Genomic DNA, 72,089 nt, shown 5'->3' with positions numbered 1-72,089 from the left:
CAAGCAGAAAAGAAGGAGCCATACAGGAATATAAGAAGGAGTGATAAATGAGATATTTATCAAGAGATAAAATGGAAATTCAGGTTAACATAGTGCCACTGAAACTAGAGATGAGAAGGAAGGGGCGATTAATTGTACCTAACTGTAGGGAGTGGTTAAGTAATACGGGATTTTAAAAGAGCTTGTTGTATTTCAAAATCAGGAAAATATTGGTGATTTTCATTTAAATACTTGTAAGGATAAATAAGAAAAAAAATAAAAGAGAGATCAAAAGATGAAGAAAGCAAAAGAAAAAAATGAGGTATGTCTGTGAAAAAGAAAGGAAGTTATAAGACTGAAACCATGTGCAATAACAGTCAAGGGAGTTTTTAGTATAAGAATCATTGTCTCATGGTAGTTTTATGGGAATCCTTGTTCAAAGATCAAAGGCGATTCCATTCTATTTACCATGCTTCCAATCAATTAATAAATATTTCTAAACTAAGGTAGCAAATAAATAATTTAGAACTCATAAAGGGAGACATAAGTGATATAGAATTAATTAAAAGAAAGTTTCCTTTATTTTCCATTTAAGATAATGTTATATAATATCCCAAAGTTGCCCACAATGGTTTCTAGAAAGCTACCAAAACTTTCAAATGCAAGCCCAAATCTTGAGAGAAAACTTCTATTTTAACTCCAAAAGCTTAGCTTTGAATATCAAGAGCGAGGCCTTTAAATAATTATATTCATAAAGTTAATACTGTAAATTAGTGTTTTTTAAAATCAATGTAGTAGGTTACAACTAGATTTTTTAAATGAGGGACAAGAATAGAATAAAACACCAGGGTATGTTATACATAATGATCATTATGTTTCTTGATTTTTTTTACTTTAAGTGTGGTATGTATATGTGTGTGTGTGTGTGTGTGTGTGTACTGAGCCTTAATGTGAAACATATTACTTACTGTGAGCTGTGTCAAATTAATTTGGGAAAACTTTGAAGAAAAGCCTGATTGCCCAGCCTCTCAATAGATAAATGAGCCCCAACTGAGAGAATGCATCAAACAAGAGGTGACCAAAGTCATGAAAGAATTGAAAAAATGGAATAGCGGGAAAGATGCAGCCGTAGGCTAAGCCTGAGATAGACATTTGGGAGAACGGAGAGTATTCCCAGAAAAAGGAGCAGCAGATATAAAGATGAGAAGGTATGTGTCTCAGTTTATTTGAACTACTATAACAAAACATCCTAGATAGAATGGCTTATAAAGAGCAGAAACGTATTGCTTACAGTTCAGAAGGCTGGGAAGTCCAAGAACAAGGCACAGTAAGATTCAATGTCTGGCGAGGGCCTCCTTTCTGCTTCACAGATGACACCCTTTAGCTGGGTCCTCACATGGCAGAGAGGTGAGACAGCTCTCTGGGGTGCATTTTAAAAGAGCACTTATCCCATTTTTGATGGCTCTATCATCATGACCTAAGCATCTTCCAAAGGTCCCACCTCCTAATACCATAACCTCAGGAGTTAGGATTCACATATGAATTTGAGGGAACACAAATATTCAGGCTAGAGCAATGGAAAAATATAATGTATACACAGAAGTTAAAGAATAAGTCCATCTAGTTGGAGCCAAGTTGGACTGAATGATGGAGAACTGAGGTGATCAAATTGCAAGCTCACATAGTAGGTAGGCTTTTTGGTGGTCAATAGGGAATCATGGAATACGTTTGAGCTGGCAAATAATATGAAGATAATAGGGTGGCCTGGAGGGAAAAAAAAGCTGGAGGCAAGAACTTTTAGAAGTCTGGCAAATATCCAGGCCCAAGGAAATAGACAAGATTTGCAGCTGGGACCAAATAACAAATATGATGTGTCCTAGGATGAAAGCCTTCAAAGTTCTTGGAAATGGAAATCATTTCTAAGAATAAAAGTCTCCATCTCTTGGGCATTGCAAATAAATCTACTTATTAGTATTGCTAGAATAATTAGCTAGCTCCATTAATATCATAAATAAATATTTTATGCTTCTCAATGTGCTTTTGTATCCATTAGTCATTTCATTTTCATAATCACCTTAAGAGGAAGCAAGATGATATACTAATATCTCCATTTTAAAGATGAAGAAACTGTAGTCTAGAGGGGTTATCTAGTTTCCCAAGGTCACAAAGTTAATGACAGGATTAAATTCACCAGATCTTCTCACTCTGAGGCCAGGATTCTCCCACTTGACAATAGGTGACACCACTCACGTTGTCATTCTCTAATAATGACCCATCAACTTGTTGACTAAAATTATTCCAAGAATTGAATTGGCTCAATATTTCAGGAAGAAAGCCTATTCAAAAGGTCACTGTGGCTTGGTGTAAGTTTATTTAATAAATATTTTTCTTATTTGGAGGTTTTAAGTATGTGGTCTACTCTTTTTGTATGATTATTTGCTCAAAAAAATTTTTAGTCAGCAACACACCTCATAAAAATTTAATATGTTTCAGAGCTCTTTTTACTGTTTAAAAAAGCACAAATCAGGCATTCTTGCATTTTGAATGTGGCGCCCCTATAATTGGGCCCTCTCTAAGGAAGGCCCTTCCACACTCTGTAGGGGAATTGCTCTTTTAAAATAGAAACAACACTCAAAGAAAGGTTGTCCGAGATGATTCCTCCATTCACACCACAAGTCTCAATACCAACCACTCCGATGTGCCCTGGCTTTCCTGGTCACCTGTATATTTCTTTCTTCAACTTGAAAAGACCTGCTGTCAAGTGTGTCTTTGGCTTTCAGGGCAGTAGAGCAAGATGATGACTCAAGTAGAATGGCCCTGGGTTCGAATCCCAGCTCTGGCTCTCACTAGACACGTAACTGTGAGCGGGTTAACTCATGTCCCTGAGTATCATTTTCTCAGCTCTACCATAAAGTGGTTACATTTCATGTCACAGAGTTATTACCTGGATTTAAGGTAGCAAACTTGCAGCCACTGAACCTGAAGTGGCTTCTCATTGAATATTTATTACCTAAGAGCCAGTGACAAGATTTACCAATAGAACACTCACTAGGTTCATAATGGAGAGTTAGTGCTTTCGCCTCTCAGACTGCTCCTTTATGAGGCCCAAAGATTTATGCACATGGGCTCTGACCTGGTCAGATTCTATAACCAAATGCTTTAAGCAATGAGCAGGTAAAGTTTATTCGAAGTTGGAGAGCAACAATCCTGACTTCTTTATTTCATTCCATCAAAAAATATTTATTGGGAACTTACTGTTGTTCTGGGCATTGAGGATACAAAGATTAAAGAACATGGCAATGTTCTCACTCTCTTGAAGCTTATCTTACATTAGGGAATACAGGCAATAGGTAGGCAAGCCAATAAACAAGACAGAATATCAGATAGTGATCGGTATACTGCAGAACATTAAAATAGGGTGGCGTGATAAAGTATTAGAGTCTACTCTAGATAGGGTGGTCAAAGAAGGTCTTTCTAAGGAAGTGACATTAAATCTGGGAATCAGGTGCTAAGAGGGTTCTGGCCCAGTTAAAAATCAAGGGAAAGAGCAACCCAGGCAGAGGGAACAGCTCATTCAAAGGGCCTAAAATGGAAATCAGCTTGGAGTTCTCATGGACCAGAAAGAGCACCAGTGTGGCTGCATGAAAGTGTAGCTGTAATCTCAGGGAGAGGAGGGGATAATAGAAGATGCATGTAAGGAAGGAAGTAATCAGCTTATGTAGTACCTTGTAGGGCATGGGAAAGAGGTGGGATTTTGTTCTAAGAGGAATTGAGTTATTTATAGGATATTAAACAGAGAAGCACAATGACTTAAGTTTTCTCAATGTTCACTAAGTCTGCATTTTGGAAAGCAAGGACAGTACCAGCACATCTCTTGGAGGGTAGTACAGAGGTCCAAATGGGAGAAAATGGTGATCAGACTATGAAGGTCACAGTGGTAATATAGAGAACTGGATACATTCAGAAATTATTTAGGAAGCTGAGTTGACAAGATCTGGGAGGTAAATGTGATAAAAGAGAAACTAAGGCTAGCCCTAGAATGTGGGTTTGACCAAGTGGTTGAACTATGGTGCTGAAGAGAAAGATAGGGAAGGACTGGATAGAGGAAAGGAGAGAGGAAGAGACTTAAATGTTCTCTGTGGGCTTTATTATAAGACTGAATCTCAGAGAAGTTGGGACTAAATCTATATATTCAGGATCGGTCCTCTTTGTATCCCCAGGACAGAGCCTAGTGCAACACATGGCCCAGGTATTTCAGTAAGTGCATTCATGTGATGGAGAAAAAAAAGAGCATTACTTGAAACTGAGTCTGTTGCTTTATCCACAAGCCTTTTAATTTCTTGGAACTTCAATTTCTTCTCTTATAAAATTGGAACAGGAAGACTTACCTTGCCTAGTCCATGGAATGCTGTATGAAAATTAGATAAGTATGTAAGCATTATGAAACTATAAGCCACTTAGCAAACACAGTTTTGTGAAAGGGATTATTATGATTCCATGTTAGAACATCAGCATCACAAGGATAGGGACTCAGTCTACTTTGCTTATTATCTCCAGCATGTAGAATGGAGGTTCTCAATAAATAAGTGTTAAGTGAATGAATTAACGAATTATAGTAGATCCTATGAAACACAAGACTGGAGGTTGTGAGCACCAAAAATCCCCATAACATTATGGTATAATTAGTTTGCTACACATCTGCCTTCTCCAGAGCCCAGGAACCAACTTCATTCATCTCCAAAGTTTCACTATTAAGTCCAACACACAGCAGCTCTGTGAATAACTAATGAATTGAATTCTCTGCCAACTAGACTAAGAGCCACCAGCAGCTAACTAACAAGTACAGTGCCTCAGCAGACAGGTGCATTGGTCAATGCCCTTGGACATCTCCTGCTTCTTGAGATCGGCAGCCTCAAAACAAAAATACCCCATCTCTTAAGTCTGACTTGTTCACGAATATGTATCCAGTGCTTGGGCGTAGTTTGTCCTCAAAAAAAATATTCGGTGGCCGGGTGCAGTGGCTCACGCCTGTATACCCAGCACTTTGGGAGGCCGAGGCTGGATCACCTGAGGTCAGCAGTTTGAGACCAGCCTGACTAACATGGTGAAAACCCATTTCTACTAAAAATACGAATGAATATATATATATATTCGTTGTTGCACAAATTAGCAAATAAATTCATGAGTGCATATTAAAAACACATGGAGAGATTATGAAGCAGGAATTATATATTTTTAAAGATAAATAGTATTCTTTTTGTTCTCCATTTGCTTGGTAAATCTTCCTCCATCCCTTTATTTTGAGCCTATGTATGTCTCTGCGTGTGAGATGAGTCTCCTGAAGACAGCAGACTGATGGGTCTTGACTCTATATCCAGTTTGCCAGTCTGTGTCTTTTAATTGGAGCATTTAGTCCATTTACATTTAAGGTTAAGATTGTTATGTGTGAACTTGATCTTGCCATTATGATATTAACTGGTTATTTTGCTCGTTAGTTGATGCAGTTTCTTCCTAGCCTCGATGGTCTTTACATTTTGGCATGTTTTTGCAATGGCTGGTACCGGTTGTTCCTTTCCATGTTTAGTGCTTCCTTCAGGGTCTCTTGTAAGGCAGGCCTAGTGGTGACAAAATCTCTAAGCATTTGCTTATCTGTAAAGGATTTTATTTCTCCTTCACTTATGAAACTTAGTTTGGCTGGATATGAAATTCTGGGTTTAAAATTCTTTTCTTTAAGAATGTTGAATATTGGCCCCCACTCTCTTCTGGCTTGGAGCGTTTCTGCCGAGAGATCTGCTGTTAGTCTGATGGGCTTCCCTTTGTGGGTAACCCGACCTTTCTCTCTGGCTGCCCTTAAGATTTTTTCCTTCATTTCAACTTTGGTGAATCTGGCAATTATGTGTCTTAGAGTTGCTCTTCTCGAGGAGTATCTTTGTGGCGTTCTCTGTATTTCCTGGATTTGAATGTTGGCCTGCCCTACTAGGTTGGAGAAGTTCTCCTGGATGATATCCTGAAGAGTGTTTTCCAACTTGGTTCCATTTTCCCCCTCACTTTCAGGCACCCCAATCAGACGTAGATTTGGTCTTTTTACATAATCCCATACTTCTTGCAGGCTTTGTTCATTTCTTTTTCTTCTTTTTTCTTTTGGTTTCTCTTCTCGCTTCATTTCATTCATTTGATCCTCAATCGCAGATACTCTTTCTTCCAGTTGATCGAGTCGGTTACTGAAGCTTGTGCATTTGTCACGTATTTCTCGTGTCATGGTTTTCATCTCTTTCATTTCGTTTAGGACCTTCTCTGCATTAATTACTCTAGCCATCAATTCTTCCACTTTTTTTTCAAGATTTTTAGTTTCTTTGCGCTGGGTACGTAATTCCTCCTTCAGCTCTGAGAAATTTGATGGACTGAAGCCTTCTTCTCTCATCTCGTCAAAGTCATTCTCCGTCCAGCTTTGATCCGTTGCTGGCGATGAGCTGCGCTCCTTTGCCGGGGGAGATGCGCTCTTATTTTTTGAATTTCCAGCTTTTCTGCCCTGCTTTTCCCCCATCTTTGTGGTTTTATCTGCCTCTGGTCTTTGATGATGGTGATGTACTGATGGGGTTTTGGTGTAGCTGTCCTTCCTGTTTGATAGTTTTCCTTCTAACAGTCAGGACCCTCAGCTGTAGGTCTGTTGGAGATTGCTTGAGGTCCACTCCAGACCCTGTTTGCCTGGGTATCAGCAGCAGAGGCTGCAGAAGATAGAATATTTCTGAACAGCGAGTGTACCTGTCTGATTCTTTCTTTGGAAGCTTCCTCTCAGGGGTGTACTCCACCCTGTGAGGCGTGGGGTGTCAGACTGCCCCTAGTGGGGGATGTCTCCCAGTTAGGCTACTCAGGGGTCAGGGACCCACTTGAGCAGGGAGTCTGTCCCTTCTCAGATCTCAACCTCCGTGTTGGGAGATCCACTGCTCTCTTCAAAGCTGTCAGACAGAGTCCTTTGCGTCTGCAGAGGTTTCGGCTGCGTTTGTTATTGTTTACTGTGCCCTGTCCCCAGAGGTGGAGTCTACAGAGACAGGCAGGTTTCCTTGAGCTGCTGTGAGCTCCACCCAGTTCGAGCTTCCCAGCAGCTTTGTTTACCTACTTAAGCCTCAGCAATGGCGGGCGCCCCTCCCCCAGCCTCGCTACTGCCTTGCCAGTAGATCACAGACTGCTGTGCTAGCAATGAGGGAGGCTCCGTGGGTGTGGGACCCTCCCGGCCAGGTGTGGGATATGATCTCCTGGTGTGCCTGTTTGCTTAAAGCGCAGTATTGGGGTGGGAGTTACCCGATTTTCCAGGTGTTGTGTGTCTCAGTTCCCCTGGCTAGGAAAAGGGATTCCCTTCCCCCTTGCGCTTCCCAGGTGAGGCAATGCCTCGCCCTGCTTCAGCTCTCGCTGGTCGGGCTGCAGCAGCTGACCAGCACCGATCGTCCGGCACTCCCCAGTGAGATGAACCCAGTACCTCAGTTGAAAATGCAGAAATCACCGGTCTTCTGTGTCGCTCGCGCTGGGAGTTGGAGACTGGAGCTGTTCCTCTTCGGCCATCTTGCTCTGCCCCCTACCGATAAATAGTATTCTTAAGGAAAGATTTTTAAGTTTGAAGTAGGCCACATCTAGCTATGCTGCCCAGATTCTCATGGGAACAGAGGGTCTAAAAATTATCAGCACTTTGAGTGGCATAATGTGTGTGAAAGGGGATTGATATGGTTTTGCTGTGTCTCCAGCCAAATCTCATCTTGAATTGTAGCTCGCATAATTCCCACGTGTTGTGGGAGCGACCTGGTGGGAGATAATTGAATCATGGGTGTGATTTCCCCCATACTGTTCTCATGATAGTGAATAAGTCTCACGAGATCAGATGGTTTTATAAGTGGAAATCCCTTTCACTTGGATCTCATTCTCTCTCTTGTCTGCTGCCATGTAAGATGTGTTTTTTACCTTCTGCCATGATTGTGAGGCCTCCCCAGTCATGTGGAACTGTGAATCCACTAAATCTCTTTTTCTTCATAAATTACTGAGTCTCAGGTATGTCTTTATCAGTAGCATGAGAATACAGGGATGAAAAATGCAAAGCATCAAATACAGGTATAACCTAGAGGCTGACGTCCGGTCATACTCTCTCTCAAGACTATCCCCAGCCCCTCCTAACTTGGCACTTCAGGAATTCACCCTCCAAAACTGAAGTTCTCTAACTCAGCACATAGCATGATGAGGAAATAATGGGCCATGCTTCAGGGCCACAAGATAGTCTACTTGGCTGGAACTCAATGCATTTCTGAACATTTTCTCATCTTAATATGGGGAACTTTTCTCTTATGAGTCATAATAGTACTAAAATTATATTGGAAGATCCCTTACTCCTTAGAAATACATATTGGGATATTTAGGAGTGAAATCTCACAACAACTATACTTCAAAATAATTTAGCAGGGGAAAAATGAACGTAGAAAATTGAGCATTACTGCTAATCTAGATGAGGAAAATATGGGTGCTTATTATGCTATTTCAAGTTTTCCATATGTTTGAAAATTGTCATGCTAAAATTGAAAACAACATAAAAATGGCATACTGATTTGGTAAGATTATTGATAGGATTAAATGAGATACTTATCACACATTCATAGTAGGTGTTCATTAACATTACGTTTAATGTTTTATTTAACATTTATTTTTATTAATTATATATTATTTTATATTAATATTAATGCCACAGCTCATGAGCTTACACATGGGCACACATTCAGCACCTTCTCCTTTCAAAATGTACAGAAACTCTTCCTTTTGGACAACATGATAAATCATGTAACTTAATCCTGTTTCAAAAGATTGTATGTAGATCCCCTTGGGCAGAAGGCCTGATGGCATTGGTGACACTAGTTCATACATGTATTGTATTGTTCATTTCTTTCTGGAAAGATGGATAAGGCAGAGATGACAGTTGTACCTTTGAGGTTAGGCAGATGTGGGTGCACCCCTTAGTTCCACACATATTAATAGCGTGAGCTTCAAAAACATACTGGCTTCATGGAGCATTAGTGTTTTCAGCAACACAACAGGATCATTATGCTATCCAAGGAACCGCCCTGGAGGTTATGTAAGAGCTCATGCACAAATGGGCTAATATGTTCCACACATAGTAGGTGTGAACGATATTAACTGCCTCTCATCCCCTCTTAGAGACCCAAAGGATGAGCAAAGGCCTTTTTGGGGTAGCTTCTTAAAAAGTTTGGCACTGAGTAATCACTGTACCCATCAATCTTTGGTTAGCATCAATCATTTGCGCCTTAATCATTTAAGGAGAAAATCGGAAATGACAAGAAAAGTTTATTGAAACAAGCCACTTTTAGACATGTCCTGGAAGCAAGAGTAATTCTAAAGAAAACCAATATTTAGCATGATGGGTAGGACAAGTCTTGGGGTGCTTATTTTACAGTTAAAGAAACTGAGTCATCAACTGGCCAGAAAGTGGGAAAGTAAGGCCAAACCCTAGGTAGTGGGAGTAGATCCAAGCAGTCTGAGTTTTCCAGACACAGGAAGAACAGGCAGGACAAAAGAAAAGTGGATCTTTTTCTCATTCCTTCAGCGTAGAAGTGGCAAAGCCACAGCAAGGAAAAGCATTCCAACCATGCAGTTGCAAATAGGGGTGATATTGTGAATGCATGGAGCAGCCGATTAATTGGGACAGGAGATCAAGTATCAACAGTCCTTTGAAGATCTGGAGCAGAGCAGTGAGGACCCCTGGGATTTGTGAAGCTCTGAAGCAGGCTGGCAATAAATAAGACCAGGCCTGAGGACTGGAGTTCCCAGAGATGCCCCTTCTCTGAGAGGGACAGTTGATTTTTTATTGCTAGCCTGTGGGGTAGAAGATTCCCATATACAGCCCCAGGAGATGGAGGTGGGGAGAATGTACTTCTGGGAGGCTCAAGTCACATTCCAGGTCTGCTTTCCACAAAGGAAAGATGTTTCTGACAGGTGTGTGTTCCTGCTGCCCCACTGTGTGTGCTGAGCACAGGGAGGCTCCCAGGCACCACAGGTGAGCCTTCTACTAGACTATCAGAAAGAGTCAACAATGAGCCAAAGACATATCCTTAGCTGCAAAACCTGGAGGTGAGTGCAGAGAAGTGAGCACAGAACTTCCAGCCCCCATGTCAGACCCTCAGAGAGGCACCCACACATTTCTTTTTTCACCCATCCTTGCAGCAAATACCCACTGAGCATTACTGCATGACAGACACCAGGCTAGGTGCCGAGGGATTTGAACACTGCAGCTGATCCTCACTCAGTCAGTCGTTCATCCACTCATTCATTCATTCTGCAGGCATTACTGAGCACTGCTCCACACTACTTTCTGAAGTTGCAACAATCAGCAAGACAGATCTTATTCCTGACCTCATGGGTTGACAGTCTAATGACTCTCTGGGGCATTCTGGGGGTCAATGGACCTCAACTTAAAGCCCTTGAACAAGTAGCTTGGCCTCTCACAACCTGTGTTTCTTAACCTATAATTATCCTACCTCTTTACTTATAAAATAGGCATTATCTCACCACAGGGATTCTGTGAGGTTCAGAAATAAAAGATGTGAATGCATGGGAAAAGCCTCAATCCAAGACTCACAGTTGGTGATGACTGTTCTTGGGACATGGGGGAAAGACTTGTAAACTCCCCCTGAGCTATTTACCTACAGACAAAGAAGGCACCAAAAAGCTGTATCAAGTTACATACTCATAAATGCAGGATGGGGAATTTCATAAAGAGACCACTGTGCATGCAGTGACTTATTGAGTGTAGAAGACGGTTGGGGCCCGGCAGAAATAATTTCCAATTACATTTGAACAGCATTAGGGGGTTTACAAAGGCGTTTTTGTAAACTGTAGAGCACCTCAACAAGAGTTGGCCTTGCTCAGGTGTGATTCTGTCGGGGCAGAAGCTGCTTACCTGGTTTGCCCACTCTGGAGGCAACAAAACAACTCCAGTAGCCAGAGAAGATCTTTATACCTGATAGGAGTTGTTAAGAATAAATAAATCCATGGAAAACAGAACTCTATACAGGTCTCTACACATGTGATGTAAAACAATGTCTACACTACAAAAATCCATGAGTTCTTGGGCTTTTTCATGCCACCATGCTGCTACAAACACACACATGCCTATGAGTAATACTCCTTTGCATGTAGTAATTTTCAGCTAGTTGAGATAAGGGAAAAGGAGGTGGGGAGAGGGATGACACAGGGGGGAAATTCACTAAAATCTATCAGGGTTGGGGAAGCAGAAGTCACTTGATAAAGTCTTCTTGGAAGTTGCAACACTTACCCCCGACCACTACAGCAATTTGGGAATCATTGCAGTACAGAGGACCTTTGACGTTAGCCCTGCCTCTCTGATCACAGCTTGATCAGTGCCTGAACCTTTTTGCTGCCCTAATACTACATCAGTCTCAAGTCCTCTCAATGTCCCATCATAATCTGTTTTTAACCCAGTCTGCATAGGAACAGATGTTTGATATAGAAACAGACCCTGCGACTGAAGTGCCTAATTGATGAGAATTCTGTCTCTTTGTCTGAAATTGCTTAGTTTTATTGTGTGTTTGTTTGTTTGGGATTTTTTTAAATGTATTTTTATGGTACTTACTGTTGCTTTCCTAATATAATAGCTGTAGCATAGCTCCTTATAATGACAAAACTCAGAGACACCCACCATCCTCCAGTAGACACTCCACAAAGATGCCTGCTGCAGTTATCAGCAACCTGAGGGTGACGTCTCACTATTCATCCCTGTGGTGCAGCAGCAGGAGGCATAATATGGATTTCCTCATTTTCAGCACCAGCAGAAAATTCCACCCAACTGTATATACATCAACAATTCTGTATTATTTCCAGTATCGAAAAAAGAGAGAGATAAAGACATGTTTGTTCCCTGCCTAAGGCAGGCTGTGACTTTCTTGTTGACCTTTTTCCCACTCATGTGTGGGCCATTTTTAGTCCACTCATGTACCCATCCATAGCTGATACCACAACAGAACCTCAAGAAAACACTATGTGGTGACCAAGAGACATAGAGCCATACCAGTTAAAAAGAAACAAAATTGATCTTATCCTTCCATGTCATCTAGTTCCAAGTGTACTGAGAACCTCTAGTCAATACTTAGCTTCTGTCAGCAAGCCTCCCTGACCCTCGGTGTCTTCATCTTTATATAACCCAGATGCTCACTGTCTCTTCATCCACACATGCTGTTTCTGCTTTGACTTTGGCAACAACTTGATGAAGAAATCAGCTTCTGTGCCAGACTCCACAAGAAATTCAGTAACAGCTGGAAGTTCATGGCTTTGCAAAGAACTTATCCAAAGATTGGTAGAGCCCTGGGAAGGAGGTCAGATCATGCAAACATTCCACTACAGAATCCATACTCTCCAAGGGTTCCTTTAAGGGTTATCTCTCTCAGCTTTTTCCCTCCTCCATACAGCTTCAGTGGACTCTCTCCACACCCAGGCACCTGCCTCCCACAACACCTTCTACCTGGAGAAGATGGTAACCTGTTCCATTTGTCCTCAGAGCATGTCTTCTCCAGCCACCCTTCCCAGGACTTACTTAAATGTTTCTCCGAACAAAGACAGTCCATCCTAGAAGGTGGAGTTGTGGATACAACTCTTTCCTCTACCACAAGAAGAACGGAAAGAGTAATAACATATTCCTCCCCATCCTAGGTTATAACAGAGGACTATGTGAGGGAGGGGGTATAAACAGTTCTTGCACAATGTAAAGTAGTAATCAAATATAAAATATTATGGGCCAGACGCGGTAGCTCACGCCTGTAATCCCAGCACTTTGGGAGGCCGAGGCGGGCGGATCACAAGGTCAGGAGATTGAGACCATCCTGGCTAACACGGTGAAACCCTGTCTCTACAAAAAATACAAAAATTAGCCGGGCGTGTTGGTGGGCGCCTGTAGTCCCAGGTACTCGGAAGGCTGAGGCAGGAGAATGGCGTGAACCCAGGAGGCGGAGCTTGCGGTGAGCCGAGATGGCGCCACTGCACTCCAGCCTGGGCGACAGAGGGAGAATCCGTCTCAAAAATAAATAAATAAATAAATAAATAAATAAATAAATAAATAAATAAAATATTATGATGGTGGTAGTAGCTGTAATGTAATATTAGGAATAGAAGGACCAGTCCACTGTTTTTCACACATTTTTGACCACAATGAACGATAAGAAATCTATTCTGCCACTTGTACATACTATACACAAACATACATGCATGAAACAGTTTTCACAGCTGAAACAGGTTTCACAAAGCAATCCCTACCTTGCTATGTGTAGTTGACTTTAATTTTTTACTCTACTACCTTCTGTTGCATTTCAAATGCTAGTTATGGCCTACAAAATTCATTTCACAACCAGCCAATGAGTCACACACCTTGCTTAGAAGAAACCTGAAGAAGTCCCACTCTCATTCCTTTTTTTTCTGAGACTGAGTCTCACTCTGTTGCCAGGCTGGAGTGCAGTGGCGTGATCTCAGCTCACGGCAACCTCTGCCTCCTGGGTTCAAGCAATTCTCCTGCCTCAGTCTCCCGAGTAGCTGGGACTACAGGCGGCCACCACCACACCCGGGTAATTTTTGTATTTTTTAGCAGAGACGGGGTTTCACCATGTTGGCCAGGCTGGTCTTGAAATCCTGACTTCGTGATCCACCCGCCTTGGCCTCCCAAAGTGCTGGGATTACAGGCGTGAGCCACCGTGCCCAGCCCCTACTCTCATTCTTTAACGATGGAGAAGTTGCAGTTCGTGCATTTTTTAAAAGCAAACATTTACTGACAATCTACTCACAAACACGCTGTGTTGAACTGGGGGAATGAAGAGATAATTGCTGCCCTTGAAGGCATCATAGTCTAGTAAGGGTGAAGAGGCAAAGCTGGATAATAACCTGATCAAGTTTATCCTATACCAGGGAAAGAACTAAAATTAATACTAATACTACCCATCTTTTTAAATTACATGTCTATAGTTTTTAAAAATAGCAAAACTCCTCTTTTAACTGTATTCTTACTATTTTTTTATTTTTAATTAACATATAAAAACTTGGATATATTTATGGTATAAAACTTGATGTTTTGACATATGTATATAATGTGGAATGATTTATCAGTTGAATTAACATCTCCATCACCTCATGTATTGACCAGTTTTTATGATGAAAACATTTAAAATCCACTCTCCTAGCAATTTTCAATTGTATAACACATGATTATTAACTATAGTCACCATGCTGTAAAATAGATCTCCAGTCTAACTGAAACTTCCTACGCTTTGGCCAACATCTCCCCACAGTTGAGGGGAAAAAAAAGAAAAAACCATTTTCATAAATGTTCATGACTTTTGCTCTGTGAATGTAAATCTGCTAGAGGGGGAAGACAAACCTGAGTAGCATAAGACAGAATGCCTGGACTTTAGGAGCCAAAGAATACAAATTCCTAGTTTTTTATAGCATTTTATAGCTTAAAATACTCTTCCATATAACAGTGTTTGTTTTATTTCAGTCTTCACAACAATCCCATTGTATTGCTATTCCCATTTTATGGATAGGAAGCTGAAGCTCAGACAGTGACTCACCCGACGTCACTCAGCCAATGAGTGCAAGAATAATAAATCCTTCATGGATTGTAATGGGAAATAGGAGGCAGCGGAGTTAGGTCCATTTTACAGGAGGCCTGGGTTTCTCTTGATGCAATCGATATAAAATGCTTCAATCCTTCCTAAAAATCAATAAACTTAAAATTATTATAAAGATCACCTCGATGTGTCAATATATCATAAATGGTCCCCATAAACTCTGGTTTATCACCCCTTTCCTGGCACGGATTTCTAGTCTGGGGGTAGATGTCAGGAAGCAGGACTCCAAGACCACTCCCAGCTTCAAGTCTTAAAGTAAGAAACCTACAATGTAAACTAAAAGTTCATTTCTCCCCCGGCCAACCATGGCACTGACTCATATTCTCCACTCCCATAGTGGCTTTCCTTCTCCAAGCTGTTTATTTATTTTCAGGAATTCTCACAAGGCTAATGGCAAAAAAACTGACATTTGTCTAAAAGAGCTCAGACTGAGAAAAAATGCAAAGCCCCTGAAGGGACAGTTGTGTGAACTTGAGAGAGGGGTTTTAAACCCCAGTGGCAAATCAGAGCAAGGGGTCATTGTTAGAATCAGACAGGAGACAAGTTTGACTACAGTTGATCTATGCAAGGCCTAGAATACTTGTAGAAAAAAATGTAAATAAACAGAGAATATATAGTACTTCTATTTGTTGGCCTTACAGAATAATTTTCTTTCTAAATTCCTTTGTCATTAACACACACACCAATACACATATTTACACACAAACAGTACAAATGGAATTTGAAGTGGACTTTATTAAGAATAGTTTATACGTTTATAAAGGCCATCTCAAGTCCAATAACTTGTAAATTGCTTTCTTTGTGGAAGTAGCTGCAATAGTTATTTATAATATTAAATGCAAGATTATAATCGTGTTTTAAATGCCAAATATTTTCAGTACAGGATGGAAAAGAAGACTGAAAAGGCAGGCAAATGTCAAATCAAAAAATGTTTTATGTGGCACATTACGGAAATTATCTTGTAGAAAATAAGCATTCATTGAATAATTGTAAGCAATGCTACTTGCATGACACTACTTGCATTATGAAAGATTACCCTTGCAGCAGAGGGAGGATGTGCTGGAAGAGGGTAAGACTAGGAAAAACTTGGGCATTTGGGCAGATGTTGTAAAATTCCAACAGTAAATGTCAATTGTCCTGAGGAGGTGAGGAGAGAGAAACCTTCATGGGTCTCCTTAATGTCTACAAGTCTTGTAAATGAGGCTTTGATTGCTCTCTATTCCAGACCATCTCTTCAAGGGTTTTTGTATATTGAACAGCATTGGGAGATAATAGATCGTGTCTCCTCCAGAAAAAAGAGGAGGTGTGCTTACAACTGTGGAGGATAGCGGTATTATCTAACTCCTACCCTGCTCTCCAGCAAAGAGTAGGCATGTTTACGACCCATTATAAAAGACTTCGCTTCCCCAAACTCAGGGTGTCTCTCCTGCACTGCACCTCACTGTGTATGCAGGTGTCTTCTGGCTCTCTGTGCATTATCCTGTGGGAATCGGTGCTTGGGAAAATGACACAATAATGCTGACACTGGTGATTGCTTATACTGTGAACAATAAATTGTCCTTTGTCTTTGACTCCTGGGTCTTGAGTCTTCTACCAGCATCCATGAAACTGTGATGGTTTGTCTTGTTCACCTACAATTAGGAGGAAATTTCAGTCCCTTCACAGTCCTTGACACTGGGCTATAATTGCTACAGCCAGGAATGGAGAGAAGGGAATGAACAGGAAAGAAATTTAACTGGGTTTGGACAGTAAATAAAGAAAAATATTAAATTTGAAATAAATGCATTTTTCCTCTTTAATACTTCCCTCCTTCCCAAGGACATGTCTGTGAATCTACTCAATTCTTAGTCTTTTGTATTGCTAAAAGAAGTAGGAATGAGAGAGAAATCTGAGAGGTACATAAGGTTATGGAATTGATTTACATCAGAAAGAGTCCAGAGTAAACCATGAAACAACAAATGAGAAGGGGTAGTAAAAGATCTTGGGTTTGAGGATAGTTGCAAGCTGGGTTTGAAGAGAGGAAGTTTTTCAGGGAAAGGGGAAAAAGGAACTCTTCAGGTATAGGATAGAGGAAGAAAGACATGTAGCTATAGATAAAAATAAAAACAGAGAAAGGCAAAAATGAGAAAAGCAGATTTCAAAGTTCGCTGTGCATTATGCGTGGAATATTTTGGGGGGATTCTTTAGAAGATTCAGTAATAGTTTAAAATGTTTTCATTTTTATTTGTTCTGCTTTTTTTTGTTGTTTGTTTCCAGACTGCTGTTTATTTGTCTATGTTTACAATTAAAGGCTCACCTTGAGACAAGAGCTAACAGGCCAAGATATAAGTGGGTTACAGATGCAAAACTGATGAGACAGTGATTGAGTAGCTGAGCCAAACTTTTTTAAAGGAGGAATCTGTTACAGCACTCAGGTTTCTATCTTAAATATATGATTTTATAGGGTGCCATTTACCACACTAGATTATACAGGTGGAGGAGCAGGTTTGAGGTGAATGTTATAGGGAATGATCTTGAACTTGTTGAGGTGGGCGTGCCTAACGAACATGCAAGTAGAGTAGCCCGAGCTAGAGTCAGTAGCAATGATAAAGCACCTGCAGCAGTGGAATTGGGTGAAAGACTGTTGCCAAGGGTGGATCTCTGGATCATTTAACAGAGACTGAGAAAGGCCAGGGAGGTAGAAGAAAACTGGGAGAAATGGTATCATGAAAGCTAAAAGAAGACTGCATGTCAAGAAAGAGGATCAAACACCGCAGTAGGATCCAGGAAGACAAAGACTGAGATTGTTCCAATACTTGCCAATCAAGATGACAGTGAAGTAATATTTAAACACTCATTCTTATCTAAAAAATAAAAATAGCAATAGGAGATATAAAAGATATTTTTAAAAATTTATTTTAGACTCAAGGTGTACCTCTATGGGTTTGTTATATGGATATATTGCATAATACTGGGGTTGAGGCTGCTATCGAACCTATCACCCAAATAGTGAACATAGTACTCAATAGGTGGTTTTTCAACCCTTGCCTCCTTTTCTCCTCCCCCTCTGTTGGATTCCCCAGTGTCTATTGTTTTCATCTTTATTACCATGTGAACCCATTGTTTAGCTCCCACTTACAAGTGAGAACACACAGTATTTGATCTTCTGTTTCTGCATTAGTTCACTCAGGATAATGGCCTCCAGCTGCACCCATGTTGCTGCAAAGAACACAATTTCATTTTTCTTATGACTGTATACTATTCCAGGGAGTATAGGTACCATGTTTTCTTTATCCAATCCACCATTTTGGGGCACCTAGGTTGAATACATGACTTTGCTATCATGTTGCAATAAATACATGCGTGCAGATGCCTTTCTGATAGAATGGCTTATTTTCCTTTCAGTAGATAACCAGTAATGAGATGCTGGGTCAAATGGTAGTTATACTTTAAGTTCTTTGAAAAATCTCCAAATTATTTTCCACAGGGTTTGAACTAATTTACATTTCCACCAAAAGTGTATAAGCATTCCCTTTTCTCCATATTCTCACCAACATTTATTGTTTTGTGACATTTTAGTGATAGCCATTCTGACTAGTGTGAGATGATATCTCATTATGATCTTAATTTACATTTCTCTCATCATTTGTAATGCTGAGCATTTATTCATATGTTTGTGGGCCACTTGTATGTCTTCTTTTGAGAAGTGTCTATTCATGCCCTTTGCCCATTTTTCAATGGGGCTATTTGTTTTTCTCTTGTTGAGTCGTTTATGTTCCTTATAGATTCTAGATATTAGTTATTTGTTGGATGTGTAGTTTGCAAATAATTTCTCCCATTATGTAGGATGTCTGTTTATTCTCTCAATGGCTTCCTTTGCTGTGGAGAAGCTCTTTCACTTAATTAGGCTCCAACTGTCTTTTTGTTTTTGTTTTTGTTGATTTCATTTTTAAAGTCTTGGTTATAAATTATTTGCATAGCCTGGTGTTCAGAAGAATTATTCCTAAGTTTTCTTTGAGGATTTTTATAGTTTGAGGTCTTACCTTTGAGTCTTTAATCCATTTTGAGTTAATACTTGTGTATTGTGAGAGGCAGTGGTCTAGTTTTTTTCTTCTGCGTATGACTCACTAGTTATTCCAGCACCATTCATTGAATAGTGTCCTTACCTCATTGTTTATTTTTGTCAACTTTGCCAAACATCAGTTGGTTGCAGATGTGTCTTTGTTTCTGGGTTCTCTAACCTATTCCATTGATAAATATATATATATAAAAGCAGTTACTATAGCCTTGAAGTATAGTTTGAAGTTGGGTAATGTGATACCTGTGGCTTTGGGTTTTTTTTGTATTTTTTGTTTTGTTTTGTTTTGTTTGTTTTTGTTTTTGTTTTGCTTAGGATTCCTTTGGCTATTCAGGCTCTTTGGTTTTACATAAATTTTAGAATTACTTTTCTTAATTCTATGAAAAATTACATTGGTAATTGGATAGGAATTGCATTAAAACTCAAGATTGCTCAGTGAAGTCTCAGGATACAAAATCAATGTGCAAAAATCACAAGCATTCCTATACACCAATACAAGATAAACAGAGAGCCAAATCATGAGTGAACTCCCATTCACAATTGCTACAAAGAGAATAAAATACCTAGGAATACAACTTACAAGGGATGTGAAGGGCCTCTTCAAGGAGAACTACAAACCACTGCTCGACGAAATAAGAGAGGACACAGACAAATGGAAAAACATTCCATGCCCATTCATAGGAAGAATCAATATTGTGAAAATGGCCATACTGCCCAAAGTAATTTACAGATTCAATGCTATTCCCATCAAGCTATCATTGATTTTCTTCACAGAATTAGAAAAAACTATTTTAAAGTTCATATGGAACCAAAAAAGAGCCCATTTAGCCAAGACAATTCTAAGCAAAAAGAACAAAGCTGGAGGCATCATGCTACCTGACTTCAAACTATACTACAAGATTACAGTAACCAAAACAGCATGGTACTGGTACTAAAACAGATATATAGGCCAATGGAACAGAACAGAGGCCTCAGAAGTAACGCCACACATCTACAACCATCTGATCTTTGACAAAGCTGACAAAACCAAACAATGGGGAAAGGATTCCCTATTTAATAAATCGTGTTGGGAAAACTGGCTAGTGATATGCAGAAAACTGAAACTGTGTCCCCTCCTTACACCTTATACAAAAATTAACTCAAGATGGAATAAAGATTTAAACATAAGACCTAAAGCCATAAAAACCCTAGAAGAAAGCCTAGGCAATATCATTCAGCAAATAGGCATGGGCAAAGACTTCATGACTCAAACACCAAAAGCAATGGCAACAAAAGCCAAAATTAACAAATTGGATCTAATTACAGTAAAGAACTTCTGCACAGCAAAAGAAGCCATCATGAGAATAAACAGGCAATCTTCAGAATGGGAGAAAATTTTGGTAATCTATCCATCTGACAAAGGATTAATATCCAGAATCTACAAGGAACATAAACAAATTTACAAGAAAAAAGACAAACAACCCCATCAAAAAGTGGGCAAAGGACATGAACAGACACTTCTCAAAAGAAGACATTTATGTGGCCAACAAACATATGAAAAAAAGCTCATCATCACTGGTCATTAGAGAAATGCAAATCAAAACCACAATGAGATACCATCTTATGCCAGTTAGAATAGTGATTGTTAAAGAGTCAGGAAACAACAGATGCTGGAGAGGATGTGGACAAATTAGAATGCTTTTACACCGTTGGTGGGAGTGTAACTTAGTTCAATCATTGTGGAAGGCAGTGTGATGATTCCTGAGGGATCTAGAACCAGAAATACCATTTGACCCAGCAATCCTATTACTGGGTATATACCCAAAGGATTATAAATCATGCTGCTATAAAGACACATGCATACATATGTTTATTGCAGCACTGTTCACAATAGCAAAGACTTGGAACCAACCCGAATGCCCATCAATGATAGACTGGATAAAGAAAATGTGGCACATATAAACCAAGGAATACTACGCAGCCATAAAAAAGAATGAGTTCTTGTCCTCTGTAGGGACATGGATGAAGCTGGAAACCATCATTCTCAGCAAACTAACACAAGAACAGAAAACCAAACACTGCATGTTCTCACTCATAAATGGGAGTTGAGGCCGGGCGCGGTGGCTCAAGCCTGTAATCCCAGCACTTTGGGAGGCCGAGACGGGCGGATCACGAGTTCAGGAGATCAAGACTATCCTGGCTAACACGGTGAAACCCCGTCTCTACTAAAATACAAAAAAAATTAGCTGGGCAAGGTGGCGGGCGCCTGTACTCCCAGCTACTCGGGAGGCTGAGGCAGGAGAATGGCATGAACCCGGGAGGCGGGGCTTGCAGTGAGCTGAGATCCGGCCACTGCACTCCAGCCTGGGCAACAGAGCCAGACTCCGTCTCAAAAAAAAAAAATAAATGGGAGTTGAACAATGAGAATACATGGGCACAGGGCAGAGAACATCACACACTGGGGCCTGTCAGGGGGTGAGAGACTAGGGGAGAGATAGCATTAGGGATACCCAATGTAGATGACAGGTTGATGGGTGCAACAAACCACCATGGCATGTGTATACCAATGTAACAAACCTGCACATTCTGCACATGTATCCCAGAACTTAAAGTATTAAAAAAAGAAAAAAAAAAGAAAAAAAAAAACCTGAAGATTGCTTTGGGTTGTAAAGACATGTTAAAATTATTGATTCTTCTAATACATGATCATGAAATGTATTTCTATTTGTTGGTGTCATCACTGAGTTCTTTCATCAGTATTGTCAACAAAATAGCACACTGAATTCAGCAATACCTCAAAAAGATAATTCATCAAAATCAAGTGGGCTTTATTCCTGGAATGCAAGGATGGTTCAACACATGAAAATCAATAAATGCAATTCACTACATAAACTGAAAACAAAACGAAAACCATATGATTATCTCAATATATGCAGAAAAAGGATTTGATAAAATCTAATGTTCCTTCTTGATAAAAATTCTCACAAACTAGGCATCAAAGGAACATATTTTAACTTAATAAGAGCCATCTATGACAAACCCACAGACAACATTATACTAAATGGGCAGAAGCTAAAAGCATTTTCCCTAAAAACTGGAACAGGAAAAGAATGACCACTCTCACCACTCCCATTCAACATAATATTGGAAGTCCCTGACAGAACAATTAGGCAAGAAAAGGAAATAAAAGGCATCCAAAGAGGAAAAGAGGAATTCAAATTATCTCTGTTCACTGACCATATGATTATACCTAGAAAACACTAACGATTCCTCCAAAAGACTCCTAGATCTGATAAAAGACTTTAGTAAAGTTTCAGAATAAAAAACCAACATACGAAAATTGGAAGAATTTCTATACACCAACAGTGTTCACAATGAGAACCAAATCAAGAACACAATCTCATTTACAGTAGTTACAAAAAAAATACCTAGGAATGCATCTAACCAAGGAGGTGAAAGACTTGAAAAAATAATCATATTTTTAAACAAGGTATGCAACCCTGTAGGCCACATGTGGAAGAGAAGCACCTAGCAATAAGTGGTAAGAGAAATGAGGTCTATAGAGCACTGGGTCAAAAGCCAGCAGGGGCAGTCAAGACTTCATAACTGAGATGGGCAGAGGCCCATGGAGTGTGATGGGATGGAATCCAGCATCAAACTCATGAAACCTGGGGCTGACCAGGAATCTGCCACACATAGAAGATGACTAAGAAAGCTATGTAGCAGATATCAAACTGGTGTCTGGGTCAGCCAGGAGCAGAGGCAGCCCTGAGGCCAGCTAGGTCCACTGTAGATCACCAGTATATTCTCTCCATGCAGTTCTCCCTTCTCCAACGCAAGCATCCATTTGCCTTGGCCTTCCAGAACTCCCAGCTCTGTTATCTCAACTAGGGAAACCACAGACTCTGCTCAGCTCACCCATCCCTTCATCACATCCTGGAAACTCTCTCCAGGGAGTAAGCAGAGAAAATCATAGCTCACCTCACATGCCTCCCTACTCTTAGGGATCACTGCCCTGCATTGCCTAATGTCTAGTATGTGAAAAACATTTTCTTATATTCTCTACAGTTTTCCATTTTCTTATGTGTGAAGGTAAATCTGGTCCCTATTATTCCACCTTGGCCAGAAGCAGAAATTGCTCCTAAATGTAATCTGTCTGTACATGGTTCACTCCCAAATTTATACTTCCAGCCCTTGCCTCTTCCTCACACTCTAGTTATCTATCTGACAGCTTCATTCAGATGCCTAATCATTACCTCAAACATAGAATGCCTAGAAGAGTCTCGTTGATTTACTGCCTGAAGTCTGAACCTGTTTTTCCCCTCCCTTGCCCCAGTTCTCCTCTCCTTAGTCTGTGGCATCCTTGTCTTCTGACTTAGGCAAGGAGTTCATGATCCTTTCCATTCCCTCCACCAAACCCTCCCCACCATACACACATACATACTCACAGTCAAATAATCAACAATGTCTGAACAATGAAATCAATATGTATTTTTATTTCATCACAATACATATTGCATTTGTCCTCTACTTCCTGCTTTCACGCAAGTTCAGACTACCAGCATCTCTCACTTTGAATATCACTGTGGCCTCTCACTGGTCTTCTTTGTTCAACTCATGCCCCTTCCACACTATGTTCTACATAGCTGATGGAATAATATTTTTAAAATATTTATCTAACCATTCTAACCATATCGTTCCTCTGCAAAAGCTTCCTCAACATCTTTTCACTGTGCTTTGAGTAAAATCTGAAGCCCTTGCTGTGGTCTCCAAGGCACTGCATAATCTGGACTTTGTTCCCATCTCCTATCTTTCCCACAGCACACCAAATGCACTGGCCTCTATTCCATTCCTTGAGCATGCAAGGCCACTTCTGCCCTAGGGTCTTTACATGTGCTGTTCCCTCTACCTTAGAATGAGTACTCATTTAAATGCAATTCCCCAGCTGCCTACCTTGCCTCACCCTTGTCCTGACCCTGGGCAGCAAGGATACTGTTGGGGAAATTAGGAAAACAGATCAGATAAGAGGAGACAGTGCCCGAGGTAACAGACAGAAGTAGGCCAGTCTGGAGAAATGGAGAGACCTGGAACTACCAGTGCTCCCTCTGCAGTTCACATTACACCTGCCTCCTCACTCACTCTGCCTACAAGCACCTTAGCCTTTCTTTCTGTCTTTCTTTTTTTTTTCTTTTTTTATTATTATACTTTATGTTCTAGGGTACATGTGCACAACGTGCAGGTTTGTTCATATGTATACATATGCCATGTTGGTGTGCTGCACCCATTAACTCATCATTTACATTAGGTCTATCTCCTAATGCTATCCCTCCCCACTTCCCCCACCCCACAACAGGCCCTGGTGTGTGATGTTCCCCTTCCTGTGTCCAAGTGATCTCATTGTTCAATTCCCACCTATGAGTGAGAACATGCGGTGTTTGATTTTCTGTTCTTGCAATAGTTTGCTGAGAATGATGGTTTCCAGCTTCATCCATGTCCCTACAAAGGACATGAACTCATCCTTTTTTATGGCTGCATGGTATTCCATGGTGTATATGTGCCACATTTTCTTAATCCAGTCTGTCATTGACGGATATTTAGGTTGGTTCCAAGTCTTTGCTATTGTGAATAGTGCTGCAATAAACATCCGTGTGCATGTGTCTTTATAGCAGCATGATTTATAATCCTTTGGTTATATACCCAGTAATGGGACGGCTTAAGTGGATTGTTTATCATTTTTTGTAAGTCTTCAGAGTCAATTATTTTAGTCATTTATTACCTCACTAGTCACAAGTGGCATTTTTCGCTAAAAGGGAGCTCCAAAAACACGTTAGGAAAGGTTTGGGATTCACAGACTCAGAATTCTGGGGCATGATAGCCGAAAAGAAATAGGAAATCATTCATATAGTCTGGAAATTCTTGAATCACAGCCCCGCAAAATGCTTCTGTCTTGGTGCTAGGCAAGGTGTTCCAGTAGGAAATCTAAAAATTCATAAAATCTTCCTAGTCTGTAGGTAGCGTGGTTTGAGTTAGGGGGAATTAAATAAGTATATTAATAATTACTGAATTTAAGTTTTCCTAAAAAGCATTTTTCTACCATATTTAATGTTTGTCTCCTGTCTTTATTTCATTTTAGATAAATGAGACTTAGCAGAATATCATGAACAGTTATTTATCATTTAACACAATAACTCTTGAATTCTGCTAGGAATAATAGGACCTTCAAGAGCTCTGTCTCCAGTGCATGACTGAGAAATAGAGATCTATCCCTCCTTGATTTCCAATATAATAAATTGAGATGCCCAAATTCACCACATAAGTTGACAAATCTGGGACTCCCACTCCAACCAGTACTATTCCTATTACAATCCATCCTTTTCCCAGTTATTGCTTGTCCAAGCAGGTTTGCTTCTCCTATCAGTCAGGATGGCCTCAGTTATGCTGCAGTAACAAACAGCCACAAAATCTCTGAGGTACAAACACATTAATATTTTGCCTTTATGCCCACCTCCAGTGCAGGTAGATATGGGAGGAAATGGAAAGAGGGCTCTGTCATCCTAATCACTCAACGATCTAAGTTGAGGGATGCTTCACCTAGATCCATGCTTGCAAACGTGAAAAGGGAATGTGCAAAATCTGCACTGAATTTTTAAACTTCTGCCCAGAAGGGACACAGGCCACTTCTGTTCAAATTGTATTGGCTAAAGCAAGTCATGGCCATAGCTGATTTCAAAACGGACCAGGAAGTACACATTTACCATGAGGAGAAGCATTTGGTAAACAGCTCTAAAGATTATCACACTTCCCTATACACTCCTTTTTTTTTTTTTTTTTCTTTTATATATATATAGAGTCTTGCACTTGTTGACCAGGCTGGAGTGCAGTGGCATGATCTCAGCTCACTGCACCCTCCACCTCCTGGGTTCAAGCAATTCTTCTGCCTCTGCCTCTGCCTCCCAAGTGGCTCGGATTACAGGTGCTCACCACCACACCTGGCTAATTTTTGTATTTTTAGTAGAGACAAGGTTTCACCATGTTGACCAGGCTGATCTCAAACTCCTGACCTTGTGATCTGCCCGCCTCGGCCTCCCAAAGGGCTGGGATTACAGGCGTGAGCCACTGCACCCGACCCCCTACACACTTTATAAAGGAGGGAGGAGGAAGTAAAACGGAGGAAGAAGAAAAAGAAGGAGGAGTAGAGGGAGGAGAGGGACACAGACAAGGAAGGAGGGCAGCAGCAGAGGAATAAGAAAAAGAAGTAGATGGTGGTGGAAGAAAAAAAGAATGAGAAGAAAAAAAGGAGAAGAAAGAGGAAGAGAATAAGAAAAACAAGAGGAAAAAAGGGAGGAAAGATAAAAACTGATGCGCTAAAGGATTAGAAGGGTTATATTAATATTTTCTTAGTAAAATGTATGATCCTGGATAATTTGCTGAATCTCCCAAAGTCTCAGTTTCCTCACCTGTATAGAACTAATAGTACCTACCACATACAGTTATTGTGGAATTCAATTAAATAGTTTGTGCAAGATGCTTCCCATATTTCCTGGCACAGAGTGCTTAACAAGTATCATTTGTCTCATATATTAAAGTTTTCAAAGCACTTTCAAGTACATCAGCAACTAACCTGTAAATGCAATAACAGGAGATTATTGTTATCCACAGTTCACAGATGTGGATATGGAGGTCAGCAAAATCGAGGTGCCCAAGTTGTTACATGTAGGATGAGGCTGGGGAGGAGCTCAGGGCCCAGGTCTTTGGACTCTAACCCAGCACTCTTGCCTGTATGTTTTTCTCCTCCCTCTCTTTTCAAGGGTCCTATTTTTAAAACTCACTTACGACTGATGAATATTAAGCATATATCAAAATGAATGACTGAAAAATTAAAATGTAAACTTGTGGATTTGACTCGGGCCAGAAGACATAACACCTGTGTTAGCAGAAGTCAGTGGAAAGCCTCCGGACATATTTCAGGAACATTTTTCACACATGTTAACAAAAAACTCACTTGGCTGCACACAGAAGACAGACATGCCCAAGGACTTCAAGGGTCCCCGAGTGAGATCATACCCTCCCAGGAAGGAGGCCCTGGAGACAGGGAATCAGGCTGTTGTGTTTTCCATTCAGGGCTGCATGCATTGTTGCATTTGGTAAATATCAAGCCATCGACTGTGTAAAAGGATGAGCTATGCTGAAAGGCAGCTGGAAACAGATGTGACACGAACACATTTGCCTTTCTGTCTTAGTCTGGGGAGAGACTGATTTCTTAGTTCTGAAAGTGAAAGTAAGTAAGTAAGAGAGAGCTCAGCCAGGCACGGTGGCTCACGCCTGTAATCCCAGCACTTTGGGAGGCCAAGGCGGGTAGATCATCCAAGGTCAAGAGTTCGAGACCAGCCTGGCCAACCCGGAGAAACCTAGTCTCTACTAAAAGTACAAAAATTAGATGGGTGTGATGGCAGGTGCCTGTAATCCCAGCTACTCAGGAGGCTGAGGCAGGAGAATTGCTTGAACCCGGGAGACGGAGGTTGCAGTGAGCTGAGATTGCACCATTGCACTGCAGCCTGGGAGACATAGTGAGACTTTGGCTCAAAAAAAAAAAAAAAGAAAAAACCAGAGAAAGCCCAGACCCTCCAGATAGACAAATGCAAGCTTCCTTGCCACCTCCTACCATTCCCAGCCAACTGCTCAGGGAGAGAAAAGTCTCTAGGCCAGGACTGAGTAAGAGTTGCAGCTCTTACCCTCCAGCCAGGATCTAATGACACAGAGAAAGTAGAGCATGGGTTGGGTATTGTCCCAGCAGCCCGCACATCCTAAGAAGCACATTCTGCCTCCCTTCTGAGACCTCCGGAGCTCTCGAGAAACTCATCTCTGGCGCCACCTCCTCCAGTGTTCCTGCCCCACTGGCTCCCATCATCCTCATTTCCTTTTGCCTCACAGTGACCTCATCATTGATACCTTGGTGGGTCTCTGACTGTTTCATGTGTAATGAAATATGGGAAAATGCATTTCCCTCAATATCAGGAGATCTGGGGAAGGTTAGGCCAGCCAGGTGAGGTTGAGGTTCAAGTGAAGTGAGCTTGAACCTTTTACACTAGAGGAGCCATGTACAATGGGGTGTAGACCTGTCTGGGGTGGGTGATTTAGAAAACATCAGACCTAACGTCGGAAGCCTACAAGGTGGGAAAAGCTGGGTGCTAAAAACCAGAATTCTTATCCTTTACTCTCAAATATTTCTTAAAGTTACTAAACCCACAAAATGTACCCATACGAGTATATATTTTTTAATAAATAAAATGGCAAAGGAGCCAAGGTCTGTTTCCCAACTGGCCCAGATCCAATCCCAGATGGTACCCAGAGTTGCAGGAACAGAAACAGAGGAGGCCATGAGAAAGATGATCAAGAATTTGCAGAAATTTCAAGAAAACGCTCTGGATTCTCACCACCAAAAAGACTGGATGTTCAAACTAAGTCTACCTGAAGTCCCAAGGGACAGCTGAGTTACTTTTGTGTATTTCCATTAATTTAGTTTTCCCATAAGCTTTTTGAGGATAGAAATCAAATCTTGATTAGCACTGAATTACTACCTCCCCAATACCTTTGCACACAGTTGGTGTTTAATGACTACTGATGCATTCAATTGTTTTCAGAAGCCCCTATGCACCCAGCTCACTAAAGTACTGACAATAGACAGGAAGATGAAATAGCCACCAACGCCCTTAATCAGGAGAACAGACAGCTGGGGTTTTCATTGCTGCTCAGTTCTTTGCTAGTTATGCCACCTGGACAAAGTGCTTAGCCTCTCTGAGCCTCAGTTTCCATCAGTAAAATGAGCATTAAAAATCTAATTAAAAGATTGAGTAAAACAATGATGAAATTAAAGAGATGCACAAAGCATAAATGGCTATACAAATAGTTTCTTCATCTTATTATAATATTGCTAACATTTTGAGGGTGCCACTAGGAAAGAAATGAGTTTCAGTGCAAGCCCTTTGCATGTCTGCATGTCTTTGAAACATACTTGCTCGTAACTACCATGCAGACACAGAAAACAAAGGCCTCTAATGCAGGGTTCCCCAACCCCTGGGCTGTGGACCGGTACCGGTCTGTGGCCTGTTAGGAACTGAGCTACACAGCAGGAGGCGAGCAGCAGGTGAGCAAGCATTACTGCATTAGTGCCTGAGCTCCACCTCTCCTCAGATCACAGAAGGCATTAGATTCTCATAGAAGCATGAACCCCACTGTGAACTGTGCATGTGAGGGATCTAGGTTGCATGCTCCTTGTGAGAATCTAACTAATGCCTGATAATTTGAGGTGGAACAGTTTCATCCCAAAACCATCCCCACCTGCACCATCCATGAATAAATCGTCTTCCATGAAACAGGTCCTGGGTGCCAAAAAGGTTGAGGACCACTGCTCTAATGTGTCTTGCAAAAACGTTCTTTGCTCAACATCATCCCATCCTTGCCTCTCTTGCCAGCCCTATCTCTATCTCCATCTCTCTGTGTCTCCAGATCATCTCTGGGTCTGAGCATCTACCCTACTCTCCAGCTCTTCCGTCCTCTGCTCTTGGTTACAGTGTCTCTGTGTCCAAAGCTCTTGCCTTTCTAATCCTGTTGTTGCCAGTCAGCACCTGTCTTGCTGCCTCTTTTGCTTCCATCTTTGCCTCTCTTTCTCCATGGCCTTATAACTCCCTCCTCTGTTCATCTCTGTCTCTCTTATGTTTCTATCCTTTCACTGTCTTTCTTTCTTGCCCTCCCACCCTCAAGCACCACCTCTTTTAGAGCAGAAGTTTTTATTTTTTGTAACATTCAACTTATTTTTTTCTTTCATTGACTTTGCTTTTGGTATTGTATTTAAAAACAAATCACAAACCCAAGGTTATAAAAATTTTCTCCTGTGTTTTCGTTAAAAGTTTCACAGTTTTGCATGTTATGTTCTCATCTATGATCCTTTTTTTTAGCTTTATGGAGGTAGAGTCCATATACCAAAAAAAAAAAAAAAATGCACACGTTTAATGCACACATCTTGATGTGTTACCTCTCTATTTAGTTCTGCCTCTTTCTCTCCTTGTCCCTCTCCTTCCTCTGTTCCTCTCTGTGTCCTTATCTTGTTTCTGGATCATTCCTGCCCATTACTCTGTGTCAGGGCCCACCTCTCTTTCTTTCTTCTTTATTCAGTGGCACCCACAGAGACTGAGCTCTCCTCAGCAGTGTAACTGTTCATGCCAACCTCTCCCTGAATTCCCCACACTCCGTAACCATCCCTCACTAGATCTCTCAGGTCTGTCTAAATCTCTCGTTTTCTTTAGGCAGGAGTGAGGCTTGTGTTCAGACATATAGCAGAGCCCTGGTCAAGACACAGAGGGAAGGCACATTTCAGCCCCCACTCTGCCTGGGGGAAAAGCCCCAAGAGAAAGTCAGTTCAGGATGGGTCCAAAACCAGGCCACCCAGAGGCTCCACAAACTCGTGGATAGCATTTATCTTTCATCAACCTCAAGATATTTTTTCTATATTTTTCTGACACCCCAAATCATATGTGCATACAGTAGAAAATTTAGACAGTATAACAGGCTGGGCATGGTGGCTTATGCCTATAATCCCAGCACTTTGGGAGGCCAAGATAGACAGATCACTTGAGGTGAGGAGTTCGAGACCATTCTGGCCAACATGGTGAAACCCTGTCTCTACCAAAAATACAAAAGTTAGCCTGGCATGGCGGTAGGCACCTGTAGTCCCAACTACTTGGGAGGCTGAGGCAGGAGAATCACTTGAACCCGGGAGGCAGAGGTTGTAGTGAGCTGAGATCACACCATTGCACTCCAGCCTGGGCAACAAGAGCAAAACTATGTCTAAAAAAAAAAGAAAAAGAAAAAGAAAAGTTAGACAGTGTAAGAAACAGTAAAAGCATAGAAAGAAAAGTGACTCATTTTCCCACCACTCAGAGGAGACCACTGCTGTCATTTGCCATTATTTTCCTCAGGCTTTTTCTCATGCGTATTTTTTATCCTTACATAAAACAGATCACAGTAGATACAGAATTATGTAATCTCTTTGTTGTTTTAATATCCTACCATATTTATTTTCTTTTATCCTTGAAAGTTTTTCACAAATATGGTTTTCTTTCCTCATGGGAGGGGAAAAAACGAGAAACTTTCAGTGCTTCCCCATTTCTCACAGGAGAAATCAAAATATTTTATCATGGTTACCATTATAGCACCATCCATTATGATTCCAAAACACCATAGTCTGCACTACAGCCACATGAGGATTTTTCTGTTTCCAAAATGCCTAAGTTCACCTTTCCCAGGGGGTCTTTGCAGAAGCTCTTCTCTCTGTCTAAAATACAAGTGCCTGCATTTCCTCTGGAAATCTTCCCTGATCCCACAAGTTTTGCCTCTCCCACCTTGACATCTGGGAAAGATGCCCCATAATATTGCATGCTTCCCCACTTGGGAAACTTGTCTCTGTTCACTTGATGTTGCTCTCACAAAACCATGAGACCCTGGAAGGGTATCTGTACTAAATGATACCCTTGGTCATTTCCACATGGCTGCTTGGGCTGCTCCACTGATGGAAGATGAATTCCAAAATAAAACATTCCAAAAGCAATCATACCAAGGACATGGCCAGCACTGAGCAGATGCTCAGTTTTAGTTAATTCATATATTAGAAACTTACCCAACCATTCCTTAAAGTTGGACTTGTAGGGGACTTTTGGTTTTTCCAGATGATAAATAACACTATCAAGTGGCTTCTACAAAAATCTTTGTCTATGTTTCCACTCATTTACATAAGCTAAATATTTCCTGATTCTGTAAAATATCATAGTTAATGTATCATCATTATTTAATGTTATAAAACATTCTCTTTGACAACTTAGGATCCCTGCTACAGATCTTTTCCTAAAAGCTCTCTGATGAATTGACGGGAGGTAAGAAACATTAAGTCCGTGGAATCTAAGATTAGAAAGATTTCACTAAATTTAAAACAGTTATAAATCAGAATGCTTGAACTGAGAAAGATTCCACAGATCCTATGCCTCAATATGAGGAAAATGAGCGTTCCTTTTTCTTCACAACCTTGCCACTGTTATTTTTTGCCTTTTTAATAACAGCCATTCTGACTGTTGTGAGACGACATCTCATTGTGGTTTCAATTTGCATTTCCCAGTGATTAGTAATGCTGAAGCATTTTTTCATATGTTTGTTGGCCTCATGTATGTCTTCTTTTGAGAAATGTCTGTTTATGTCCCATGTCTGCTTCTTAATGAGGCTGTTTTTTACTCATTAATTTGTTTGAGTTTCTTATAAATTCTGCATATTAGACCTATGCCAGATACATAGTTTACAAATATTTTCTTCTATTCTCTAAGTTGTTTCTTTACAGTGTTGATAGTTTATTTTGCTGTACAGAAGCTCTTTAGGTCTCACTTGTCAATTTTTGTTTTGTAATTGCTTTGGGAGTCTTTGTCATGAAATATTTGTTAAAGCCTATGTCCAGAATGGCATTTCCTAGTTTTCTAGGGTTTTTAGCTTTAGGTTTTACATTTAAGTAATTAATCTTAATTAATTTTTGTATATGGTGAAAGGAAAGGATCTAGTTTCAGTCTTCTGCATTTAACTAGCCAATTACCCTGGCATCATTTATTGAATAGGGAGTTCTTTCCCCATTGCTTATTATTGTCAACTTTGTCAAAGATCAGTAGCTGAAGGTGTGTGATTTTATTTATGGGTTCTCTAACCTGTTCCACTGGCCTATGTGTCTGTCTTTGTACCATGCTGTTTTGCTTACTGTAGCCTTTTAGTATAGTTTTAAGTTGGGTAATGTGATGCTTTAAGCTTTGTTCTTTTTGGTTAGGATTGCCTTGGCTATTCAGGCTCCTTTTTCATTCCATATGAATTTTTAAATAGTTTTTTTTCTAATTCTGTGAAGGATATCATCGGTAGTTTAAAAGGAATAACACTGAATCTGTAAATTCCTTTGGAAACTATGGCCATTTTAAAAATATTGACTCTTCCTATACATGAGCATGGAATATTTTTTCATTTATTTGTGTCATCTCTGATTCCTTTGAGCAATGTTTTGTAATTCTTATTATGGAGATGTTTCACTTCCCTGGTCAGTTGTATTCCTGGGTATTTTATTCTTTTCGCAGCTATCATAAATGGGATTGCATTCTTGATTTGGCTGTCAACTTGGATATTATTGTTGTATGGAAATGCTACTGATATTTGTACATTGATTTTGTGTTCTGAAACTTTGCTGAAGTTGTGTATCAGATCTAGGAGGCTTTGGGCAGAGACAATGGGATTTTCTAGGTATAGAATCATATCATCTGGGAAGAGAAATAGTTTGACTTTCTCTCTTCCTATTTGGCTGCCTTTTATTTCTTTCTCTTACCTGATTGCTCTGACTAGAACTTCCAGTAGTGTGTTGAATATGAGTAGTGAGAGTTGGCATTCTTGTCTTGTTCTTGTACTCAAGGGGAATGTTTCCATCTTTTGCCCATTCTATATGATGTTGGCTGTAGGTTTTTCATGTATGTTTCTTATTACTTTGAGGTATGTTCCTTCAATGCCTAGTTTGTTGAAGGTTTTTAACATGAAAGGATATTGAATTTTATCAAAAACCTTTTCTGTATATTTTAAGATGATCATATGGTTTTTGGTTTTGGTTCTGTTTATGTGATGAATTATATTTTTTTGATTTGTGTATGTTGAACCAACCTTGCATCCTAGGAATAAAGCCGACTTGAATCATGGTGGATTAGCTTCTTGATGTGCTGCTATATTTGATTTGCTAGTAATTTGTTGAAGTTTTTCATCTACGTTCATTTGGAATATTGGCCTGAGGTTTTCTTTTTTCATTGTGTCTCTGCCAGGTTTTGGTATCAGAATGATGTGACCTCATAAAATGAGTTAGGGAGGACTTTCCTCCTCCTCAACTTTTGGGAATAGTTTCAATAGAAATGGTACCAGCTCTTCCTTATACATGTGGTAGAATTTGGCTGTGAATCTATCTGGTTCAGGAATTTTTCTGGTTGATAAGTTTTTTATTACTGATTCAATTTTTGAACTCATTATTGATCTATTCAATGTTTCAATTTCTTCCTGGTTCAATCTTAGGAGGTTTTATGTTTCCAGGAGTTTAGCCATTTCTTTTAGGTTTTCTAGTTCGTAATAGTCCCTGAGGGGGTTTTGTATTTCTATGGGATCAGTAGTAATGTCTCCCTTGTCATTTCTGATTGTGATTATTTGGATCTTCTCTCTTTTTTACTTTATTAGTCTAGTTAGTGGTCTATCAATTTTATTTATTCCTTCAGAAAACCGATTTTGGGTTTCATTGATCTTTTGCATGCTTTTTTGTTTTTGTTTTTTGAGATGGAGTCTCACTCTGTCTCCCAGCCTGGAGTGCCATGGCACGATCTCAGCTCACTGCAAGCTCCGTCTCCTGGGTTCACACCATTCTCCTGCCTCAGCCTCCTGAGTAGCTGGGACTACAGGTGCCTGCCACCATGCCCGGCTAAGTTTTTGTATTTTTAGTAGAGACAGGGTTTCACCATGTTAGCCAGTATGGTCTCCATCTCCTGACCTCATGATCTGCCCACCTCAGCCTCCCGAAGTGCTGGGATTACAGGTATAAGCCACCACACCAGGCTGATCTTTTGTGTGACTTATCACACCTCAATTTCATTCAATTCAGCTCTGGTTTTGGTTATTTCTTGTCTTCTGCTTGCTTTGGGGTTGTTTTACTCTTGTTTCTCTAATTCCTCTAGATATGATGTTAGATTATTAATTTGAGATCTTGATGTTAATATTTACCACTAGAAACTTTCCTCTTCACACTACTTTAGCTGTGTCCCAGAGATTCTGGCAATGTTTACTTTGTTGTTTTTTTTTTTCATTAGTTTGAAAGAATTTCTAGATTTCTGCCTTAATTTTATTATTTACCTAAAAGTCATTTAGGAACAGATTGTTTAATTTCCATGTAATTGTATAGTTTTGAGAGATCTTCTTAGTATTGAGTTCTATTTTTACTGCACTGTGGTCTGATAATGTGGTTGGTATGAATTTGTTGAGAACTGTTTTATGGCCAAATGTGTGATTCATTTTAGAGTATATGCCATGCATAAATGAGAAGAATGTATTATTTTGTTGTTGTTGTTGGATGGAAAGTTCTATAGATATCTCTTAGGTCCATTTGGTCAAGTGTTGAGCTTAGGTCTAGAATGTCTTTATTAGTTTTCTGCCTCAGTGATCTGTCTAATAATGTCTGTGTGGTGTGGATATCTCCCACTATTATTGTATGGTTATCTAAGTCTCTTCACAGGTCCCGAAAAACTTGTTTTATTAATCTGAGTAATCTGAGTGCTCAAATGTTGGGTGCATATACACTTAGAATAGCTAAGTTTTCTTGTTGAATTGGACCCTTTATCTTTATGTAATGCTATTCATTGTCCTTTTTTTATTACTGTTGGTTTAAAATCTGTTTTGTCTGAAATAAGAATAGCAACTCCTGCTTTTTTCTGTTTTCTGTTTGCTTGATAGATTTTTCTTCATACCTTTATTTTGAGCCTATGAGTGTCATCACCCATGTAAAATGGGTCTCTTGAAGACAGCATGCAGTTAGGTCTTGCTTCTTTATCCAATTTGCCAGTTTTTCTGTCTTTTAAGTGTGGGGGCAGGCAGGGTAGCCAATGTTTGTTAAAGGTTAATATTTACATGTGTGAATTTGATCCTGTCATCATGTTAGCTGGTTGTTACATAGACTTCATTGTGTAGTAGCTTTATAGTGTCAATGGTCTATGTACTTAAGTGTGTTTCTGTTGTGGCTGGCAATAGTCTTTCATTTCCATGTTTAGAACACCCTCAAGGATCTCTTGTAAGAAAGGTCTGGTGGCAATGAATTCCCTTAGTACTTGATTGTCTGTAAAGGATTTTATTTCTCCTTAGCTTCATAAGCTAAGGAGAAAGACACTCAGGTTTCTTATGTAGTGTTCTTGGCTGGATGTGAAACTCTTGGTTAGAGTCTTTTCTTTAAGAATGCTGAATATAGGCCTTTCTAGCAGCCTTCAGTAGTTTTTCTGTTGCATGGACCTTGAAGAATCTGATGACTAAGTGTCTTGGGGATGTCATCTTTTCTAGTACCTTGCAGGGTTTCTCTGAATTTCCTGAATTAGAATGTTGACCTCCCTAGTGAGGTTGGGGAAATTTTTATGAGCAATATCCTCAAATATGTTTTCCAAGTTGCTTGCCCTCTCTCCCTCTCTTTCAGGGACACCAGTGAGTCATAGGTTTGGTCTCTTAATGTAATCTCATATTTCTTTGATGTTTTGTTCATTCTTTTTTTTTTCCTTTTTTTCTGACTGAGTTAATTTGCAGAACTGGTCTTTGAGTTCTGAGATTATTTCTTGAGCTTGGTCTATTCTGCTATTAATTACGGTTAGAGTATGAAATTCTTACAGTGAGTAATTCAACTCTATCAGATCAGTTTGGTTTTTTCTTAAAATGCTACTTCATCTTTCACCTCTTCTATAATTTTACTGGAATCCTTAGATTCCTTGGATTGGATATCAACTTTCTCCTGAATCTCAATGATCTTCATTGTCATCCAAATTCTGAATTATACATCTGTCATTCCAGCCATTTCAGTCTGTTTAAGAACCATTGCTGGGGAGCTAGTATACTCATTTGGAGAAAAGAAGGCACTCAGGCCTTTTGAGTTGCCAGAGTTCTTGCACTGATTCTTTCTGCTCTGTGTGGGCTGATGTTCCTTTAATCTTTGAAGTTGCTTTCCTTTGGATGGGGCTTTTCCCTTTTATAATTTTTTAAGCCCTTGAGGGTGTGACTGTGGTATAATTTAAGTTCAGTCAACTGCCATTGTTTCTGGATGATTTCAGGAGGCCAGGGCTCAGCTCAGTACTCCTGGACTGCATGCTCTAACTCTGGAGAACTGGGACCAGGCCCAAGGCTTTGTTCTCTAGCCCCTTGTAGTTGAGCAAGGAGGGGCCAAGTTATTTCCAGTTCACTGGCAACAACACTCTGATGGGGAGTGCCAGCAAAAGTGCTTTGTTGGAGTTAGCGACAGCAAGATCCATGCTTGGATCCACACACCAACAGCAACAGGGCCACAGCACTGTGGGGTCTCTGCATTCATGTTTGTGAAGGCAGGGGCAGGATAGTGGTGGCAAGATCTACGCACACTGGCAAAGGAGTGGGGGAAGCTGCAGGTGAGCACATGCCAGCAGGGGTGTCTCTGTCAAAGCTCTCTGATGGTTAGGCAGAGTTTGCTGGTGAAGATGCTATGGAGATGGCCATTGGGAAGCACCCCCGTTGGGCAGCTGAGGCTGTACTGCATGCAGGTGTGGTCAATCACAGGGACCCTGGGAGGGGCCAGCAGATAGAGGGTGCTCAGATCAAACTGGTCTTACCCACAGGCAAGATAGCCCTGTTTCGTCCATGTCTGACAGTCAACAAAGGCCAAAGCCACCTAGAATAGCATGGCAAACCTTGAGGAATGGGCATCCCTGGCTATGCTCCACTGTAGCCATGCCCACTCCAAACACTGGGCTCCACACAGGCTTGGAGTCCTGTTCTTGCTTATTCTCCAAGAAGCTCTCCCTGTCAACTCAAATGTCTATGGAGATTATGAAGTCTTCTGCAGCTGTAATTGCAGAGATCTGTGGTGAGAATGGGCCACTCCATGCCTACTTAATTCACCTCTTCCCCAGGAGCCACTTGGGGCCAGGAACAAGTTCTGGTACTCAGCAACTTTGTGCAGTTTCCAGCTTCCTCTTCCTTCAGCCCAGGGTCTGTGTCCTCCCTCCATCTACTCTCAATGCCTTCCTTCCAAAGATCTGCTCAGAGTGTACTGTTCTTTTCCATGGTCTTGTCTCTTGGTGGGAGGGGGTACTTCCTGGTTACATCTAGTCAGCCATCTTGGCTTTTCTCTTACTTTTATTTTATTTTATAAGGGAGCATATTTGAGGCCATCCTTCAGAAAATGTTATTGTTTGCACTTGCATTCTGATGTGCTTTCTTTCTTAGCTCTCAGGAAAGTAAGCTAATCCCCAGCTTGGCATATCTGAGCAGTAGCCCATATGATTGTCATCTCTGTGGCTGCCCCACTCCTACAGACAACTGGACACCAAAAGAGAAGGGACTAGTGTGGTGGACTCTGTTTTAGAAAAAAAAAATCACTCAACCTGCTGAGTGGGACATGAATCCTAGAGATAGAGACACCAGCTGGAAGGGACCAAGAGATACAAGATGAATGCATTACCAAAGCAGCAGAGGTAGGAATGAAGGAAAAAGATGGACTAAAGATGGACCTCTCCAAGAGATACAAGATGAATGCATTACCAAAGCAGCAGAGGTAGGAATGAAGGAAAAAGATGGACTAAAGATGGACCTCTCCAAGAGATACAAGATGAATGCATTACCAAAGCAGCAGAGGTAGGAATGAAGAAAAAAGATGCACTAAAGGTGGACCTCTCCAAGAGATAACTCTGGTGCCTGCATTTGCTCCCATCACCTCAGTTGCAACCATACCTGTGGCAAACAGCTACAACTCATCCCTTTCCAGCCCACCAGCAGGGTCTGCCTTTCTTCATAAATTTCTGTTGGTTAAGCCATTCAATTTGTGATACTTTGTTATGACAGCCCCCCCAAAAAACTGATACAAAGACTATTTGAAACATACAGTTAGACCCTCTATCATTAATGATGGACCTCACTCATGGATAATGCGCTTTGAGATATTAATTAATGATAATAGCTACATTTGTACATTATAATAGTACATAATTTATAATTAAGTGTACACATACACACACAGATGTATATTAGCATGCAGTCTCAATATTTTTACTGATAGGACTGTGCGATCAAGAACATCTTGCTTATTTGGCTAAACTAGCATTCCTGTGAAAGTCTGTCCACTGTGAGTTCCTTAAAATAAACCTCCCATTACCAGAGTAACCTGGATAGGTCTCCCCGAAAACCATGAAAACTGAGTTCAAACTCTCATTCACCCACAGCCCTTTATTCTGCAGAGACTGAACGTGCATGTTTAAGACTTAGGTTGAACTTTTGTATCCTCCAAAGGGTGGCCCAGCCTAGTAATTTTATTTTAGAACAAACACATCTCATCCAACAACTAAACTAAGGCTCCCACCTCAACTGATCCATTTCACAGGATCTGGCCAATGTGAGAGTAACCCGTCAAGCTGTCGTCTGAGTGGCTCCTTCTGATGGCTGTCAGAAAGCATCTCCATGCCTCTCTCCCTAGCTTCTGGCTCCCCAATTAAAAAGTATACAAATGATGTGCTTTACAAGTTGCCCAGTTTTCCTTTTCCATAATGTCTGCCAAGTTGCATTGAGGTCTGTAAAACTTGTAAAAGGTCATGTAATATCAACTCAGTCTAAAGTGAAACTATCAATGAGTTTCAGATGATGGTTCTTCCAACTGGATTAGTGAAGATGAGGGAAAAAATGTAAGCAGGTATCATAAATTATTGATTTCATTGACAGCAGCTACTATGCATTAAGTCCTTGCTACATGCCACACCCTGTGTTAAGTGTTTTACTCACAGACATTTTTTTCCAATAATCCTGATTCCAACCCTATAAAATAAATGGTGCAATTATTTCCAATTTACAGGTGAGGAAACTGAGTCCCAATGTCACATAATTACTACATGGAAGAGGTATGATTTTAACAAGATCCTAACTCAAAATCATGTGCTCTTCTATTCACAATAGCAAAGACATGAAATCAGTCTAGATGCCCATCAACCGTGGACTGGATAAAGAAACTGTGGTACATATACACCATGAAATACCATGCAGCCATAAAAAAGAACAAAATCATGTCCTTTGCAGCAACATGGATGCAGCAGGATTATCCTAAAATTAACACAGGAACAGAAAACCAAATACCACACGCTCACTTATAAATGGGAGCTAAATATTGAGTACCGTGGACACAAAGAAAGGAACAATAGACATAGGATCTCTTTTTTTTTTTTTTTTTTTTTTTTTTTTGAGTTGGAGTCTCGCTCTGTCGCCCAGGTTGGAGTGCAGTGGCGTGATTTCGGCTCACTGCAAACTCCGCCTCCCGGGTTCACGCCATTCTCCCGCCTCAGCCTCCCGAGTAGCTGGGACTACAGGTGCCCGCCACCACACCTGGCTAATTTTTTTTTATTTTTAGTAGAGAGGGGGTTTCACTGTGTTAGCCAGGATGGTCTCAATCTCCTGACCTCGTGATCCACCCGCCTCAGCCTCCCAAAGTGCTGGGATTACAGTCATGAGCTGGAGCCTCTTTGAGAGTGAAGAGTAAAAGGGGGGTGAGGATCAAAAAGCTACCTATAGGGTACTATGCTCAGGTACCTGTATGATGAAGTAGTCTGTACACCAAACCCCCATGATATGTAATTTACCCATGTAACAAACCTGCACATGTACCCCCTGAACCTAAAATAAAAGTTGGAAGAAAAAAATAAAAAATTTAAAAAAAAACTGAAAGTATAAATGGTTAAAAAAAATAACGCGCTCTTAAAAATTTTGCTGTATATTGATCTTTTGGCTGCTTTTATAACACAATCACAAGATGCATGCTGACGAGTGAGTTTGACACACCTCATACAAAATCTCAGGGTCAAGTTGAGTGGTTCTCAAACTTGTTTGGATGTTGCTGAAGCACCTGAAAGTCAGGCAAAATATCAAGAAGTGGTTTTACAGTTAATGAGACTTTACAAACAGTTCTAGGAGGAGAAAAATATACGTGTTCATGAAACTGAGTCTCACCCAGAATGAGAACCCACAGAGGAAGTAGCCATCACAGAGGGTATGGGGGAGCGGAACCTTCATCCTTAATCACTCACTTGCTACCCTCTCATTTACTTTGCTGTCTGTAAAGACTTGCAAGCAGACATTCAGGGAGGTAAACAGAGTTTTAGGAAAGATTATATAAGAAAGACTTACAACTAAGAAAAGCTCGTCCAGCAGAGCACAGGGCTGAGAGTGAGACCTCCTGAACTCCAATCCTGGTTCTCCAACTTCCAAGCTGACTGCATAGCTCAGTTTCCTCATCTGTGAAGTGGGAAGAATATTTCTAAATACCTTCAATAGCTATTATGATGATTAAGTACACATGTAATGCAATAGAACAGAGTACCTTTAATGTAAGTAACCAATAAACAGTAATTATTATCTAAATAACACATGTAATGCACTAGAACAGAGTACCTGTAATATAAAGGTACTCTAAAAAATACTGTTAATGTAAGAGTATCTTTAATATAAATAGTCAATAAATATTAGCTATCATCTTCTTATCATCATAAATTTGCTTTTCCCTCAAAATTGTATAGGCCTGCCATTATTCTTGGTTTGAACATCCATGTTCTATAGGATCATGTATGAGGACATCACTCTGGATTAATATGTATACAGTACTACAAAGGATTGCCCTGATTTGATATTGATGATCTCAGGGGTTTAGGACTAAACAAGGGTATAGGGAAAGATTAGAAATTTTCTTCCAATAATTCTGTATTTTTGGTTTGTTAAAACTGCATATATCACTGTTGTAATTTTTTAAATCTAATAACATAAAAATCAAGTTACCATGACTTTAAAAATCAAAAAGTAAAATCATGTTTACCTTTTCCAACACATCCCATATTCAATAACATCAAGGTTTGTGTCCGTGGGGATGGAGAGGTGATAATAATAATAACAATGGCTGAAAGCACAAGGCACTGTGCAAAAAGCCTAACACAAAAAAAGCTTACTGGAGTTGTGACACATTACACAGATCTCAAGATATAAAGCCTCCATTGCTGTGTTTGCAAAAAATAAATAAATTTTTAAAAAGTAAAACAATAACAATAAGACATTTCTGCATTTCTGACAGAGTTCTCTTGTTCCTGCATTTTCCTTATGATTGGTGGGCTTTGCCTTCAAGCATCCCCTGCTCCCACCCATTCCTTCCCCTCCCCTCCTCCCTCTCCCCCTCCCCTTTCTCCTGCAAACAAGTCAGAGGAGGCAGGGAGTGCGAACACAGTACATGGGAGGGGGAGGATAGAGTTCACTCTGTTAAAAATCATTAATCATCTTGAGGTCACCAGCCCTGAACACATTTCCTTCTCAAAGGCTGTCCTGTGGGCGATCTGTCTCCTAACAGGTTTTGTAATGCTGAGTTGTAAAGCGTTCCTGATGAATTATTGTTGGCACTCAGTCCAAAGGCTTGAAGTCTCAAGTCCATGAAAAGAAAAAGCAGACCCTCTCTCATGCGCCTGTTGTCCATGGGGCCAGCACAGGGCTTGCATTGTGCATGTCAGTGGATGGCCTGGAGGCCCCTCATCCCTCCAGCACAGACTCCTGGAGGGGACTGAGACAGATTGGCTTTTATCACTACACATGGGAGCTGGGTGTTTCAGGCAGGTCACGCCTACTCCATGCCCCCTCATAGCATACCTCTGGGAAAGGACAGGATTTGTATTCCCATTTGACAGACAAGGAAACTGAGGCCAGGGCTATATTATGGCATGTCCAAGGCAACCCAGCTACTTTGTGGCAAAGCTAGGATTAGAACGTAGATCTCCAAGCTGCTACCTATTTCCTTTTCTCCGCGCCACTTGCCCTGGGCTACATGGCCTTTGGCGATGTGGGGTTCTTTTCCCTATAGGATCTCAACTGACACCACTGCTGCCTCACCTGGAGCCTCTGTTCCAGCTCTCCATCTGCCTGAACTGCTCTGCTCCTAGACCCTCCCATCTGCTTCTAAGACCAATGTAAGGTCCCACTCAGAGAGGCCGTCCTGACCACCTGGTCTGAAATCGCCACATCTCTCTTGATTGCAACACCCTACTTCACTTCTTCAGAGCACTCAGCACTTTCCAACATTCTCTTGTTTATCTGTTGTATATTTGTCCTCTTTGTCTCTTCCTCTGCCATCCAGCTCCACCTCATTCAGATTATCAGCTCAGGAAGGTGGCCACATGTCTCTCTTGTTCTCCACTTATGGCCAGCACTGAAATAGCAACTGCCTGGTGCTCAGTAAAACTGTGGTTAATTAATTAATGAATCAAAATGAAATGCAGATCATTAACAAAGCCGTACTTTTGCATAAAGCCTTTTGAAATGTGCTTGTGTGTGGGGGGATGGCTCTTCTCTCTCCCCCCATATATTTATATATTCTAAAGCACTTTCACAATAACATTTTATTGTCACTTATCCCACATGAGGTAGGAAGAACAGGCATTATTATAACCATCTTACAGATAGGAAATTTAAGCCTCAGAGAAATTTGGTAACTTTTCCTCTCGACCTTAATTTCTTTTCTTTTTTTTTTTTTTTTTGAAACAGGATCTTGTTCTGTTGCCCAGGCTACAGGATAGTGGCATGTTCATAGCTCACTGCAGCCTCAACCTCCTGGGCTTAAGAGATCCTCCCAACCTCAACCTACTGAGTAGTTGGGACTACAGGTACACATTACCATGCCTGGCTAATTATTTGATTTTTTTTTTTTCTAGAGACAAGGTCTCACTCTGTTGTAAAGGCTGGTCTCAAACTCCTGGCCTCAAGTGATTCTCCGCCCTCAGCCTCCCAAAGTGCTGGGATTATAGGCGTGAGCCACTGCACCTGACCTTTGACTCAAAAATTAGAAGACCAGGATGCTCCTACAAGTTGCGTGTTAGGTAACCTTACAAAGGTCATTTTCCTTGCTGGGGCCTCAGTCTCCCTATAATAAGGGATTGTAAATTAAAAGATCTCTAAGGTTCTCTCTGGGAATAATATTCTTGGATAATGTTTCCCAAACTGTGTGCTTAGAACCCTAGTATCTGAGGAGATGGTAACATGTTTTCTGTGGAACAGTTTGGGAAACACTGTTCCCGTATTGGCTTTAAGTTTACTTCAGGCAGGGACTGGATCCCTGGGTAAGGTGTGCCAAGACCTGGAGCAAAGAAGTGAAAAAGGAACTAAATATCTCAGCTTCTATACTGTCAACCACATGTGACTACTTCCCTGGCATAATCTCATTTGACATTCAAAGTCCCTAGAAGTAGGTATTCTTCTTACTTCCACTTCACAGCTTGGCAAGTAATTGAAACTCAGGAAAGTCAGTGAGATCATGTGTATGGCAGAGGATGGTTGTTCAAGGAATTGACCTCAAAGGGTCCATTCATAAACTTTAAAGGGGAAGTAGAAAGCTTTCTTGACTTGTGTTTGATTTGCCATCAATTACATGGAGCTGCTGCTTCACTTCCACCTTCCAAATGTCAAACGAGTGTATCTACTAACTGAAACATAGCTCACACTCTAGCTGCAAGGGAGTCTGGGAAGTGTAATTCTTTATATCCCTGTAGTGCAGGATGGCACACATAAGAAGGGTGGTATTGGTGTTGAGTGCCAATGACCACATTCATCATTTATCCTACAGTGAATTTGCTTTCAAAGCTGCTCTACTCCTGGACTCTAAAAGTCTGAGACGTGAACTGGAGAACTGAGGACAGGGAATTGGTGTAGGAATAAATTTGGGGTAGAGGTGGCAATCCAGGTCAAGATGAAAACACAAAGCTCCTGCCCAGCATTGCAGCAAAACAAAAGAAAATTGAAGAGAAAGAAACGGAATCCAAGCAGCAGTGAGGGAAGGATTCGTTGTCTCAGATGGAAGCCACCTGAGGGGTTTCATCTGGACTCCTCCCTTCCTCACTGTGTGATCTCTGGCATTCTCTCTCTCTCTCTCTCTCTCTCTCTCTCTCTCTCTCTCTCTCTCTCTGTTTCTCTCACTCTCTCTCTCTCTCTCTCTCTGAAACACACTTCCTTTATCTCTTTTCTTTTCCCTTTGGTTTTAAGAATCAACTGGGTCACAGTACACAGACATGATTTGTTTACTGTTAAGGAATGCACAGATGAAAGAAAAAATGATCATCTCCCAAACAGCAAAGCCAAGTGGACTCACCCATTTGTCTTTTAAGCTGCACTCATTTAACCTGGAAAGTCCTGTAAGTGGCAGAGGCACATTTCAACATAATTTCAATTCAGAAGAGCAATTGAAATCTGATTTCTAAGAATCAATATGCCTTACCTTTATAATTAAAAAAAGTAAGTTAAAAATACAATGTCTTGATCAAAATAAAATGCCCAACTGTAATCTGTAATCTCTCTCTCTCTCTCACACACACACACACACACATATTTTTACAATCACAACTGTGACTTAGCATTTATAGCATGTTTATGGGATCACAGAATGTTTGAGCCAGAAGGATCTGAAAGCTCATCTATTCAACCATGTTCTGAGGACCCAATAAATCCACAGAGAATGTGAAGAGCCCCCAGAGTAGAAGGGATGGTAACCCAGACCTCTCCTCCTGCCTTCCCCAGAAAGTTTGGCTTTCATCAATTTTATATTTTAAATTTGCCTGCATGACTCCATTTCAAAAAGAAATCTCACTGCAACACACACAAATATGAAAACCAGTGGATGAGCTCAAAGCTTCATAGCTCTGCCATTTCTCCAATGGGGAAGCCGAGGCCAAGAAAACTAAAAAGCCCATGTGGAAGTCCCACAGAAGCACAAAACGGGGTCTGGAACTGGAATTCTGAGGCCTAACCTGCTTTCCCCACCGGAAGAATCCCAGGCTGGGTGACCAGACAGCCGTGGCTCTGATCAGAGGGGCAGATCGTTATTGGTGCTGCTTGTCTGCACAACATATAGTATTGTTTAAGTCCTGAAGCTCAGCGACATCCCCTGGCAAGAATCTCTGAACTGGAGCCCAAAGGAGAGCGCTGTGGTGGTGGAAGGAGAGAGCCCCGGCGAGGAGAGGGTGGCTCCTTCAAGGGGGCGGTGCGCTCTGCCGTTCCGCGTCATATCCCTTGGCAGTATTGTAAACACAAGTCCACTGTATGTTTTTAAAACGTGAGAAGAAGCAGGATCCTGCCCTCGTGTTTTGACATCGCCTGCAGGGAGGGAGAATGGGACGAGCAGATCTGGCCTGTGCAAAATGTAATTGTTTTTCCCATCTGATGGTTAATCTCAGGCGGGACGGGCTGTCCCACAGGCTCTCAACCTGAGCCGCCCACACCCGGGCGCAGGGCGAGGGCCCTGGACTCAGACCCGCGGCCACTGCAAAGTTGCCACTCGTGTGCTCTGGGAATTTAGGGGTCGTTATTCTCAGCTGAAAAATGAGAGTTGGCCTAGATCAGGGATTTCAAGCTGTCAGAGAGACTCTGGTTGGATCCATGTTACAAAATGGGTGTCCTGGTAAGATTTAGGTTGAAGTTTCCGCTACGAAAAGGAAGATGGAAATCCAGGAGACTGAATGTTTCTCACAGCTCTTTCTCTCTCAAGTATTCTAATTCAAGATTCTACTTGTCTTTAAGGTGAAAGATGAAACTAAAAGAAGTTTCATCTCCACCCAAGAGAGATGAAGAAGGCATCCTCAGTGCTCCAAAAGTCCACTGAAGAACTCGGGGTCTGTGCAGCTGAACCCTGCCAGCCCACTGACCTCCCCGGAAAACCCACAGTTAGTTGCCCCCTCCTCTCCCCTGTGTCAGCACTTCATGCCTTGCACCAATAACACTGCTACACAGCTACTGTGTTGCACTGTCCCACCTTTCCTGCCACTTCCTACCTTCATCCTCTATGAGCTGCCTGAAACCCCTGGCTGTGTCTTATTCCTAGATGAAACCCCCATATCCAGCATGTCAGGCCTCTGAGCCCAAGCTAAGCCATCATATCCCCAGTGACCTACACGCATACATCCAGATGGCCTGAAGCAACTGAAGATCCACAGAAGTGAAAATAGCCTTAACTGATGACATCCCACCACGGTGATTTGTTTCTGCCCCACCCTAACTGATCAATGTACTTTGTAATCTCCCTCACCCTTAAGAAGATTCTTTGTGATTCTCCCCACCCTTGAGAATGTACTTTGTGAGATCCACCCCCTGACCCCAAAACATTGCTCTTAACTCCATCGCCTATCCCAAAACCTATACGAACTAAGGATAATCCCACCACCCTTTGCTGACTCCTTTTTCGAACTCAGCCTACCTGCACCCAGGTGAAATAAACAGCCATGTTGCTCACACAAAGCCTGTTTGGTGATCTCTTCACACGGACATGTGAGATACAGCACAGTGTCTGGGACATTGTAATTGCTCAATAAATGGATGTGGAATTGAATTGCATTCTCAAAAATTGGCCTGACTCTCAAACTCAGCATTCTAGGGCTCACTTTTAAATATATGCACTTTCAAAGAACATTATGGCCTGGTATAGAGACAGAATTTGTTCAACCACTAAGCAGATGTTGAGTGTCAAGTATAAGCCAAGTGCTGCTCCAAAGCAGGGGATACATTGGAGACTAAAACAGTTTCAGTCTCTGGTGGAAAACTATTATAAAAGAATAACAGAACTGCATATCTAGTGAGGGTTGAAAGGGCCTCTGTGCCCAGAGAATATATCTTTCTGCTGTCATGGTTCACATGCAGAAGCTGAGGCTTCAAGTCCAAAGCCTCAGGGAAGGAGACGTCACCAGCTTTGGTTTCTTACTGACACAAGAGGCTCCCAGATAGGTGCACTGAAATATTGAATGCAGTTTGGTTGAAGAGGGCACCACAGAGAAAATACGCAAAACAAGAGAGAAAGACTGGGTATCTCCCATCTCGTTTCCTATCCCAAAGTCTGTGGCAAGTGGCAGAAAAACTGAGGATTTTGACAGTCCAAGTTGCCTTAACCTCTCTGAGAATGTTTTGGGGGAAAGGACGTGAATTTTGTTGGTGATGTGTTGAGTTGGAAGTGGCTCTAGGATCATCAATGATGGGATCCAGAAGGCAGATAAACAACCAGATCTGGAGTTCAGCAGAGGTGTTTGAACCAGAGAGAGGGATTTTGGAGTTGATTTGCATGTATGGGCTCCTTGAAGCCATTGTTTTTTGTGATGACATCTAGGGGCAAGAGGATGTAAAGAGAAGAATGGAGGCACTGTAAGTAAGGAGCCAGGAGGAGCACTCTCATTAGAAAGGCCCAGAAGATAACATTCCTAGGAGAAGAACTTTCTCCTCTGTGCTCCTGCAGGGCCTCGCTTGAGCAGCAATTGTATCACTCCTATCAAACTGCCCAGGGAATCGTTGTTTTGATGCCTTTCTCCCTCTAACTATTATAAAATCTTTGATGGCAGGCCAAGGTTTAAACCATCTTTGCATTCCCAGAATCTAACCCAGTGTTTTTTTGTTGAATGAATAAAGGGATGAATGAAGTCTAGAAACCACATCCTGTGAGAAACAATAAAAGGATCTGTAAATGTTGTCTTGCGGAAGACTTGCTTCAGGGAACCCAGAAAGAGCTGACATATGGGAAAAGGCAGAGCATCATCATGTTATTGATGAAAGAAAATTATTTTAGCTCAGGATTGGAGCTGTCCAGTGATGGAATAGGCCATCTGGTGAAGTAGTGAGGTCTTCAATACTGAGAGCATGTAAGCTGTATTAGTCCATTCTCACACTGCTACCCAAAGACGTACCCAAGACGTACCCAAGACTGGGTAATTTATAAAGGATAGAGGTTTAATTGACTCACAGTTTAGCATGGCTGGGGAGGCTTCAGGAAACTTACACTCATGGCAGAAGGGGAAGCAAACATATCCTTCTTCACATGGAGGCAGGAAGAAGTGTGGAGCAAAGTGTGGAAAAGCCCCTTGTAAAACTATCAGATCTCATAAGAACTCACTCACTATCACAAGAACAGTATGGGGGAACTGCCCCCACGATCTAATCACCTCCCATGATGCCCCTCCCCCAACACATGGGGATTACAATTCAAGATGAGATTTTGGGTGGGGACACAGCCAAACCATTTTATAAGCAAAGATAGGTGTCATTCTCCCAGGATGAGTGCATTGAATGGGAGCCCGACCACAGCTTCTAAGAAATGTAGCTCTGAGAGTCTGTGATTCCAACATGACAGCCAGACAACTCCCTCAACTTTGTCAGTTGACTTCACAAGGGAAAAATGAAGCCCATCATTAGCAAACAAAGAAGAGAGCTCTGAAGGTTGTGGAACTCATTCTATGGAATTTCCAGGCCAGCTGACCCAACTTTTCCCTGAGCATTTGAGGCCCTGAGAATATGGTCCCTGCCAGTCTCTTCAGCCTTCCATCCCACTAAACATCATGATACTGGCATATGTCTACTTACATATCTCTTCCACTCCCAGCCCTGACTCACATTTGATGGGAAGCCCTTTGAGAGACAGGACCAGACCTCAGGTACTCATCAAACAGCTGTGTTGCAATGGTGAAGAGCATGGTGCCATAATCATATTATCTTCATTCCTTAGTCTGTGAGTCAGACACTTGTAAGACTATTGTGAGGATTAAAGGGTTCATACCCATAAAGTTCTAGCATGGAGTAAGTTCTCAAAGCTCATATTATTATATAAGTTTCTTCCGTACTTGGCAAAGTGCCTGTCAATAAAGGTTTACTGAACTTAAAATAAATATACATATATAAACAATTAAATATGGTTGTTGCCATCACTGACCAATCAAGAAACATGTATTAATCTGTAGTATGCACCCAATACCTCACTGGATACCGGAAAAAAAAAAAAAAAAGAAGTGAAAAAAAAATACACAGTTTTTTATTTCCAAAGATTTTGCAATCTGGTGATAAAGACAAATATCATTATTTTTTAAATTAATAAATCAAAAAACAAAATCTAATAAAGCCTTTTAAAGTAACACATACTGAGCACATACCATGGATCAAGCTCTACAAGCCTTCATAGGTTATCTTATTTGATCAAGTTTTGAATTGTGAGGAACCTTCAATTAGTGCTTTGAGAGAGAAAGGGAAAGTCATGTGGGCTTCCTCAATAGGGAAGGTTTGGACTTTCTTGAAAAGTGCCCTTCATTTATTTGATATTCTTCCAGTTGCCCTGAACTATCCCAACAGTGTAAACAAGGCAAGATGGGGATGTGAGGAAAGGGGAACTATGCCCTGGCAATGCGATTCATATTTAGGGCTTAAACCCTTTATCAATGTTAGTTCATTTCATCCCAATCTTAAAGCTATTAAGTAGGTATGGTTTTCCCCTGGGGGACCCCTGAAGTCAATCTTCTCACTCCTCACCAATGTGAATAAAGATCTACAGAATTGGAAATAAGAGGGAAATGTCAGGGGTCCTGTCCTCTGACCTACCAAGAGCCATAGAGCACAGTGGGCTTTGGCCAGTCACACAGAAAAGATTCCCTGCAGACCCAGCTGCTGATGGGATTAGTGGGAATTCACCATCAATGTCCTCACAAAAGAAAACATAAGCACCATTGATTACCTTCTAATAACTATTTTATTACACATTTTATATTTATGAAAGGGCACTGGGAGAGGGCTGTTACTATTTTTCTAATGCAAAGCAGATGGGCCTGACAGAGGTAAATGGGGCTTTCTGGGTGTGTCCCTGAAAGTTTGTGTTTTCCCGGAAGGTTTTGAGCCAGAGCCAAGCCAGACCCAGAAGTTCCCATCCAACCCTGTCTCAACACATGACTTTCATTAACAAAATTGCATTGCTCTTTTTTGCAGAAAGTGGTACTATTACTATAATAAAAACATGTCTATTATGGATCAATTGCCACCTACGTGGTGGTGAAGGGTACTCAGCAAGGAGAGGACAGGAACTGAGGAGAACAAAGAAAGGCTGATCTTGCAAGAAGGCCTAGCCACTGGGGCTGGACAAGAATGAGATGGATCAGATTCCACCTCTAGCATGATCACCCTGGGCTAATCTACTGCAGAGAGAACTTGGCCCTCAGAGAGCTTTCATTCTAATCATGAAACCAGCCCACCCCACTTGTGTGCATCTTGTCAATGGAAGTCAGTGCAAGCACCACCAGTTGCCTTCCTTCTAGGTCCACCTTCTGGCCCCTTTTGGACTTTCTTGCTTTGTTCCTGACTTTGCTTTCTTGCTGTATCCTAATAACAGCCCATTCAGTTTCTAGCTTCATGCTCACTTTTAAAAATGTAATTTGCATTACTTGACTTGGCCATGGTCATGCTTTGTACCACTAACAGGTTCTACCACCCCTGATCTGCTCAGGTTGACCCTTGCCTGACTAATACCCACTCCTATGCCCCCACCCAGAGGTCAGCCTGCCCAAGTCTTCCACCCATTCCTAACTTAGCCTGTTACCTTTGCATGGTAGAAGACACTGATTATCCTCTAAGCATATTCACTTCTTAAAGAAGATTTCCTTAGACTCTGAAGCAACTTAAACTTTTTATAATCTAAGATGTCCCATGTTGGTGGAAGTGTTTTTCTCTATATACCTATAATTCTTAAGCTTTTGGGTGCATGAAAATCAGCCAGGGAGAGGCAGAAAAATGAATTCCTGAATACTATCTTCAGAAATTCTGATTCTGTAGGTCAAAATGGGCCAAGCATCTGCATTTCTTGTGGAGAAATTTTTTAAAATCTACATTTCCAATGTAGGCAGAACCTGGGGTGTACTTTGAAAAGCACAGCTTCGACTGTGCGTGGTGGCTCATGCCTGTAATCCCAGCATTTTGGGATGCCAACACAGGTGGATCACTTGAGGCCAGGAGTTTGAGACTAGTCTAGTCAACATGGTGAAACCCTATCTCTACTAAAAACACAAAAATTAGCCAGGAGTGGTGGCATACACTTTTAATCCAAGCTACTCAAGAGGCTGAGGCACAAGAATCACTTGAACCCAGGAGGCAGAGGTTGCAGTGAGCCAATATTGAGCCACTGCACTCTAGCCTGTATGACAGCAAGACCCTGAAGAAAGAAGGAAAGAAGAAAGAAAAGAAAAGAAAAAAGAAAAGAAAAGAAGAGCCTTAAATTGACCTCACTTGCCTGCACTGGTAAGTGGGCAGATGGGGAAATAATGACAATCTTTTGCATTTGTACAAAGCAAAACCTTTTTAAACATCACAGCCATCTGTCCTTTCTATCCTCTCTCTTTCTCTCTACTATTAAGGGTACTATTATGTTTATTTTACAGATGAGGAAAACAAGGCTCAGAGTATGTGAATCTCCCAAATGCTGGTACTAGAATCCGAGCACAGGTTCCTGTCTCCAATCTGGAGCCTCTCCTCTGAACTCTACATAAATATACACCCAACCTGCTCAACATCTCTGCTTGAAATAGCTAATAGGTGTCCAATCTTAACATACTCACAAATAAGCCTCTGTTCTTTTCCCCAGATGTGTTCATCCTGGTATCTTCATCTCATTAATGGCAACTCCATCCTTCCATGGTATCAGCCCAAATCCTCAAAGTCATCCTTCATCTGCTGTTTTACAACCCATATCACTCCCTTCCAATATATCCAGAATGAAACTTCTCACCACCTACCTCCCAGCTACACTCTATTCCACCATCATTTATCTCCTCGTGGGTTTCCCTGCTTTCAGTTCTGCCCCACTGTCTTAGTCAGCTCTGGCTGCCATAACAAAATGCCATGGAATGGGTGGCTTCAGCAATAGACATATGTTTCTCACTATTCTCGAGGTTGGGAAGTCAAAGCTCAAGGTGCCAGAAGCCTCGGTTCCTGGTGTGGGCTTTCTTCTTAGCCTGCGGACAGCCGTCTTCTGTCTGTCTCACCGGGCTGAGGCAGAGAGCTCTGGTTTTCTTCCCTTGTTTATAAGGACACTAATCCCATCATTGGCACCCCATCTCCATTATTTCATCTAAACCTAATTCCCTCCCAAAGGCCCCATTTCCAATAACTATCACATTGGAGGTTAGGGCTTCAACACATGACTTTTGAGGGGACATAACTCATTGCATAGCACCACTTATGTCCATTCTTAACCCAGCGGCCATAGTGAGTCAGTTATATCATGTTCCTCCTCCACTCAAAGCCTCCAGTGACTCTCAATCACTCTCTGAGTGAAAACCAAACTCCTCAAAGGGACTACCAGGCATGGAGCCATCCGGCCCTCATCCCTGCCCTCATCTCCCACTGTTCTGTCTTTATGTCCTCCAGTCCAGGCACACTTGCCTACCTGTTCCTCCAACATGCCAGCCACAATCTTGCCACAGGCCTGTCCTACCATCACTCCCCTCTGCCTGGAATGTTTTTCCTCCAGAGATCCCTGTGGCTTGCTTTCTCACCTCCTTCAGTTCTTTACTCAAATGCCATCTTAGTGAGGACTTCCTGAACTGAAAATTGCTGCTCCCCATCCCCCTACACACTTACACATTCATGCACATATATATGCCCTTTCCCTCTTTATTTTCCTCCACTACATATCAACCCCTCATGTAGAATATGGTCTGTTTAATTGTTTTGTTCCTGATCTTTCTATCCATTCCAGGCCATCAGCTCCAAGAGGATGTGGAAATGTACTGTTCCCCACCATCTCCCCAGTGCCAGGAACAACCTGGCTGACATCAGGCACTTACTCAGTAAATATCTCTTGAATGAATAAACTAAAGAATAACCCAGGACTTGACCAGTGGCCTCTCTGCCTGCCCCTGTCTCTCTGTCACTTTAACAAGGGCAGCACCCTCTCACTGCCCCTAAAGCAAATGCTCAGGAAAGAACCTACTCTGAGCCCTTGACCGTGGGCTCCTTGAGGACAGAGACCATGTATTCACCTCCGTGTCCTTCCAAACATCTGAGATGGGACCCAGTCCCCATTAGGTGCCTGAAAACTCTGTGTTGAAGTGTTGAATGTGACTTTTTGTAGGGTTATTTGCATTAGAATATAATTTCTTACCCTAAATGAAAATCTACTGTCTGTTGGAAGAACCTCAAGCCACAGAAAGAAGGTGGGAGATGGCCCCATGGTGACATGAGAGGCAGCTTTTGTTGGGAGCCCACAGTAAGTTCAGAAATGTAAAGAATCCTGTGGCCCCAGGGATATGGACTTTGGAGCCAGGCAGGGTGTGACTTCCGGCTCTACCCATTTGTATTCTGGTCACATTTACAGTCAACTTCCAAATTTCAGTTTTCTTGTCTATAAATAGAAACAATCCCTCCCTCATAGATTGAGAGCATTAGGAAGCAAATTTTTATAAAGACTAGCACTGAATAGGCACTCAGTAAATGGAAGTTTTATTACATTCTGGTCCCTGACTTTAAAAATATAATCTAATTAGAGAGAGAAGACTAACATACAGGAAACCATTTAAGAAAAATGCAAGTCAGGGCTTGGCCCAGGACTAAGCAGAATGGTGCTCACTAGAGGAGCTGCAGGAGTTTGGAGGGCAGCAGCAATTCGGAAGGGCTCGTGGAGGACATGGGACTTCCTTGGCCCTCAAAGTGGGAATTTAGGAAGCCAGAGAATGGAAAGGATTCTGGCCTGGGCCACAGCAGGACGGCATGATTCATTAAGAGGACCATTTGGGAAAGTGAGCTTTAAAAAAAAAAAAAAGAAGAAGAAGAAGAAGAAAGAAAGAAGAAAAGAAATGTATGCCTGATTCAATACAGAAGGGGTTTGAAAAAAAAAAATCAGGACTGGAAGAATTTTTTTTTTCCAAATGGAAGTCAAGACTAAAATAGGAAAATCCAAATATGCACATCATGAAGGCTATATTACAGTTGTTTGGGGGACAGGGGTTGTGGATTTTACCCTGAGCATCCAGGCAACCAAAGGAGAAAGGAAACTAAAGGCAGTTCTATAGTGTTTTTATGTCAAAGAGAAGTAAAAACACATACTGTTTTTCAGAAGATGGAATAATTTTTCCTAGTATTGGACTGTAAAGGAAATTTCTCATTGGACTTATTTCAAAGCTTTAAATCTTCAACATGATTCATTATATAGAATGAGGTCTATAAGGCTAATATTGGAGAGTTTCCCTATAAAAGATGCAAATATTACTCAAAATCCAGCAGGACAGAGAGGACAAGATGACATAGCCTCACGTCCGTCTTCCTGGTGTTTGGGATTAAGTCAGCCCCAGTGGAGCTGCATTGCCCACTTCCTCCTCCATAAGCACTGGTGTTGATTTTTTTTGGAGGCTTCCTGCTGCTCTTTTCACAGAAGTCCAGTCTCCCTACCATGGCCTGCAGGGATCAGCACAGTCTAATTCCTGCTCACCTCTCCAGGGTCTTCTTCCCACCACACTCCAGCCACACTGGCCTTTGGAAAAGGTGCCAAACTCTTCCCCACCTCCCACCCCTTGTACTTGCTCACTCTCTGAGAGGGTTCCATCCTGATCTTTTCATGTGGTCGCTGCCGCCTTACTCTGCAGGTCACAATTCACTATCACTTCCTCCAAAGAGTCAGCCAACCCCTCTAAAACAGGTCTCTCCAGCTCACCTGTCATGGCCAATGACAATCCGCACACTATTTATGCATTTATCCATGTATTGGTGTCTCCCCACCAGAATGGAAGAGGATAAGGATCTTACCTGCTTTTTCTCCATCATATCGCTAGGGCCCAGTATAGCACCTGATGTACAAGTACTTAATACAGATTTATTGAACAAATGAAAAATGCAGTGCTCTCCAGTGAGAGCCTGGAGGGCAGGTTTTTTGGCATTAAATCTTGGCTTAAAAGATCTAACTTCAAGAAGAGACCCTTCCAAGGAAATCAAGGAACCCAAAAACAACATTCACTCCAAGAAGAGCTAGCCAACTCTAGCACAAAGATAGCTCACAGATCCCCACAGATGAGGTCAGATGCCTCTCAAAAACGAGTTCTGGGTAGGGCCAAGTTTGCTCTTCACTGCAGGCTTTGGCAGGGGTGGGATGGGGTGCAGCACACAGAAGGACAGTGGGATTCTTTTCTTGTATCCCTTCCAATCCAGTCCCCAAAGAAAAGTTTCCCCAGCAGGATGAAAACATACCTCTATTCCAAAGACACCAAAGAGTACTACATCGTGTAACAAAATTAAAAAGAGACACTGTCTGGATACGAATGAAAAAAAAATCCTTCATTTGGCCCTTTTCTGGTACTGGGGTCTACTGACATTAATATGCAGGTAAGGGCAGCAGCCTCTCTTGAAGCAAAGCTTCTACCCCAGCCCCGCAGAGAGGAGCGTTAACCAGGGGAGAGGCCACCCACCGGTGTTAGCTGTCCAGCTGAAACTGAAGGCTTATTATCACACCCCAGTCCTCTCTGTTCCCTTTGGTTTCCTCTTTCTTTCCCACACTCTTCCACAGCTCCAAATGGGACACCTGGTGCCTACACCCAAATTCCTATGCTCCAGTCTGTCCTTCTCTCTGCAGCCACCCGGAGCTAGGACCGTGTCCCAGAAAGTTCTCCAACTGGAAACCAGGGTGATGTGGTCAGAGACTTAATTCCTGCTTGGCCACTCTCAAGCTCTGGGACCCTGAGTAAAACTCTTTCTTGCCTTAGTAGGCATCTATAAAATAAGTAAACTGTTCTCATTCATGTACTGCCTTCATGATTTCTACCATTCCTTCCTATTACCCATTCTATTTTTAAAAACATAATTATCTAATGTTTGTCTTTATGCTTACACACTTGTTAAAAAATGTCTGTGAAATCATAAGTATGCCATGTATATTTTTCTAATGTACATTCAAAATAAATATTAAAAAATTAATCCATCTTCTACCAAAAGTTATTTTGTATTCCATCAGTCTAACATAAGCACATTTTTAGAAATATTGGATTAATTAACTGATCTCTGAAAGAAGTTCCTATAAGCACATGACTCTAAGTATAATTCCAGAATGTAGAGGAACTAGTTCTAATTTGTGAGGGTATAAATTTAGTCACCAGATCCACCACTGATGGTAACAAGCCTTAAGAGTGAAGGTCTTATTCTTAGCATAACTTGATTGGTCTTGTGTGTAAGCCCCTAATATGTGTCATGTCTGATGCTAAGTGCTCAGAAGAAAAATATTAGAAGGCAGAGGTCTGTCCCCATTAGGTGTAGCAGGAAGCAATTTAGCAAGAGTTAGCCATATATGCTAAAAATTCCATTATGGCATAGTAAGAAGACCAGGCCACAAACTTCTTGAGAGCAGAAACCAAATATTACTCACCTGTGAGTCCTAGCCCCTGGCACAGTGCCCTGCACATAGTGGAGATTCCCTTGGCTTATCTGCTGAAGTTCTGCAATGGGATATTTACTAAGCACTCCCGGGAAAGAGTGAAAAGATTCATTCTTTATAGGGAGCATCATAGAAGGCTCTACTAAGCAGGCTTTTGAAAGATGAGGTGTACTCTTATGAGAAAGTGCGCCCAGGAAGACAAAAAGCCTATGCAAAGACCTAGAGGAGACAGAAACAAAGGCATGTAGAGACCTATGAGTCATTTAAAAGATCAGGACAGTGGTCTCTGTGCAGGGGAGGTGGGTGGGGATGATGAGGGCTAAAGATATCCAGGTAAGTTGGTCACATAGCAACCTGGAGGTGAGCTAAGGGGACTTGAACTTCATCTATTGACCAGGCATAGGGAGTGTTAAGCAGTGGGGCGCTAAGTGGAGATAGTTTCCTGGCAACTGAGGGGTGATGCATTAGAGACCTGAAACCCCCTCAACCACTGTGAAAACTGCTTCAAAGTCAACATATAGCAATTCTCCTGGGTAAACAACAAACATGTCACCATCCCTATGCTCTGAGTTTAAATTTGAATGTTTCATTTGCTGAACAACACTGTTAACTGACTTGACCTAATTGGCATTTACCATGTCCAGTAACATCAGAATATACTTGCTTTTCGGGAACACATGGAACACTGACTAAAATAGATTATATGCTGCATCATAAAACAAGTCTCAATGAATTCAAAAGAAATAATGAATTTAGAGTGCATTCTCAAACCACACTGGAATTAAATTAGAGATAAGTAACAAAAGACATCTAGAAAATCCCTAAATATTTGTAAATTATTGCTAGATAATCCAGAGGTTTAACAAGAAATCAAAAAAATGGAAAAACATTTTCATTTAAATGATAAGAAAACATAATTTATCAAAATTTATAGGATTCCACTAAAACAGTCCTTAGAGGGAAATTTATGACATTAAATGAACATGTGTTCTCAATGAGTATTGATGCAAAAATCCTCCACAAAATATTGGTGAACCAAATTCAGCAGCACATAATAAAGCTGATGCACCAAAACCAACTCAGCTTTATCACTAGGATGCAAGGTTGGTTCAACATACCCAACTCAATAAATGTGATTCATCACATACACATAACTAAAGACAGAAACCACGTTTTCATCTCAATAGATCCAGAAAAGCCTTTCAATAAAATTCAACACCCCTTCGTGTTAAAAAAAAAAAAAAAAAAAACTCAATAAACTAGGTATTAAAGGAACATACCTCAAAATAATAAGAGCCATCTATGACAAACCCACAGCCAACATCATACTTAATGGGCAAAAGCTGGAAGCACTCCTCTTGAAAACAATGATGCCCTCTTTCACCACTTCTATTCAAAATAGAATTGGAAGTCCTAAACAGGAAAATTAGACAAGAGAAAGAAATAAAGGATATCCAAATAGGAAGAGAGGAAGACAAATTATCCCTGTTTTCAGATGACGTGATCCTATATCTAGAAAATCCCATAGTCTCAGCCCAAAATCTTCTTAAGTTGATAAACAACTTTTAAAAAGTCTCAGGATGCAAAAATCAATGTGAAAAAATCACTAGCATTCCTATACACCAACAGTCAAGCCAAGAGCCAAATCAAGCACACAATCCTATTCACAATTGCCACAAAAAAATAAAATATAATAAAATACCTAGGAATACAGCTGACTAGGGAGGTGACAGACCTCTACAAGGAGAACTACAAATGTTGCTCAAAGAAATCACAGATGACACAAACAAATAGAAAAACACCCCATGTCCACGGATAAGAAGAATCAATATAATAAAAATGGCCATACTACCCAAAGTAATTTATAGATTCAATTCTATTCCTATTAAACTGCCATTGAAAGTCTTCACAGAACTAGAAAAAAACTATTTTAAAATTAATATGGATCCAAAATAGAGCCCAAATAGCCAAGGCAATCCCAAGCAAAAAGAACAAAGCTGAAGGCATCATGCTAGCTGACTTCAAACTATACTACAGGGCTATAGTAACAAAAAACAGCATGGTACTGGTACAAAAACAGACACTTAGACCAATGGAACAGAATAGAGAACTCAGAAATAAGGCCACACACCTACAACTATCTGATCTTCAACAAATCTGTCAAAAATAAGTAATGAGGAAAGAATTTCCTATTCAATAAATGATGCTGGGATAATGGACTAGTGATATGCAGAAGATTGAAACTGGACCCCTTCCTTACACCATATACAAAAATTAACTCAAGATGGATTAAAGACTTAAGTGTAAAACCCAAAACTATAAAAATCCTGAAAGTCAATCTAGGCAATACCATTCAGGGCATAGGAACTGGCAAAGATTTCATGACAAAGATGCCAAAAGCAATTGCAACAAAAGCAAAAATTGACAAAGGGGATCTAATTAAAGAGCTTCTGCATAGCAAAGGAAACTATCAACAGAGTGAGCAGGCCACCTACAGAATGGGAGAGAGAATGTTTGCAAACTATGCCTCTGACAAAGGTCTAATATCCAGCATCTATAAGGAACTTAAATTTACAAGAAAAAACAAACAAACAACTCCATTAAAAAGGGGCAAAGGACATGAACACATATTTTTCAAAAGAAGACACATACGGCTAACAAGCATATGAAGAAAAGCTCAATATCACTGATTATTAGAAATGCAAATCAAAACTGCAATGAAATACCATCTCACACCAGTTAGAATGGCTATTATTAAAAAGTTAAAAAAAACAAAAAAAAACAGATGCTAGTGAGGTTGCAGAAAAAAGAATCACTTATACACTGTTGGTGGGAGTGGAAATTAGTTCAACCATTGTGGAAGACAGTGTGACAATTCCTCAAAGACCTAAAAAGAGAAATGCTATTCCACCCAGCAATCCCATTACTGGGTATATACCCAAAGGAATATAAATTGTTCTATTATAACGATACACACACATGTATGTTTACTGCAGCACTACTCACAATAGCAAAGGCATGGAATCATCCTAAATGTCCATCAGTGACAGATTGGATAAAGAAAATGTGGTACATATATACCATGGAGTACTATGCAGCTATAAAAGAGAATGAAATCATGTCCTTTGCAGGGACATGGATGGAGCTGGAAGCCATTATCAACACTATTCACAATAGTAAAGACTTGGAACCAACCCAAATGTCCATCAGTGACAGACTGGATAAAGAAAATGTGGCACATATACACCAAGGAATACTATGCAGCCATAAAAAAGGATGAGTTCATGTCCTTTGTTGGGACATGGATGCAGCTGGAAACCATCATTCTCAGCAAACTATTGCAAGAACAGAAAACCAAATGTTCTCATTCATAGGTGGGAATTGAACAATGAGATCACTTGGACACAGGAAGGGGATCATCACACATCAGCTCCTATTGTTGGGGAGGGCGCGGACAGCATTAGGAGATATACCTGATGTAAATGACGAGTTAACGGGTGCAGCACACCAACATGGCACATGTATACATATGTAACAAATCTGCACGTTGTACACATGTACCCTAGAACTTAAAGTATAATTAAAAAAAAAAAAAAAAACTCTTGGAGGAAGAGAAAACCAAATACTGCATGTTCTTACTTTTAAGCGGGAGTAAAATGATGAGAACACATGGACACAGAGGGGAGCAACACACGCTGGGGCCTTTCAGAGTGTGGAAGGTGGGAGGAGGGAGAGGATCAGGAAAAGTAACTAATGGGTACTAGGCATAATACCTGGGTGACGAAGTAATCTGTACAACAAACCCCCATGACACAAGTTTGCCTGTATAACAAACTTGCACATGTACCCCTGAACTTAAAAAAGATTTAAAATTTTAATTCAAAATAAATAAACAAATGGATATGTTAAATGCATTCTCTTAAGATGCAGCATGTGTATTCTTCCCTATTTCTCCCACTAAATATAGCCAAACCCCTGGATATTATATAAATTAAAAAAAAAATGAGAAAACTCTGAATGGTGGAGAGAAGAAGGTCGATTGCCGCCTCTCCCACCAGAGTGGTGTCAGAAGAGTTTAACTATAACTGATTTAATTAAGATCCAGACTGTCGTGACATAACACTTAAGATGTCCAACTTTTCACTAGGAAATCCCTGTTTCAAGAACCAGGAACATCTCAACTTGAATGAGCAAAGACAAACAACAGATACTCACATCAAAATGAATACCGATGATAAAATTATGTGACCAAGATTTTAAATCAGCCATTGTGAATGTGCTTCAATGAACAATTACAAACTTTCCTGAAAAAAAATGAGAATCTCAGCAGATAAATAAGGAAATAGAAACACTACATGGAAATTTAGAACTAAAAAAATGCAATGGCCAAAATAAAAAAGAAGGAAGATTCAGAAACCAATGATCTAATCCAGAGGTCAGCAAACCATGGCCTCCAAATCAAATTCAGTCTGCTGCCTATTTTTGTTAATGGTTTTATTGGCACACTGCCATACTCAGTTGATTACACAGTGTCTATGACAGCTTTGCACTACAATGGCAGAGTTGAGCAGTTGCAACAGAGTGTATGACCCCAAAAGCCTAAAATATTTACCATCTAGACCTTTATAAAAAACGTTTGTCAACCCTAATCTAAACCACTACTTCTAGAAGCTGGAAAAGAAGAGCAAATTCAACACAAAGAAAATAGAAGGAAATAACACACATAATGAAATAATCAAAACAATAAAGGATTGTCTTAGTCCATTCCTGCTGGTATTAGAAGATATCTTAGACTGGGTATTTATAAATAACAAAAATTTATTGCTTACAGTTCTAGAGACTGGGGAGATTAAGGTACCAGCAGAGTGAGTGTCTGGTGAGGGTCCATTCTTCATAAACGGCAATTCCTGCATCCTCAAAAGGCAGAAAGGGTGAATAAGCTCTCGCTAGCCTCTTCTTCAAAGTACTAATCCTTTACAACAGAACTTTGCCCCCATGACCTAATCACCTCCTAAAGGCCAAACCTATTATTCCTATCTAATTGGGTGATTAGGCCTCCACATATGAATTTTAGGGTGACACAAATATTCAGACCATAGGAAGGGTAATGAGAGAAATTTAGAGTGAGGGAAATGCTCTATATCTTGACTTACATAATGGTCTCATAGATTTCACATTTTTCAAAATATGTCAAATGATACTCTGAAGACCTGTGCGTTTTACTATAGCTAAAATATGCCTCCAAAATTTCATAGGTCAGATCACGTCACTCTTCTGCTCATAACTTTTCAATGGCTCTCAATTTCACGTCAAGTAAAAAAGACTTTCTAGTGGCCTCAAAATCCCTAAATGATCTGCCCCACTTCAGTGCTGTCCGCCCACCCTTTCATTTATCTGAATACATCTTAGACACTCCCTCTTGTTCACTGCACTCCAACGACATCAGTCTCCTTGATGTTGCTTGAAGATTACAGTCACTCTCCCTCTTCCGGGCATTGGCCTGGCTGTTCCCTCTGCCTGGAACGGTCTTTACTCAGGTACTCAAATCATTTCCTCCTTTATCTCTTATAAATCGTTGCTAAAAGTCATCTTCTCTATAAGTTCTACCTTGATGACCATGTTTATTTTTATTTATTATTTATTTATTATTTTTTGAGGCGGAGTCTCGCTCTGTCACTCAGGCTAGAGTGCAGTGGCGTGATCTCGGCTCACTGCAAAATCCATCGGCCTCCCAGGTTTAAGCAATTCTCATGCCTCAGCCTCCCGAGTAGCTGGGATTACAGGCACCCACCACCATGCCCAGCTAATTTTTGTACTTTTAGTAGAGACAGGGTTTCACCATGTTGGTCAGGCTGGTCTCAAACTCCTGACCTCAGGTGACCCACCCACCTCGGCCTCCCAAAGTGCTGGGATTACAGGCATGGGCCACCACACCTGGCCTGATGACTATGTTAAAATGCAACCCACTCCCCTTTCTACCAAAAGGACTCCTGATCCCCTTAACCCACCCTACCTTTTTCCCACAGCATTACCTTGAAATATGTATGACATAATTTACCTATTCTTTATGCTTATTGTTTGTTGTATGTATTCCCCCACGGTGTCAACACATACTAGAATGAAAGCATACAGGAGGTAAGAATGTTGTTTTACTCACTGATATTTCTCACCTGCTTACAGTAGCACCTGACACATAGTAGATGCTCAAGAAATATTTGCTGAATAAGTAAATGAACCATAGATAAAGGTTGTGAAGATCATCAAATTGGAGCAAAGTATATGTAACCTTCATATAAATATGGTAGAGTTAAAAATGCTGGTCCTTTACCCTTGGCATTCACTCCTTGTTTCTGTTCCTTCTCATGTTTTAAAAATTATTTTTAATTTACGCATAGTTATTATACATATTTATGGGGTACAGTGTGATATTTTGACACATGTATACAATGGGTAATGGTCAAATCAGAATAATTGGCATATCCATCACCTCAAACATTTATCATTTCTCTGCGTTGGGAATATTAAAAATACACTCTTCTACCTATATAAAAATACACAATAAATTATTGTTAACTATAGTCACTCCAAGGTGCTTAGAACACTAGAACTATCCCTCCCATTTAGCTGTAATTTTGTATTCATTAATGAAACTCTTGCCATCCTGCTTGCTCCTCTACCCTTCCCAGGATCTGGTAACCACTATGCTACTCTCTATAAGATCAGTTTGTTTTAACTTCCATATATAAGTGAGATTGTGTGGTACTTGCTGTTCTGTGCCTTGCTTATTTCACTTAACCTAATGTCCTCCAGACTTTCTTATATTGCTGTGAATTACATTATTTCATTATTTTTATGGCTGAAAAGTATTTCATTGTGTGTATGTGTGTGTGTGCGTGTGTGTGTGTATGTGTCACATTTTCTTTACCTACTCAACTGTTGATGGACACTTAGCTGAATCTATATCTTGGCTATTGTGCTACAATCCACATGCACAATCCACATGCTACAATGCACATGCACAAACTTTGCATAATTTGTAAATATCTTCTCCTATTCTGCAGGTTATTTATTCACTCTGTTGATTGTATCTTCCGTTGTGCAGAGGTGTTTGTTTGATGTAATACAATTTGTCTATTTTTTGCTTTTGTTATCTGTACTTTCAAGATTTTATTTATAAAAATTTTTGCCCATACCAATGTCCTGAAGTATTTCTCTTATGTTTTCTTCTAGTAGTTTCATAGTCCCGCAAAGGGGCTACAATAAATATGGGATTGCAGATATTTTGTTGCCACACTGATTTCCTTTCCTTTAGACACATACCCCTAATGACATTGCTGGATCATATGGTAATGTATTTGCAGTTTTTTGAGGAATCTCCATACTGTTTTTCACAGTGGCTGCATGAATTTCCATTCCCACCATGTATATGAGTTTCCTTTTTGTCACATCTTTGTCAGCATTTGATATTTTTTGTCTTTTTAATAACAGCTATGCCAACTGGGATGAGATGATATCTCATCGTGGTTTTGATTTACATTTTCTTGATAATGAGTGATGCTGACCATTTATATAAACCCATTGGCCATTTGTATATCTTCTTTTGATAAATATCTATTCAGTTCATTTGCCTTTTTAATCAGATTTTTGATTTTTTGTTGTGGAGTTGAGTTCCTTATGTATTCTTGATATTAATATTTTGTCATAGTTTGTGAGTATTTTCTCCCATTCTGTACGTTATTTCTTCACTCTGTTGCTTGTTTCTTTTGCTGTGCAGTTTTTCATTTGATATAATTCCATTTGTCTATTTTTTACTTTTGTTGTCTGCACTTTTGATGTCTCATCCATAAAAATCTTTGCCCAGACCAATGTCTTGAAGCATTTCTCCTATGTTTTCTTCTAGTAGTTTCACAGTTTCAGGTCTTCAGTTTAAGCCTTTAATCCATTTTGAGTTGATTTTTGCTTATGGTGAAAGATAAGAGTCTATTTTTATTCTTCTGTGACGTCCAATTCTCCCAGTACCATTTATTGAAGAGACTGGCCTATCCCTAATGTACGTTCTTGGTGAATTTGTCAAAACTCAAGTGGCTGTAAACATACGGACTTATTTCTGTGTTCTCTATTCTGTTCCGTTGGTCTATGTATCTTTTTGAATGCCAGTACTATGCTGTTTTGGTTACTATAGCTTTGTAGAATAGCATATTTTTAAGTCAGGTAATGTGATGCCTCCAGCCTTGTTCTTGTTGCTCAGGATTACTTTGGCTATACAAAGCCTTTTGTGTTTCCATATAAATTTTAAGATTTCTTTTCTGTATCTGTGAAGAATGTTATCAATATTTTAATAGGATTACATTGAATCTGTATAGTGCTCATTTTCACATTATTAATTCTTCCAATTCATAACCATGGGATATCTTTCCATTTGTTTGTGGGTGTGCCCTCTTCAATTTCTTTCACCAGTGTTTTTTAGTTTTCATTATAGAAATATTTTACCTCCTTGGTTAAATTTATTACTAGACTTTTTTGTAGTATTGTAAATGGGATTGCTTTCTTAATTGCTTTTTCAGCTAGATCATTATTGGTGTATAGATATGCTACTGATTATTTTATGTTGATTTCATATCCTGCAACTTTATTGAATTTTTTATCAGTTGAACAAGTTTTTTGTTGAAGTCTTAGGTTTTTCTAAATATAAGATGATGTCGTCTGCAAACAAGAACAATTTAACTTCTTTTTCAACTTGGATGCCCTTTATTTCTTTCCATGTCCTATTGCTCTGGCTAACACTTCCAATACTATCTTGAATAAAAGTGTTGATGTGGGCATCCTTGCCTTGTTCCAGTTGTTAGAGGGAAAGCTTCCAACTTTTCCCTGTTCAGCATGATGTTGGCTGTAGGTTTGTCATATATGGCCTTTATTGTGTTGTGCTACATTTCCCCTATACCTAAATTTGGAGGATTTTTATCACAAATAAATGTCAAATTTTATCAAATGTTTCTTCCATGTCTATTGAGATGATCATATGGTTTTTGGTTTTTATTCTATTGATGTGATGTATCATGTTTATTGATTTGCATATGTTGAAATCTCCTTGCATTTCTGGGAAAAATCCCATTTGATCATGGCATATAATCTTTCTGACATGCTGTTAGATTTGGTTTGCTAGCATTTTCTTGAGGATTTTTGCATCTATGTTTATCATACATATCAGCCTGTAGTTTTATTTTTACATTGTGTCTTAGCCTGGTTTTGGTATCAAGGTAATGCTGGCCTTGTAGAACAAATTAGGAATAACTTCCTTCATTCATTTTTTTTTAAGTTTGAGAAAAGTTTTTTGTTGTTGTTGTTTTGTTTTGTTTTTTAAGTTTGGTAGAATTCAGCAATGAAGCCCTTCTGTCCTGGGCTTTTCTTTTTTAGGAGACTTTTTATTTCAGATTCAATCTTGTTACTCATTATTGGTCTGTTCAAATTTTTTATTTCTTCCTGGTTCTATGCTGGTAGTTTGTATGTGTCCAGGAATGTATCAGTTTTCTCTAGTTTCACAAGTCGTTGGTATATAATTGCTCATAATAGTCTCTAATTATTCTTTGTATTTATGTGATATCAGTTGTAATGTCTTTGTTTCTGATTTTATTTACTTGGATTGTCTGTCTTTTTAATTAATCTAGAAAATGTATTGTCAATGTTTTAATCTTTTCAGAAAACAAACCTTTTATTTTCTTGATCTTCTGTAGTTTTAGTCTCTATTTTCTTTACTTTTGCTCTGGTCATTGCTGTTTCTTTACTAACTCAGGGTTTGGATTATTCTTCCATTTCTCATTCCTTGAGATCCATTATTAGGTTTTTTATTTGAAAGCTTTCTTAATTAATGTAGGCATGTATTGCTATATACTTCCCTCTTAATACTATTTTTGCTCTATCCTATAAGTTCTGACATGTTGTGTTTCTATTTTCATTTATTTCAAGAAATTTTTTAATTCCTTTCTGTGAATTTCTTCCCTCACCCACTGGCCATTAATTTCCATGTTTTGGTACAATTTCCAAAGTTCTGCTTGTTATAGATTTCTAGCTTTATTTCATATTTGTCAGAAAAAACACTTGATATGACTTCAATTTTTAAACAATTTGTTGAGACTTGTTTTGTAAGCTGACTTACAGTCTATTCTGGAGAATGTCCCATGTGCTGATAAGAAGAATATGTATTCTGCAACCAGAGGATGAAATGTTCTGTAGATGTCTGTTAGGTTTATTTGGTCTACTGTGCAATTTAAACCTGATGTTTCTTTGTTGGATTTCTGTTTAGATAATTTGCTCAATTCTGAGAGTAGGGTGTTGAAATCCCCAACTATTATCGTATTAGAGTCTTATCTCTCCCTTTAGATCTGATAACATTTGCTTTACACATCAAGGTGCTCCTATGTTGGGTGCATATATATTTACAATTGTTATATCTTCTTATTTAATTGACCCCCTTACCATTATATAATGACCTTTTTGTATGTTTTTACAATTTTTGTCTTAAAGTATATTTCATCTAAGTATAACTACTTCTGCTCATTTTTGGTATTCATTTTCATGAAATATCTTTTATCATCCCTTCTCTTTCAGTATGTTCTTTCAGTGTCTTTACAGGTGAAGTGAGTTTCTTGTAGGCAGTATATAGTTGGGTATTTTTAATCTATTCATCTAGTCTTTAACTTTTAATTAAGGAATTTAATCTCAAGGTTATTATTAATTGGTGAGGACTTACTCCCTTCAGTTAGTTAGTTGTCTTCTGGTTGTTTTGTATATCTCTTGTTTCTTTCTTGGTCTTTTATATTTTATCTTTGTGGTTAGGTGGTTATCTATGGCAATAAGATTTTCTTCCTTCTTCTCTCTCATTTATATATTTTCCCTACTAGTAAGTTTTATACTTGTGTGTATTTTCATAATAGTAGTTATCACCCTTTCATCTCTGAATGTAGGGTTTCTTTCTGCAGGGCTGGTCTAGTGGTGATGAAGTTTTTGCTTGTCTGAAAAACTTTAATTCTCCTCCGTATATGAATGATAGCTTTGCTGGGCATAGTATTCTTGGCTGAATATTTTTTTCTTTCAGCACTATAAATAAATCATCTATATCATCCCATTTTCTACTGACCTGTAAGGTTTGTGCTGAGAAAGCTGTTGTTAGTCGAATGGATATTTCCTTGCATGTGACTTGATGCTTTTCTTTGTTGTTTTTATAATTCTCTCTTTGACTTTTTAGAATTTGACTATGACCCTCAGAGAGGGTCTTTTTGGGTTGAGTCACAGATTTCCTTTTTGAATCTGGATATCCATATTTCTCCCAAGACTGGGAATTTTTCAGTTATTACTTCATTAAATATGTTTTCTATGTCTTCTCCCATTTCCTTTTCTTCTTTAACTACATAATGTGAACATTTACCACTTGATGGTGTCCCATAAACCCCATAGGCTTTCAATATTTTTGTTTGTTTGTTTTTGTCTCACTGGGTTATTTCAAAAGACCTCTCTCTCTCTCTCTCTCTCTCTCTCTCTATATATATATATATATATATATATATACACACACACACACACACACACACACACACACACACTTCAAATTCTGGGATACATGTACAGAATGTGCAGGTTTGTTACACAGGTATACACGTGCCATAGTGGTTTGCTGCACCCATCAACCCGTCATCTATATTAGGTATATTAGGTATTTCTCCTAATGCTATCCCTTCCCTAGCCCCCCACCCCCCGACAGGCCCCAGTGTGTGATGTTCCCCTCCCTGTGTCCATGTGTTCTCAGTGTTCAACTCCCACTTGTGAGTGAGAACATGCAGTGTTTGGTTTTCTGTTCTTGTGTTAGTTTGCTGAGAATGATGGTTTCCAGCTTCATCCATGTCATATGCACATGTATGTTTATTGCAGCACTGTTCACAATAGCAAAGACTTGGAGCCAACCCAAATGCCCATCAATGATAGCCTGGAAAAAGAAAGTGTGGCACATATACACCATGGAATACTATGTAGCTATAAAAAAGACCTGTCTCAAAGTTCAGAAATTCTGTTTTTCTGTGGGATCTAGTCATTGTTTAAGCTCTTACTTGTATTTCTATTTTATTCATTGAATTCTTTAGCCACAAGATTTCTGTTTGGTTTCTTAAATGATGTCTTTCTCTTTGTTGAATTTTTCATTCAGATCATAAATTGCTTTCCTGATTTCATTGAATTGTCTATTTGTATTCTCTGTATGTCTCTGAGTTTCCTTAAGATCACTATTTGAATTCCTTTTCAGGCATTTTTATGTATTTTCTTTTCTTTGGGGTCTGGTACTACAGAATTATTGTGTTCCTTTAGATGTATTACATTTCCTTGCTTTTTCATAGTTTTTTATATCTCTCAATATCTGCACATTTGTTGGAAGTTGCCTCTTCCAATTTTATGGAGTAGCTCTCAATGGAAAGACTTTTTCCTATAGATGTGTCCTATACTGTTGATTGGGTAAGGCACTTTGGCTTTGGTTCTGGGTGGGTGCAGTAGCATAGTCTCCCTGTGATTTCTTGGCTGTAATCAATGTCAGCAGTATCTGCAAATGCCTCAGTGGCTTAGACTGTGGGTGTTTGCAGAAGCAATGGTGTGGCTTTTTTGGGGCTGGGGGCTCCCAAGCAGGCTACCTCAAGCCCTGGTGGGGTGGGGGTGTGCCAGGCACAGTGGCTACACTGGTTGTGGGCGCAGGGTTATTGGTGGTAGCATGCACCAGGTGGGCTTGTATCCAAGTCACTGAAGAGTGCAAACAATGCACAGTGGCTCAGGCAATTCAGACAGTGAGAATGCTGGCAGTAGTAGGCATTGGACAAGTTCTTGTGCCAGTTCTCAGGCCTTGTGGAAAGTATGTGTCAGCTCTCTTAGTCTTAGGGGCATCCTCTTCACTGTGCTGAGCTGCCCATTACTTGGAGCATAGGGTGCTGTGTGTATTCAGGTACCAATGTTGCAGCTGTACTGCTGGGTCTAGCTGGGTCCATGGCATTTCGGTTTTTTGTGAGGGTGTGTTGAAATGATAGCACAGCCCCAAGAATGTGGAGATGCAGATGGTATTTGGCTCCAGAATAGAATGGATTCCAGCAGTGGTTCTGTTTTTAAAATGGCACCAAACCATAAAAACTTGCATTCCAGGGAGTGTGTTGTGGTGGAGTGTGAGAAGGACCTAGCATGAGTTCCTTCTCTGGAGTAATGCACCCATATGAACTCCAGACAGCTTCCTGCACTGGGCTCAAGGCGTGCCAAGATTATGGGGCTCTGCTGTAGCTGGAATTGCAAGTATTCACACTGGTAATGGGGTAATTCTGGAGACCTTTTCCCCAGAATACCTTTTTCCCACAACGGAAAGTCTTCCTTGGTTCCAAGCCAGTTTCAGCTGGGTGTTTTTGCTTCTCTTTCTATGCTGACATCTTGAGTTTCTGTGCTTCAGAGTGTTTTCATCTCTTCCTTGCTGAGTTCCAGTGTTCTCCCTTAGATACTCTACTCAAGGTGCAGTTATTTATGTGTTGTTTTGGTTCTTCTTTATGGAGTAGGTGAGTGTTGGCATCTTTAGTCAGCCATCTTGATGATCCTGTTCCTTCCAATCTTGACCTAATGCTTACAGATCCCACACTCCAAAAATCTACATTGTTTTATATTTAAAAAGTACCTTGTTACTCTACAAGTGGTAAATGTAGCACTTTTGTCACCTGGTTTCTTAAAGGATTAAAGGATGCCCAAAATGGCAGAGTCATTGTCCCTCTCAAAATAACATGAGGTTTTGATATATTACGGCACCACCATGGTCTCTACTCTTTCCAAAATTCTATTTAAACAGTTCTACTTGCATTTACTACTATTAATATATAATAATTTTCAGTACCTTTTAAAAAAGGTGTTTCAAATATGAGAGGTGATTATCAACGTGTGGCAGTCATTTCTATACTTATTCCATTATGTTGCAAAATAAGGACCAATCTCTCAGATCTTATTTCTTGTACTATTAAGTGCTCAGAAACTTTCTGTGTAACTTGTGAAACAGCAGAAGTAGTCTTTATCCTAACCAGGGGAAAATGCTTTTCTAAGACTGGAGCACATGTTACAAAAATTAGACCAAAGATAAGCTAACGGGCTCAGCAGGAAAGAAAAATTAGCAAAGCTGATCAGTCAGGGTTCTGTTTAAATTCTGACTGCCAGCTCTCATCGTGGTTTGAACTCCTGTCTATAATTATTGTAGGCCCAAATGCCTATTAGTTCTGTGTTTCTCAACTGGGATCCAAGCTCAGTCAACATTTTCATAGCAATAATGAACTGTAATAATCACCATTTATGCTACTGCCCAAGTCACAAAGACCTTCCATTTCTGAGAATTCATCTCCTCACCTGCTGCCCTGGCAAACATGTTTGTGTTTCTGACTCTATATCTCTCTCTGTGGTTGCTGGAACCAAAATGGATGCCTGACCCAAGCTCCTTGTATTTGAACTAGGATTCTGAGACAGTCTTTGCATGTGGTTGCAACCGAGGAGATGTAAACTCAAGACCTTGAAAATAGTCATCATATTCCCACTGGAGTAGAGAGAAGCAAGGCAAGCAATTGGCAGAGAGAGAATAAAAACAGATGTATAAAGAGGCAAAAACAAGAGGAGAATAAGGACTGCCTAGGTTTCTGCTCACTTTCCAATTCTTAATTCCAGTCCCTTGAGAGCCCCACTGCTGCTGGGTTCCAGGAACTACGTAACAGTCTTTTTAATGATGACGCATTTTTGCTTAAGCCCACTCATGCTGGTTACTTACAATAAACAGTTTGTGCTAAGAATTAAACATTATAGTTACAGTTGAGCAAATAAGGCTACACTACCCAAAAGAATGAAAAGTAAGATGCTACCTATTTACCAATTATTTTCCCTGGTTTGTATAATAAATCTAAAAATCATACTAAAATTCTTCATAAAGAATTCTGATTGCAATACTGTCAAAATTGGCCACCCAGGTTCCCACCTGTTCATCTGTCAATGTATCCTGCCCTCTGTTTCTTCCCTAAGCACAAGGTTTATCAAGTTATTTTCCACATCTGAAATTTTGACCAGTCCCTCATTGTCTTCAAAATAAATCTGATTCCTCTTGTGACATTTGCATTACAGACAACCATCAGCCTTTCTCCCGCAGCTCTTTTACTATCCTTCACTCGGCCTACTCACACCTACAAACGAAGGACTCTTGGTGTCCTGTGATATGATCATTATGCTGGTGTTTCCTATGGCTACACTGACCAATATGACTACCACTATTCAAATGTGGCTGTTTACATTTAAATTAATTAAAATTAAACAAAATTAGAAGTTCATTCTTAAGTCACACCAGCCATATTTCAAGTGT

The 72,089-nt window shown here is 40.3% G+C and overlaps 1 long non-coding RNA gene across 1 annotated transcript; it reads right to left on the bottom strand.

Moving 5' to 3' along the window:
* Positions 1-14,271: 14,271 nt before the first annotated feature.
* LOC105487932 (uncharacterized) lies at positions 14,272-45,483 on the bottom strand. The gene is made up of 3 exons (XR_011621469.1): positions 45,312-45,483; positions 40,672-40,779; positions 14,272-14,740 (listed from the first exon to the last, which is right to left on the bottom strand). It is a non-coding gene; the product is annotated as an uncharacterized lncRNA (long non-coding RNA).
* Positions 45,484-72,089: the final 26,606 nt, after the last annotated feature.

This window comes from Macaca nemestrina, chromosome 3 (assembly GCF_043159975.1).
Source record: "Macaca nemestrina isolate mMacNem1 chromosome 3, mMacNem.hap1, whole genome shotgun sequence".
In the NCBI taxonomy this organism is placed as follows: Eukaryota; Metazoa; Chordata; class Mammalia; order Primates; family Cercopithecidae; genus Macaca; species Macaca nemestrina.
Note: the sequence above shows the minus strand (reverse complement) of the source record. Positions and strands in the feature narration are given on the sequence as shown.